This window comes from Cyprinus carpio, chromosome B8 (assembly GCF_018340385.1).
Source record: "Cyprinus carpio isolate SPL01 chromosome B8, ASM1834038v1, whole genome shotgun sequence".
Lineage (NCBI taxonomy): Eukaryota > Metazoa > Chordata > Actinopteri > Cypriniformes > Cyprinidae > Cyprinus > Cyprinus carpio.
The window spans coordinates 12,183,268-12,248,287 of record NC_056604.1 but is presented as its reverse complement, the minus strand read 5'-3'; the positions used below and the strand labels follow the sequence as shown (position 1 = coordinate 12,248,287).

The 65,020-nt window shown below is 36.3% G+C and overlaps 2 protein-coding genes across 2 annotated transcripts; one reads left to right on the top strand and one right to left on the bottom strand.

Moving 5' to 3' along the window:
• Positions 1-13,523: 13,523 nt before the first annotated feature.
• On the bottom strand, positions 13,524-32,949 carry LOC109094617 (sodium-dependent neutral amino acid transporter SLC6A17-like). The gene is made up of 12 exons (XM_042729726.1): positions 32,577-32,949; positions 28,083-28,499; positions 22,636-22,793; positions 20,507-20,633; positions 18,817-18,998; positions 18,053-18,163; positions 17,461-17,702; positions 17,099-17,291; positions 16,459-16,651; positions 16,188-16,347; positions 15,816-15,978; positions 13,524-15,037 (listed from the first exon to the last, which is right to left on the bottom strand). The coding sequence occupies exons 2-12, from the start codon at positions 28,375-28,377 to the stop codon at positions 14,669-14,671; spliced, it is 2,193 nt and encodes a 730-aa protein (XP_042585660.1). The 5' UTR covers positions 28,378-28,499; positions 32,577-32,949; the 3' UTR covers positions 13,524-14,668.
• A 25,144-nt stretch (positions 32,950-58,093) lies between these two features.
• Positions 58,094-64,286, top strand: LOC109094725 (homeobox protein aristaless-like 3). Its single transcript, XM_019108439.2, has 4 exons — positions 58,094-58,507; positions 62,217-62,488; positions 63,062-63,187; positions 63,489-64,286. Exons 1-4 carry the CDS (start codon positions 58,183-58,185, stop codon positions 63,855-63,857), a joined length of 1,092 nt encoding a protein of 363 aa, XP_018963984.1. The 5' UTR covers positions 58,094-58,182; the 3' UTR covers positions 63,858-64,286.
• The last annotated feature ends 734 nt before the right edge of the window (positions 64,287-65,020 follow it).

Genomic DNA, 65,020 nt, shown 5'->3' with positions numbered 1-65,020 from the left:
GCTAGATTGTGATGGCCCACGGTCCAATCATCACCTTTAATTAAATACCCTAATGTAGTTTCACGAGCAAATGTGATGAACAATAGAAAGGTCTGATTGCAAAGCAGCACCCTTGAGGTATGGCTGATTTTGGGTGTTTTATTCTCTTTAGTTGCATGTAGGCCAACCCTTATATCATTTTGTGAGCTTTTTTAGGGTCATTTCAAATATTTTGAGCCATAACATTCATGTTGTGTAAAGAGTCTGGTGAGGAAGTTTTCTACAGTAGTAGAGAGGTTCATGATAAATTCTGAATATTTGGATTAAAATCAGTGTGTGATATTATCAAGTTATACCTTACAAGTACTCCTTTTCTGCTTTTGTGCTGATTTCATTTCTGCTTTTCTGAAACTAATTTTTGCAGACTGCTCAGTGCTGCACAAGTATGACAGATAAAAGATAACTATATATAATATACTAATACTGATATATGAATTTTTTCTTCCCAAAATGTGTGCATTAGAAAAGGTGTGAAGTAGGAATTGTTTTGATGCTGGATCAGTATTGTTCTACTTGGATAGAAGTTGAGTCCTATTTTTGTTTGTTAATTCATCATAGCTATCACCAGATAGTCTCTCTCTCTCTGTCTGACGCTGTGTGTGAGAGTGTGAAAGAATATGGAGGAGTGTGAGGTGTAAGCATGCAGGTGCGGGAAACGTGTCATTTGCACACATTCTTGGCTCGGGCCTCTTTTCCTGAAGTGACTCAACCCAAGATCATCACTTCCCTGTGCTGAGGAAAACAATGGCCCAGCGGTCTCTTCACTCCTCTTCCAGCTCGCTTACGCTGAAAAAGTCATGCAGCAATCGCCAACAGAGAAAAACAGGAAAAAAGCACTCATCTTCCTGATTCACCCGCTGCCTTGTTTCACTTATTCTTTTTCTTTTTAAAATAAAAAAAGTTTATGTTGCAAGGATCTATTCATTAAGTTGATAAAAAAGTGACTTTTACATTGTTACAAAAAAAAAATCAAGAATTTGATTCATCAAGAATTCACAGTTTCTACAAAAATTAGTCAGCACAACTGTCTTAAACATTGATAAGAAAAAAAAGTAATTTAAGCACCAGATCAGCTATTAGATCAGATATTAGATTTAATTCTGAAGGATCATTTGACATTGAAGACTGGAGATATGATTTCTAAATGGTCAGTTTTGCTAACACAGACAAATACGTTTTAAAATGTATTACAAACAAGACAAAACTACAAATAATGTTATTTAGAATATATTCTCTTGAAACAAGTCACAGTTTTTTTTTGTTTGTTTTTTTTGCCTCCCAAGTAAATGTTTTGTAATGATTTATTTTTAAAGATATGTTTAAAGAGACTGACAAACAAGGCAAATCTGCTAATTAAGAAGACAAGTGGATACAGAAACAGTAAGGTCACTCAGGTCACTCAGTTTTTTATAGATTTTAAAGACTTTTAAATGCTTAAAGGATCGACTTATGTTTTCCCATAATATCAAGCAAAAATATTGTTATTGAAATGTTCAATATCCTACTGTATTGCACAAACTTGACCTTGAATACTGAAGAAAGGAGGAGGAAACAAAGGAAGCAAAAGTGTATTTTTACAATTGCGTTTCATTGCTTTGACATTTAAATTCCTTTTATTTGTGTACTTGAGGAGCTGATGTTAAATCAGGTAGAATGTGATGGGGAAAATAGGAAGCTGCATCTCAGCCAAGTAAACATCCGCTGACGGACGTCGATGTCCTGTTCTATAATTAAGAACGTCACTCCTAGATTTACCACTGTTTGTGTGAGTGGGTGTGAGAAATGATAGAGATAGCAAGTGCGGCTGTGTCTCAGGCCTGTGATGGAGGAAAAGTCTGTTTACAGGATATAGATGGAACGAGGGTGTACAAAGTGGAGAGTGCGAGGGGTCGGGCATGACGCACTCTCTGCCCCCTAAAACAGAAACACATACTCACATGCTGAATCTGGACTGTCTTCTTATGGCATCTCCTTTCATACCAAAACATCTGGTATATTAAAAACACTGCAACTTAACACACAGTACAATCGAATGTAGACAATGCAACAGTTCAAGGCTAAATTGGCCCATTTGACGGTGAAGGCAGCCTAACGTGCTCTTGAAAGGCGTTTGGGGGAAGTTTATGCAAATTTCCTTAATGACTCTAAAAGCCAATTGAGAGACAGATAAAAGAGAGATTAGTGATTAGTATTTCAGCCCTCAATAATACAATGAGAGCTCAACTAAGGAGCATTACATGTACAGTACATGGGTGTGCTTATGGGTATAAACACACAAAGTACCATCCAACTAAACTTGATTTTGTTTCCTTTCACCGGACAACTTTGGGTACTGTAAATGTAACATGACATCACATGCTCACCAATGAATCTTCTGCAGTGAATGTCCTGTGTCTCACAAGGTCTTATGAAGTGAAAAGCTGTATGTTCGTAAGAAACAAAATTCATCAATACATTTTAACTTCAAACCGGTCCTACATTATAAAGCTTCCTTCAGTGGAAAAAGTCCATCCTCATTTGTTTATAACTGTTTTGGGCTGTTTTCCATTTGTAAACGGTGCTTGATCTGTGCATATTTCTCTCCTGATTCAGACAAGATTATTTTTTCAATGGAGAATGCAATATTATGAATAGAGGACTCTTGTGAAGTTAAAACCGTTGTAATGACGGATTTGTTCATTACAAACATGCAGCTTTTTCACTTTATAAAATGTTGATTGATGGACTGGACAACTGTGGAATCATTGTGATGTTTTTATCAGCTGTTTGGACTCTCATTCTGACGGCACCCATTCACTGCAGAGGATCAATTTGTGGGCAAGTGATGTACTGCTAAATTTCTTCAAATCTGTTCTGATGAAGAAACAAAGTCATCTACACCTTGGATGGCCTAAGGCTTTTCAGCAAATTTTCACTTTTCGTTTAAAGGAACTGAATGTAATAAGGTGTTCAATGCACCAAAAACTTTTAGATTATTTATTCTTCTAACAATTCTTATATTTGTATTTTAAGTTACTGTTTATGTTTCATAATTTTAACAATACAATGAAGATCTTTCCATGTGCCCCTTGTTGAGAATCTCTTTGAGGGATGTGAGAGCTTTCATCTAATCGGTTTGTAGACATTCACTGCTTCCAGTCAGCTGTTAGAGCTTCAGGAAAGTTGGCGTATCTCAACATATCCAATGACCTGTCAATTCCATTTTGACTTCCGCATCACTTCCTTCCTCCTCTGGCTTCACACGCTCAGCTGGACAGAGATTCACTTAAGAGACAGGATGTGGTCGGACTTTTTTGATGGTCTCAATCCTTGATGCTTTTTTGCTACAGTCTTATCCTAAAATTTACACTTATTTTCAAGACATGGAAAATCACTAAACTGTTCTTAATTTCAGTTTTTATTAAATAAAGAGAAAGTAAAATGGTGCATTTATTCCCTTAACACCTGTTGACGGGTTTTTTTTAATATACACGTGCATCTCAGTAAAGTAGAATGTCATGGGAAAGGTTCATTTATTTCAGTAATTCAACTCAAATTGTAAAAATTGTGTATTAAATAAATTCATTGCACACAGACTGAAGTAGTTTAAGTCTTTGGTTCTTTTAATTGTGATGATTTTGGCTCACATTTAACAAAAACCCACCAATTCACCATCTCAACAAATTAGAATATGGTGACTAGCCAATCAGCTAATCAACTCAAAACACCTGCAGAGGTCTCCCGAGCCTTCAAAATGGTCTCTCAGTTTGGTTTACTATGCTACACAATCATTGGGAAGACTGCTGATCTGACAGTTGTCCAGAAGACAATCATTGACACCCTTCACAAGGAGGGTAAGCCACAAACATTCATTGCCAAAGAAGCTGGCTGTTCACAGAGTGCTGTATCCAAGCATGTTACCAGAAAGTTGAGTGGAAGGAAAAAAGTGTGGAAGAAAAAGATGCAAAACCAACAGAGAGAACCGCAGCCTTATGAGGATTGTCAAGCAAAATCGATTCAAGAATCTGAGTGAACTTCACAAGGAATGGACTGGGGCTGGTGTGGAGGCATCAAGAGCCTCCACACACAGACGTGTCAAGGAATTTGGCTACAGTTGTCTTATTCCTCTTGTTAAGCCACTCCTGAGGCGTCTTTCCTGGGGCTAAGGAGAAGAAGAACTGGACTGTTGCCCAGTGGTCCAAAGTCTTCTTTTCAGATGAGAGCAAGTTTTGTATTTTATTTGGAAACCAAGGTCCTAGAGTCTGGAGGAAGGGTGGAGAAGCTCATAGCCCAAGTTGCTTGAAGTCCAGTGTTAAGTTTCCACAGTCTGTGATGATTTGGGGTGCAATGTCATCTGCTGGTGTTGGTCCATTGTGTTTTTTGAAAACTAAAGTCACTGCACCCGTTTACCAAGAAATTTTGGAGCACTTCATGCTTCCTTCTTCTGACCAGCCTTTTGAAGACGCTGATTTCATTTTCCAGCAGGATTTGGCACCTGCCCACACTGCCAAAAGCACCAAAAGTTGGTTAAATGACCATGGTGTTGGTGTGCTTAACTGGCCAGTAAACTCACATGACCTGAACCCCAGACAGAATCTATGGGGTATTGTCAAGAGGAAAATGAGAAACAAGAGACCAAAAAATGCAGATGAGCTGAAGGCCACTGTCAAAGAAACCTGGGCTTCCTTACCACCTCAGCAGTGCCACAAGCTGATCACCTCCATGCCACGCCGAATTGAGGCAGTAATTAAAGCAAAAGGAGCCCCTACCAAGTATTGAGTACATGTACAGTAAATGAACATACTTTCCAGAGGGCCAACAATTCACTAAAAATGCTTTTTTTTATTATTGGTCTTATGAAGTATTTTAATTTGTTGAGATAGTGGATTGGTGGGGTTTTGTTAAATGTGAGCCAAAATCATCACAATTAAAAGAACCAAAGACTTAAACTACTTCAGTCTGTGTGCATTGAATTTATTTAATACATGAGTTTCACAATTTGAGTTGAATTTCTGAAATAAATGAACTTTTCCAGGACATTCTAATTTATTGAGATGCACCTGTATAAGCTATTAAAATTAAAAACTGAATTGAAAATGTACTATAAAATCTGATTCAGTAAATCAAAAATAAACTAAAAACAGTAATATTGTGAAATACAATTTCAATTTCAAATAACTTATTACTATTTGAATATCTTTTAAAATGTAATTAATTCTTGTGACTCAAAGCTGAATTTTCAGCAGCCATTACTCCAGTCTTCAGTGTCACATGATCCTTCAGAAATCATTCAAATCTGCTGATTTGGTGTTCAAGTAATATTTCTTATGACCATTATATTTAATGTTTTTGCTGCCTAATGTTTTTGTGGAAACAAATTTTTAAATGTCTTTCCTGTCATTTTGTTTGTGTCCTTGCTGAATAAAAGTATAAAAGTATCATACTGCACCCAAGCTTTACTTTATTAAGCCCTCTATTTTTTTCTTTTTAAAATATATATCTCAAACACAAATAGTGAAATTAGGGCTTTTTGGCACCCTTTCTCCCTGAGTGTATCAGGTTTCACTCGTAATGAAAGCTTTAGGTCTCTTTCTTTTATTGGCTTTCACCAAGCTGTGGCAGAAACCTTTTCAGTCTGTAAATGGATCTGGCAACCGCTCAACACAGATGACTCACACCAGAGCACAAACACAGGGATACTCAGCCTTTTTAATATTGTGATTGAAAACAACTTGATAAGTCACAATTCAAAGAACAAATCAGAGACACACATTTCAGCGTGAGAACTTTTTATTGTTCGTTTTTTTTTGATGGTCCATATTTAATATTCATAACTCAGCGTTATCCCAAGTGAATCGGAAATACTGTACAATATCTATGACACTGAGACATTAAAATAGTCCTTGTATAGCTAACAGTATACTGTGGCTAGTGATCTGAATGTGCTATCACCCAACAGAATAGGGTTTGACTAAAGTTTTAAGAGCATTGCTCTTCTTTAGCAGTGAAGCCCTCCAACACCGCTACTCTCAGAGTAACAGTGGTTCCTGTGGCCTCACAGACCATCTGACCAACGTCCAACCAAAGTAAATGCCTGCAGAAATATTGCTTATAAATCTAAAACTAGCACAGCACATAAGTGTAGACTGGAGGGTAATAGTACACGTTTCATCTGTGTCCTTCTTACTAAACTTACAGTACTTTAGGGGATTAAAAATACGTTTACATTCACATCAAGTATATTTGTAATGATTAAAGTAGCACTTCCAGAGTGCAAAAGTACTCTATTTTTCACTTTCCTCCTTAGTGCTCGTATACGCTTGGGACACAAAGTGCGGAAATGTCCCAGCTGAGTGTGTCTTACAATAATCTAACACTACTAATAATGACTGCGCTGAATATAGTCGGACTAAACATAAAAAGTGCTTGAACATTTTGACGAAACCTAGAAGCAGCAAACAATAATATTGCGGATACTAAGGCCAGAGGAGCGTACAGTACAGAAGGTGCTGTCTGTATGATAAGCTGACTTCCACATCAGATTTAAACCAACATTTACATTAAAAGCGTAAAAGAAAATTTCAGTTCAGTGCACTAACCAACAATCTTTGTGGCGTGAACACACAAATGATCGAGTCATGTTCACAGAGGAACCAAAACTCACAGCTGGAGGTGAATTAAGGGAGGTAAGGGACTCACAACATCAAAATAGCAAAAATAAAACAGCTTTTTTTTTTACACACATACACACACACACTTGATTACAAGACACTACCCCCATACACAACACATACACTATTACACAATGTACAAAATAGTTAAATATTCTACGCTTTAACTGTACAACAATATCATACACAGCAGTGTTACAAGAATTCACCTGTTTGCCTTTCATAGATTTCTTACCGTTCGTTTAACAAAATGTACACCGATATTTACAGATATAATATTCAGAATCACAATGTACATAAATATACAGTATAGCACTTTGCTCACAAACATTATGGCCTCCAGCACCTCTTGTTGCGTATACATTTCTTCAGCTGTAGTCAACTAAAATATGGCTCAACGTTTACGCTAGAACGAGTTTTGTTCCAAGAGGTCCCAGAGCTGCAAAATATAGGGCAAAATAAAAGTGCAGTTGTGTCTGTGCTTCAAAAAGATAAAAATGTGCCATGTAATTCCAGATTGTCTAAGACATTTAGTGGATTAGTCTCAGTAGTTGAGTATGATCAATATCTGTAAAGACTGTAGTGAACACATGCTATTTGAACAGAGAGCATTTGTGATTATGTATTAATGAATTCCCGCTGCATGTCATCACAGCAGGATGTACAACTGTAATCTATTACCACTATCTGTGACCATTATATAGAGAGAGAGGCATGTGCTTACCGTCTCTGAGGATTGTAAATGATATGAGTGATATGATTATTGCCTCCCAACCAAAAAAGTTAGAGTAAGCATTTTAATGCTTGTATGCGTGTACAGAATGCACTGTAATGCATGTTCAGATCATGCTGTGGAAATCTGCTGTTGAATGTTGTGCTTGGCTTTGTGCTAACGCAGCCTTTTAAAGGTGCACTCTAGTCCCTAAAACGATTAGAAAAAATGAATTGTACTTCTGATAAAAGTGTACTTTTAAGCATGTTTGTGCCTTGATTGGTTAATTGTGCCCTGTTCATTCATTTATATTGTCTTTTCAAATACTGTTGATGTGTTCAGGGGTATTGTCATGGGAAAACATTGACATATATAATATATCTGCTATAAATAGAGAACGTTTCTGAGATATAAAGAGGAAGGTCAGAAGGTTCACTGACCTTAATCTGGGAGTGCAGATGGTTCTGAAAGAGGAACGAATATCAGCTAGAGCCAGTTCATTTTTTATTTTTGATTCTTTATTAAGACTCATAAAGAAGCGTAACCTTGATATTTAAAAAAATAATATGGATCTTTATTTAATTATTATGTGAAATGATAAATACCTCATTTAATTTTAATCCTAGTATTGGTTAACATTAGCTAGTGTATTATCTAACAATAAATAAGTATATTTATAAATTGATAAATGAATAAATAAGTACATTTGTTAGTAGTTTGTTCTGTTTACTTTAGTGTGTTAACTATTGTTAACAGATTTGTTAGTTATTTATCTTCATAAACTTTAGATTTGTTTGTTTTTTATCTTCTTAATTTTTTAAGTATATGTTGAATTTTAGATGTTAACAATGTATGTAAAGTGTTATTACAAATAATGTGTGTGGTATTCAAGATGAATGGATAACAGATTTTAATTGGACAGCTCTTTTCTATGTCGGTTTTGTTAGTAACTTGGTACTGTAAAACTAGGAATCATTTTTTTGGATTTCAGTTTGAGTATGAGCTGTTGTGACTCAATATTACTATTTCAGTGTGAGGGGTCACAAGTTCAAATTTCACTTGACTGGCAATACAACCAATTGAAGTTGCATCTGTTTGTCAGTGTAGTTTAAACAATCCTAGTGTCGTTTTGTGCTTGTGAGATGCAGCTCTGGGGCCTGTTGTCTAGAGAAGGTAAAGTGCACAAACCCAAAACTGCCACAAGCAAACAACAACAAAACAAACAATATATGTTTCACACTAACCATTAGAGTATAAGCGATAATGAGAGGCACCAGCTGTGCTCAGCGGCGGGGCTGGAGGAAGAGGCCGGGCACAGAGACACACCTTCATCACACTAATCAACGGCAAACAGCGACACCTTGTGGACAACATTGTGCTATTGCAGGAGCAACATTAACGTTATTGTATTTTACCACACACACTGGACAACTAGCAAATTGTGCAAGTAAAATGTTAATCTATCTGTCCTGATTCATGAATCAATGTGCTTTTTCGAAATATCATCTCATTTTGTTAAGGGCAGAATCAATGCATCAGACCAGTTTAGCAATTCTTGTCTAGAGGGCTTCATGAATTTCTTACCGCCCGAGTTTATTTCAGTAAATGGGGCACAATCCATCTTAGTGCAGGCAAAGCCCATCCAAAAATGAAAACTCATTAATCATCATTGACTCACTCATTTTGTTTCAAACCCATGTGACTGTTTCGAATGTGAAACACAAAAGATGTTTCAAAGAATGTATAGAAAAATTAAAATGAACAATGAAAGTGATTGGAGACTGGAGCTGTCAAAACTCCAAAACAACACAACTGAATGACGCACTACAATGGAGGCAAATATTGTCAGTGAATAATTACTTAAATTTCTTTCACAAAGCTATAATACTGCTAAAGAAAATATATGGACTATTTTTTTTTTAATGATGTTTCTTATTTTTATTTTTTTTTAAAGCTTGACAGTCCCAATCCCTGCTCACTTTCATTGGTTAGGAAAAAGCAACCAATATATTATTAAATAAATACATATTTTATGCTCCATGGAAGCAAGGGAGTCACATGGGTTTGGAGCAACGTGAAGCTGAGTAAATGATGACAGTGAAAGAACCATTTTTAGGTGAGCTGTCCCTTTAAATGATTTTCCCGTTGTTGTTGTGAAATGCAGCGGTTGCTAGGGATACAACAAGGGCCTTACAGGAACATCTTGAAACCCCTCCTAAACACACACACACACACCCAAGGAGGACTCATTAACATGCAGCCGTGCTGTTTCTTACACAGGTTCCCCTGGGTAACCAGCCTAGTCCGTGTCTATTTTTACCTCAGCAGCCTTTATGACAAACTCAAAAGCTACAAGCAGCTGGATGATCAAAAGCTTTGCCGTTGTACTCATCAGGGTTTTAATAAGACCCACAACTCCTGTCCCACTCGCCTTCACACTTTCCCCTCAGCTCTCCAGCCCACTTCAGCTTCCTGAATCTATTCTTACTGGAATAAATACTGAAAATGAACACCATTCATTAGAACAAGTTTATCTGTTATGAACACATAAACCAAACTGAAACGGAGAGTATGTTTAGGCTTACAGATTTTTAGGCAGTGAGCTTTTAGGGCAGCAGTTCTCAATCACACTAGGCAGTCTTCACAGTATTCACTCCACACTATATAAAGGGACTACACATTACTTTACTGCATTACTATACTTTGGTTCCTCAAGAAAACTGGTCCTCTTCTTCCAGCTCGATATGTGTTACCTTATAAAGACACTCTACTGCTTTTCCACATCAGGTTGATTTACAGCAATCTTTTTAAAACATATTTCAAACATATATATGGCCTGTTTTTTGTGTGCTATATTTTTTAGAGAGAAAAAAGGAAAGAAGATTTTAAAAAATATCACACAAATATGGAAGCTATCGTTCCAAAGTTTGGGGTCAGAATTTGTTTTATGTCTTTGAAAGTTTCCAATGCTTACCAATGCTGCATTATTTGACAAATGCAAGAAAAGAAAAAGAAAAACAGTAATACTGTAAAATATTACATTTTACAATCTATTTTAATGTATTTACTGCCACTTTAGATCTATTTTATTTAATGCATCCTTCCTAAATAAAAGAATTCACTTCTTAAAAAATATTACTAACCACAAACTTTTGATTGATAGTGTGTTTATATATGTATAAAACGATTTATTAATTAAATAATAATCTTTGCAGTGTTTGTAATTAAGAGGTCATTTGTGTGGCATTTTGAAAGCTGCTGAAATGTTTCTCCCTCCTCTAAAAAAGTCTTAAAATATCAGAAACAGTACACACAAATGACCTTATAATATATTTTACGCAAATTCCAGAGATTAGCTAAAAATCCCAATTAGAAAACTCATCAATCTGTTTAGTGACCCTGACAAGAATGTCTGTAATATGGCCCCAGAACAGCAAGTTTGAAAACAGGCAGTGTTGAACAAGGGTCAAATGCTTCTCTGTGCACTTCAGTAAATAATGTGACAATGGCATTTGTAAAGCATAATCAAATACCACTTACACATGTTTTGTGCCTTGAAATTTAAAAACATAGATTTCAGTACCATTCCCTATTTGGAGCTTGCCGTCTTCATCATAAATGTAACTTTATATAATTACATAGGCCTAAAATAGTTTAATCTCCACCATTCACTGTTTTGTTGTTGCATTTTTCATCATGATGGTCTCTTTTCATCGTGTTTATGGTTTTTTTTTTAAATGACTTCGATTACAAAAAAAAAAAAAAAAAAAAAAAAAAAAAAAAAAAAAAAAAAAAAAAAAAAAAAAACAAAAAAAAAAAAAAAAAAAAAAAAAAAAAAACAAAAAAAAAAAAAAAAAAAAAAAAAAAAAAAACAAAAAAAAAAAAAAAACAAAAAAAAAAAAAAAAAAAAAAAAAAATAAAAAAAAAAAAAAAAAAAAAAAATAAAAAAAAAATAAAAAAAATTTATAAAAAAAAAAAAAACAAAATCAGCCTTTATTTTGAAAGGACCGCTCTCACCGGGCTTCACCCTCAGCCAACGACAAAGCGCCTTTTAGTCTCGTCTTTTCACTCGTCGAGCGAGCGCGGTAGTTCGGAAATAAACAAAATGGATATTGATGAAAACCCAGGTCCTTGTGACGAGAATCAGCCAACCACTCAGTCTCAACTTGTTCCGAAAAAAAGGCTCACATTCGGTGGTGTGGAAGTATTTTGGATTCAAGCAAGAAGACGAGGGTCAATTTGGTGTGATTTGCAAGGTATGCTTTGCCCTTGTTGCAGCACCGCAAGGTAACACCACAAACCTTTACCAGCACCTCAAACGTCACCACAAAGTGCAATATGATGAAGCAGCCGTACAAGGCAAGAGATCCGAAAGTCGTCCAAAAATGCAGACATCTATTACGGACACCTTGCACAATGCGACGCCATACCCACATAACTCCAGTAGGAGTAAGGAAATAACAGAAGCCATTGCTTACCATCTAGCAAAATATATGGTTCCAATATACAACGTAGAACGTGACGGATTTCAAAAGATGATCCATACATTGGACAAACGCTACTCAATACCATCCCGCAACTATTTTTCATACGTTGCACTGCCAGCTATGTACAAGAAAGTGCGGACTGTAGTCGAGGCAGAAGTGCAGCAAGCGGATTATTTTTCAGCAACGACGGATTTATGGTCCAGCCGAACAATGGAACCGTACATGAGCCTTAAGGCCCGTTCACACCAAGGACGATAACTATAAAGATAACGATAAAGATATAGTTCTAAAAATCGTTTTCAGTATTAAAGAACAGCAGCGTCCACAAAACAACTATAACGATAAAGACAAAGAAAAACGATATCGTTGGAATCACTTTCAAAACGAGTTTTTTTCCCATCTGATGAACGATAAAAAATTGACAGCCAATCAGAATCCATCCTGTTGTAACGCGCTCGAGAATTTAAAGCGGCAGACGAGCGTGCGCTTAGAATAAACAGGAGATATCGTTCGCTGGTGTGGACGCTAATATCGTTATCTTTATAGTTATCTTTATAGTTATCGTTCTTGGTGTGAACGGGCCTTAACTGTCCACTTCATAGCGATTGATTTCGCCATGAAGAGCAAGTGCCTACAGACTTCTTTTTTCCCCGACGACCACAAAGGTGAGATCTTGGCACAGGGACTGAAGGATGCCCTAGCATCTTGGAGTTTGGAAGAGGAGAAAATGGCATGTATAACAACAGACAATGGATCAAACATAGTGAAGGCAATCTCCATCAACAACTGGACCAGGCTCCAATGTTTTGGCCATAGGCTACATCTGGCAATTGGTGAGTTGGTGTGTGTGCGTGTAAGTTAACTGACTCTGTGTGTGTGTGTGTGTGTGTCTGTCTGACTGACTGTGTGTGTTTAACTGTGACTGTGTGTCTGTCTGACTAACTGTGTGTGTGTGTTTGTCTGTCTGTCTGACTCTGTGTGGGTGTTTAACTGTGTGTGTGTGTGTGTGTGTGTGTTTAACTGTGACTGTGTGTGTGTGTGTGACTGTCTGTCTGTCTGTCTGTGTGTGTTTAACTATGTCTGTGACTGTGTGTGTGTGTGTGAGAGAGTGAGTGTGTGACTGTCTGTCTACTAAAAGGCCAGCAATTAAAGACAAGGTGCCGCTTTATATACAACATAAATTATTAGTTTTTGATACTGCAACTGCACTTCAATGGCCAATTGCTCCTTTTCTTTAGACACTGAACCCTCAGAATGTTGAATGACGTTTCAATTAGCCTATTTAGAGCCATGTTCAGGCCATATTCAGCGCAGTGCGTTAAACTTCTATTTTTGGTAACCTACTTGAATGGCCAGTTGAATGTTAATTGTACAAAAGGCAAGCAGTTAAAGAGTGTTTCTTCTTTATTCATTGAAGCCTCATTGTTTACAGGCTTGTGGTGATGTGCAATGTTCTATAGGTGCCAAAACAAATATTTTTGGTACTTCCAATTTGTTTTGTTTTGTCATGGTTCATGTGTGCAATAAACATTACATTTCATGAGAAAAAAAATCGTTGTAGAGAATCGTGATATCAATTCTAAGCTAAAAAATCGTGATTCATATTTTTCCCAGAATCGTGCAGGCCTACCACCAAGCATGATAACTTTAAGTATAAAACAGAAGTTAATAGCAAAGCAAATACAGATTTCTCCACAGGTTTAGAACTGGGCTTCAAAGTAAACTTCACAATGGCAGGAAATGCCACTCATTTCATTACTATTATTGCCACTGCTGAAATGGTAATATTAAATAATATTTGTTCCCATTTAATTCATGTGTAATTTATTCAATTACAGTTATTGTGCTTGGTGGAGTTTACTTGGCTCAAACGGCACCCCTTATTGCATCCTGAAAATGTCGTTTCTTGTGCTGTGTCGAAATCAGCTCTCATTAGGCAGTCACATTTGTTTTGATTATAAAAAATAAAAACATCTAGGTAAAACCTTCCAAAAATTAAACTTAAATCCAGTAGCAAAAACAGCCTGAACCTGACACTTATACTGTATATATTTGATACTGCACTGAGACTACATACATATGTGCGTTGTGTATAAATACATATGTCGCCCTCTTGTGCTGAGATGTGGACATGACAGACTGTTGATGTGCAAAGTAACAGAAATCAAGCTATCAATTCACTCTACTCTCAGGCGGTCTGTATTTAACAGTGACACTTACATAATATCCACTAGAGGGCTCATTATAAGAAGTGAAAGCTTTAGTTTCTGAGCCCCTCTGAGTCGAGTCCCTTTATGAGCTCTAAAGATGAGTTTAAATGAAATTTCTTGCATGGCATCTCGTATCTTGCGCATTTTGTAAGATGTCTAGATTTCAGCAGCATTGGTAACACCTTAACCTGAGCGACAGCTATCACCTCAGCTCTCACCACCCCATGCCCCCATACCAGTCACAGAGACCAAACCTGAAGCTTGAATGTTTCAACCTTCTTAGAGTTGAAATATTTACATGTATGCAAAAAATAACTTACCAACTCAACAAATAAGCCACCTTACATTTTGATCTGAAAGCTTCTGGCTCTCTTTCACCTTCAGACCAACATCTGTAGTCGGTATGAATAATTGGGCCCAGGGGAACCTGTCTAGGAAGGATCTCTGTGTCTTTCTGTCTGTTTTCTTGTTGTCCTGCTCCTTTGGATGGCTTGGGTTAAGGTGTGACCAACACTAGGACCTTCTCATCTGTTCAGCATCTTCTTTCTTTGGTCGGTGGGGTTTGGAGGATCATGACTCGGATTTGGGAGGGGCGGGGTTGGTCTGGTAACCACTGCCATAGCCACTGATGGAGGTAGAGTTGGTGATGAGCTCAACAGGAGAGGTGCTGCCGGGGCCCAGATAGGCCCTGTGGCTGGGCATGGGAGAAGGGGCTTCGCTGGGGTTCTTCCCGAGGATGAACCGTGTCTCATCTTCCAGGGTGGAAGCCTCCTTTGCGAGGCTCTTTCGGTAGGAGACGGACAGCTTGTTGGATCCGTCTGGGAGCCAGTTGAAGTGACGGGCAATAAAGACCAATGGAAGAGGAAGCATGGCCACAATGATCAGAGCAAAGCACATGACTAGTGCCCAAGGAGGATAACTCTGAAACCTCTCCGTGGCCTGATTATAGAGAAGGAGATAGAATTCACAAAGTGAAATATTACAGTCCTTGAATAATATTTTCTTATTTAAATGTCAGCAAAATCTCAAGTCAAAAATGTATGTCTAACTTCTTCCTTAAAAATACATGCTCTACCATTCAAAAGTTTGGGGTCATTAAGATTTTATTTGAAGATGCATTTAATTGATCATAAGTGACAGTAACAACATTTATAATATTACAAAAGATGTCTATTTCAAATGAATGCTGTTCTTTTGAACTTTCAAGGAATCCTGTAAAAAATGTATCAGTTTCTACAAAAATATAATGCAGCACAACTGTTCTCAACATTGATAATTATATATAAAAAAGAAAAGAGTTATTTTAAATTGTATAAGTATCTCACAATATTACTGTATCTTGATCAAATAAATGTAGCCTTGGTGAGTGCAAGAAACTTCTTTCAAAACCATATAAAAATCTTACCAACCAAACCTCTGTAAAGTAGTGTATCAATTCGGACATTGCCTAGATGTAATTGCATATACAGATAGTATTGACTCACATATTTAAACTAGGGGTATTAATATAAACTACCACAAAATATAAAAAATGTATAACTATATAAAATGTAGTCAAATAACATTAAAATGATACTTAATAAAATAGCCAACTAAATATAAAAAATAATAAACAATGGACATCCATATGTTTTTTAATGGCTGAGCAGAGTGTAGTTTGGGAACAGGAATAGGATGGGAGAGAGAAAAGGACTAGACAGACTAGTGTGTAACTAACCAGGTCTTGCACCCACGCATTGTATCCCGGAGGGCTGATGGCCATCTCTACCACACTGGCAGAAATCAGTACGAGCAGACACACTGGAGACACATACTTCCACAGGTAGAAGTAAACAGAGTATGGTCTGAAACCCAGCATGTCTTCCAGATCCTGCATGAACCTGATGAAAGCCACAAAGCATGCAGGATTACAGCGCTAATCAATATCAGACACAAGGCAAAAATGAACTGAACTGCATGGAGACTATATTTGGTGTTAGCAAGAACAGACAAGGAGGAGATCTGATTTCAGAGATACAGTCCTATTTTAAGTAGCTCTTCAAGCAAAATGCTAGAGAACTTTGCAAGCCTAGTAAGTGAATTTGCCCACCTCTTGGTGCCATAGATCCAAGCTACAGATACATTCTCCAGGACCACCACAAGGGTGAGGGGCAGACCAGCAGAATAGTCATCAAACATGGTAACGAAGTAGTTCCCTGAACGCTGGACAAACAGCAAGCCGCACAAAAAAGCCACAATACAGCAGCCCACTGCAGGAAATACAAGATTATACAGGTTACTCAGTGCCACCTAAAAATGACCCAGCATCACCACAATTATAATATACACAGGAAAAATAAGAAGAAACCAGGAGCTCTCACCTGTGAGGAACTCTTTCCGAATTTTGAAAGTATCCAGAATGGGTGTGGTGATGCCAGTCATGGTGCCAATCATGCTGCCCAGGCCCAGGTTTATTAACATGAAGAAAAACATGACAGACCAGAAGGGAGAGGCCGGAAAATGGGTCATGGCCTCAGTAAAGGCAATAAAAGCCAGACCAGTGCCTTGAACAGCCTGATGAGAGACAAAAAGCAGTAAAGATGAAAAAGCTATATTGAAAGGTCAGTGTACTTTTGCTTCCATTCATTTTACCTTTTTAGTTTAAATTAGACCTGTACACAATCCACCCCCCCACCCCATAATGGACTGATTTGTTAATGAATGTCACATTTCACATTTTCTTTTGCCAAAACTTAGCTGAAACTTGGTTCGTGGACCCTAAAGCTGTAATAAAATGAAGTGTGCAAAATTGCTCTGAGGTTCATAAATAGCTTGAAAAGGACAATTCATTCCATAGCATTATGATTCAGTTACTGTAAGTATATGATTGCAATTGACATTTTTGTCAATTTTGCTTGGCAAATAAATAAATCCTAAGTCTAAATGTAAGTTTTATCCATGCTAAACGGCTTAGCTGAAACCTGTGAAAGAAAGCAGACAGCTCAAGGGCTGAACACCTGCCTTATTGAGCTCATCCTCCAGCAGACACGGCTCCAGCCCCAGCTGTGCAAAACTGTCCTCTTTCACAATCTTTATCACGCCGTACATCTCGGCATAGTCTGACGAGGTGAGGTGGGAGAAGTTCACATGAGGGGGGATGAGATCCTGACTCAGCACATTTGAGTTCAAGTAGCCCAGAATCTTCTCAGCATTCCTAAAAGAGAACAACACAGACATGAGGCTGCTGGATGACCTCAAAATCCAGCTTCCCCATTTAGATTTAAAGAATTAAGCACAGATATTATTTTACAATGGAAAATGTAACTTAATCCAATCATAAAAATGATCCCTTTATGAGAGAAATATTAGGAGGTCATACGTACTCCACCACACATTTTTCGTTCATGACGTTGGCTTTGAAACCCAGCACAGCAAACACCACGAGTGTGGCCAGTATAGAGGTCACGAAGTTGATAACGGAGACCAGCACGGCATCAAAATGGCAGTTGTTGTCTCTCTTATTGTAGCTGGAAAAAGCGATGACTCCACCAAAACCCAGACCAAGAGCAAAGAAGACTTGAGTGGCAGCTTCACGCCACACCTGCGGCTCCAACATGATCTCCAGCTAAAATGAAATACAATAAAAAAATTACATTTACAGTATTTGATTTAAAATTTTAAATGAACAGTGCCAACATAGCTGAAGGCCTTCAGTTCTTTATAATGTTTGACTGAGGTAATAGAAGCATTCTTTTTAATGTGAATTTGATTAAGTATCCCATGTACACCACAAGAGGGAGTCCAACCACCTGATAGGGTGCAGAAATTTTCTTTTTACATTGCTGACTCTTCTATCTTAAAGCTTTGCTTACATTGCATGAAATGTGTTCCTTAGTCTCAAAAAAAAAAACCTTAATCCAGATTTCCAAAATATCACGTGTGTTTAAAATCGGTGCACGTGTACACACTCCTTACCTTTGGTGTGAACATGTGAGCAATGCCGTCAACTGCTCCTTTAAGAAACAGCCCTCTCACCAGGAAGCAAAAGAGCACCAAGTATGGAAATAGAGAGCTGAAGTACATCACCTGCAAAAACGGTGTAACAACTGTGTTTTACAATGATTTTTAAGATGACATTGACATTTCTTAGAAAACAATAACTGTGCATTAATGGTTTTGCTATTATTTATTTCAACAGGACCTAAATTAAGCACATTATAAATACTTTTTTGTTCATAACTATAAATCTTGAGTTGAAAATGCATTATTTTCTCTTCTTTTTGGTTAGTTTCAACCCTGATGTTACATCTGTGTTGTCAATAATAAACAAATATCAAATTATTATTAACTAAAAAATTAAATGTAAACCTAAGAACTGGCCTTACAGAGTTTTTTTCTAGTTACATGATCTGAACAGTTGGTGAAGCTCTGGCTTGATGAGATTAACTGAAATTTTGATTTATAGAGAGCTATGTGTGTCCTTGTTGTTTAGACACTGCGATGCTGGTAAACGGGTATTTCTCTGTAAAATGTGTGTTTGTTAACACTGCACCATTACACCTTGAATTCGCATCAAGGAGAAAACAAACGTTCCGCTCTGAGGAAATAATCATAATTGCACATCGTGATTGTGTAATTGTTCAGAAGAGCTTGATAACGCGACATCTGCAGCTTGTGCCTTCAAGCTATCCAAAAATGTATGTTTCTCAACTAAGTCGATTCTCATTTCATTATCTCACCTTCCCCGAAGACTGAATGCCCTTTATTACAGCCAGGCAGACAATTATCCAGGCAGCCAGCAGCGACAGAGTCATCCTCCAGTTCAGACCCCCGCTGTCTGCGATTGTGCTGGTGATGTTCAGGGTCTCGCGGTACCAGAAGTACGTGGTTGCTGAGCTCTTCTCACACTCAGGCTCCACAACTAACCAGACAATGGAAAACCAGAGGTACAAAAATAAGCCCATGTCTATTAATATACCACTAACTATTTGACGACTTTGTGGAAAAGATCAGATTGTTTTTCTTAGGATTTGATTATGATTCATTAGACTGCCACTTTAAATCGATTTGATTCCAGTTCATTTCAGTTCTGATTTTGCTTACATACCGTATGAAAGAAATTCTCTTTCTTCTAATGCTGTCTATTATAAAGGGCAGCACTCATCTCTTTTAACTATATGTAAAAAAAAAAAAAAAAAAAAAAAATCATAAAAGTGATTTGTAAAGGGAATCTTGCTGTACTGGTTGAGAATCAGGATTGTTCAAATAAAAACAGTCATTAATTTGAATACTGATATTTTTTCCAAAGGCTGAATCCAAACCTGGAGAAAAACCAGCATCCAAAACACAACACACATGCTGGTGACCTGCCAATATTTTCACTGCCAGTGCTATGGAAATCTCCAAATACTGCTTCTAACAGCATAGTAGAGTATCCTGGAAAGGTATAAGTAAAACTGTATCCAAGAAACATTGTGCACTAAAAGTTTTTAATCAATACCATTTAGCCTATATAGCAGTTCTTTAAAGTTTGTACTACATACAGACCGCAAATAGAGTTTGAATTTATACTAGAATATAATAGTTTTGGGTTTTATTTGGATTTTTGTAGTGTGCTGTGCCCACTTAAGCTGCATGTCTACATGTATCTAGTCTTAGTGAGGTTGAGAGTGAGACTGACTACAGGTCTCAGCCTCTGTCTAGTTCTTTCTCCACTTATTGACCAGGGGACACTGCCGCAGGGCATGCTGGGAAGTCTAAAACAAACAAAATGACCTTGAGTATGAGGCTCATGAAGAGCGGTTTAGGAAATGTGACAAGGTGCATGATGTGTATAGGGTCGAATATACTTTAAAGGAATAGTTCAACATAAAAAAGAAAATTCTGGCATCATTTATGCACCCTCATGCCATTCCAGACCTGTATGAGTTTCTTTCTTATGTTGAACACAAAAGAAGATATTTTGAAAAATTTTAAAGATTCAAACCATTATTGGTCCCCATTGACTTCAATAGTATGGAAAGAAATGGGGACCATCAACTGTTTAACTACCAGCATTTTTCAAATATCTTCTTTAATGTTTAACATAAGAAAGAAACTCATACAGGTTTGTAATGAAGGTGAAGTAAATGATGACAGAATTTTCATTTTTGGGTGAACTATCCACTTAAGAAAGACTGCAGTGCTATAAAAGCCACAAATAGTGATGCATTACAGACGTCTGTTGTTGGGCATGAAAACAAAACTCTTTCATGATGTTTGCACACAATTAATGGATGATACTACATATTTCTACAGCTTTGACTGTGATGGAAGCAAGACACTTCTTGCTGTGCCGCATTTTATTTCATTAGGCAAAGTGTTTTACCAAATAAAACAACATGACTCCAGTCTTTCTAGTCATTATGTGAGAAACTGCAGAGCACTCACTGGCTTGGCTGCCGTTCCTCCTGATGGGACAGTCGCTCCAGGGCAGGGGATACTGAAACGACTGAAAAAAGTAGAAGATGCTCCAGCCGATAATCACATTATAGTACAGACCCACAAAACCACACACCTGTAGAATGAGAGAAAGAAAAAACAAAGGATTTTGTTAACAACTATAAAATAATTAAGGGGGAATATTGATCATAAACTTTCCCCAGGCAAGGTCTCATCTAGTCTAAGGCTTATTTTGCCTGACTTTAAACCATTTACTTGGACATCTGAGCCATACTGTGCACTAAAAATAGCAATCTAGGTGGCAAAATCAAATCTAACTGTCTGGCACCTCCTGGAAATCTTCTGGGAATGTTTTCTTGTGTTTCTTGCAAGGCTTTGAAATAAACAATTATATTGGACAAACAGAAATAATGACTGCAACATGCCAGTTTAGTCTGGTATTGTTGCATCATCTATTTCAGATTTATCCAACCCTACATGCTATGTTGAAAAACAAGTGGTTAATCATTTTACAGTACATGTCAGTCAGAGTAGCTCTCCCTGGCAGTTGTATAGCACTGATGTGCACCAGACTGTGCTGACAGTCAAAAGTCTGACTTCTAGTGTCTGATACACGATCGGAAGTCTTTTAACTCTTAAACCTCAATAGCCTTACTTCATTTATACTGTCCATAAACAGAATTTGAACACAAGTGATGTGTTCTGTGTGCTGAAATACCGTGTTTGTTCAGGATTTAGCAACGCGTGACTGTTAACAGCAAATCTATCCCTAGATTTTTCCCTGCAGTCTGTAACAGGGCAGTAATGGTTCTTTGCGATGTCACCGGTCCACAGAAAGTTGAGTTAGTGAATAATTGAAGCACATTCTTTCTGCTGTAGCTTTGTGGGTATTAATAGCAGCGGCTGCAGCAGAACAGCCACATTTAGTCCATGAGTATTTCTCCACAGTCATTTTAACTGTGGGGCTGTTTTAATAAAGGCCTATGGTTTCAAAATGGATTTCCTTGCCTATTTTTTCATTGCCTTTGTGTAGAAGGTTAACACAATTAAGGTCGATTACCAATCTGAAGTAAATTGAATCCACTAGACTCATTCAGACTACATACCAAATACTAAATACAATACAAAATGTTAATTTTCAATTAAATTAATCTTGATTAACAGAACATTTAATATTCTAATAAGTAATTGTATATAATTAAATATTAATTACATTTAATTAAAAATACAATTAAACAATTATTTTATTTCATGGACATAATATCAACAATATTTTTAAATAATAAAATCAAATTATTAAAATTACTATGCTGATAATGTAGCTGCTTTGTAATAAGAGAATGAAAAACTGGTCTCAGACTTTTGAACACCACTGTATTTTATATATGCAGCATATGTATATATAATATGTATTCAGCTCATTCTGTTAATAATGAGAAAGCCATTCCCAAGAAACTGCTGATTAAACAGCATTTACACAATAACCAGATTTCCACCCCAGTGCTTTGGCTTACAGTATATAACCAACACCTCCCAAAAGGCCTTACATACTTGCTGACTTGCTAAAGTATCTCCAAAGCACAGCAGCTTATATAAGGAGAGGAAACAAGAAAGTCCAGGTGCAGCTGGGGCTGATAATAAATGTATTAAATATTCAGACAGAGTGATATTTTCGGATCGAAACCCATCTGATAGGTTGTGTGACTGTGCTCATATTAAACTGATCAGAACACAGAGTAGTAAAGGATGAGTTGGCACGGCATGGCTTGTAAATTAGCGCTTTTAGGCTAGTGACTCATCAAAAACAAATGCTTCTGCTAGAGCCTTCAGACCACTGAAATTGGTTATTTGTCTGATCCTTTTTCAACAAAACATTAGCATACAAACTAAAATCTCAAACTGTAGCAATCTTCCAAACTGAGCTGACATGCACCAGACACTCACAAGTCAATGTCATTAAAACCAATTTAAACGCAACCATATATGATTTCCTCATTTACTCATAAACCAAATGAAGCAGCATGATCTCAGTCAAGAAAAGAACATACATTTGAGTGACTGCTCATTTGTGTCTTGTGTTTCAGTCCACTACTTTCACCAGAACATCATTCACTCACCATCAGGCTGGACACTCCAATGCCACCGAGTCGTGGACAAACATAATTCCACACTCCTATGCTCCCTCGACGGATCCTCTGGCCGACCGCCAGCTCCAAGAAGAAGAGTGGGATGCCAATAAGGATAAGAAGAATGAAGTATGGAACGAGGTAGGCACCTGTAAAGAGAGACAGCGACACTTGTAAACACAGAGAGTAATGACTTTACAACAGTGTTTTTAATGACCAACCAATAGCCCAAGATCAATCAAGCCACTGCACACTAAACGCACTTTATTCTTTCAGAATTTTTTTCTTTCAAAATGTCATTTTGCTTATTCATACATATATACAAATAGTAAAGTTTCTTCAAATATGTTTCTTGCTAATTAAACAGTACACTAGAGTCTGCTGGAATTTAAATGAGTGATCGTATCTAAACATTTGTGTTGAAAATCAAAATACTTTGTATGACTGTCTGGGACATGTGTTTCCTCATATTTTCATATTTCGTATTTACATTAATTTAACTAAGGTAAAATATATAAACATGTTTTTAGCAACAAAATTAATGCATATAAAGGTCACCTGTTTATATTTTGTTATGTTTTGATTTCATTTAGCCATAGATTGACCAACATGTTGTAAGACATTAGAGGGATAATTCACCCAAAATGAAAATTCAGTCATTAATTACTCATCCTCATGTTGTTCCAAACCCGCAAGATCTTCATTCATCTTCAGAAAACAGATTAAGATATTTTTGATGAAATCCGAGAGCTTTCTGACCAGAAACACAACTGACACATTCAAGACTCAGAAAGGTAGTAAGGGCATCGTTAAAATAGTCCATGTGACATCAGTGGTTCAACTGCAGTGTTACAGTACGAAGCTATGAGAATACTTTTTGTGGACAAAGAAAATAAAAATAATGGCTTTATTCAATGATTTCATCTCTTCCATGTCAGTCTCCACTACCATTCATAAGAGTACCATGATGCATACGTGTGTGGTGCTGCTGAATTTTGTGCTTTGTGTTCCAAAGATGAAAGAAAATCTTATGGGTTTGCAACGACATCATTGTAAATGATGATAAAAATTTTCATTTTTGTGTTGAACTATTCCTTTAAATCAAATGGTCAGACTGTTATTAAAATAGCTTGACAATTGTGTCAAAATACAATATTTACAGATATACAAATCAACATAAGCATTAATTCAGAAACTTCAGTTTTTAAGACCATAATTAATAGTCTTAAAATATTTTCTTAGAATAATAGAGATATTATAAAGATGTCAAGTACTGTGATTGTCCGTCATCCACAAGGAAAAAAGAAAATAAATAGAACAGAACTTTAATTCAGGTCAAAATATTGCAAAAGTAGTGCAGTTGACTGGACAGACTTAACATGATTTCCATAACTGCAATATATTTAGATCACTGGTTATACTTCTTTTTTTTATTATTATTAAATTTTGAGAAAAACATGATTTCACTAATCTAATGATTTGTAATAAATTTGACATTTTCCTTTACAGAAATATGTATTTAAACTAAATATATGACCTGTCACACCATATTTTGAAATATTTAATTTATATGACACAATTTGGGTTCAAATAAAATCAAATACAGTACTTTCAAGCAGAACAAGAGCAAGTGCAAAGCTTTATTATTTTCACACCTTTTCTATGTTTTGTCTTCCCTTCATTTTCTTGCTAAATTTCTACCACCAGATACAGCAGATGGTATCTGCTATAGGCTAATGACAGTCTGAGCCTCAATAGGCATGACTGAACAGACAGACAACAGAATAAAACAGCAAGTCACGCTTCCGAGCCCTGACGTCAGACTAGCTCCATGGTGATGAAGAGTTTGGTCTGAGCAGAGCAGCCTCTATTTGAAGTCAAAGAACAATCCGAAAATAACCACTTCTGTAGACGTGGAGCTCACAGTGCTGGCAGATGACCACAAACCCATCCTCATGGGAGGCTTTAAGTGTAATTAGAGCCAGGGATGATCACAGCACAGCCCTCCCTCTGCCTTTATTTATGACGATGGACTGCTATTTATCAGTTAGATTTCTGCATTTCTTTTGTGTTCAATGTTGCTTTGTTTAGGCTTTTTGTCTGGGCTTTATTTATGCATATGACTTATGAAAAAGAAAGAGCAGGTCTTACGTTAGAAACAGGAGACAGGAGGAAAGAGAAAGGGATGGATGGACAGATGGAAGGGAGAAGATGGAGAGAGCAAGGGTGCGTAACAGAAACAAGGCCTTCTGGGAAATTTCCATAATTGCTAGACAAGCAAGGACATGATATGACGTTCTAATTAAGGTGTCAGGTTTCACTTTCAGATAACATTAATGTGTCAAACTATCTATGTATCTATTTTTTCCATTACAATTTGTCATTGATATTATTTTTAAAAAAAATCAGATCATTCGCAATCAATTAAGCACAGCAAAAAGAACATTTTCTTTATATATTTTTGCTTCTTTTTCCAGTAACTACTGTATTTCTAAATATACCTAAACACAAATGTAGTCTTCAGTCTTATCAAAATAGATTATGCAAAATTTGAAGACATTTGTCGATTTTTTAACAAAATATAGTATGTTTTTTTGCTTCATTAAGTCATTGATTTCTGAAACAAATCTTTAAGCCATTAATTTTTGTTACCTAAAATCATTTTACACCATATTTCTGACTAGAGACTGTGAAATAGCATGATAGTACATTTTGCATTAGAGGAGAATATAAACAATGAATAATATTCCATGCAGCCAAGGAGCAATGACAGCAAGAAAATTACGATGACATGAAAATTTACGAATGAAGACCGTAAAGGCCTTGACATTACTGTTTTTAAACAGCCCATATAACATTGCCTGCCCTAAATAATGCACATTGGTACTGTCAGCTTAATAAATTTAGAGGGACCACAGCACACAAGGCATTCAGCTGACCCAAAAAAGCCTGTCTCAGTGGAAATTTTACAGAGCTTAAGATAATAATAAAGAAGAGTGAAAACCTTAAAGGGATAGATCACACAAAAATTTACTCACTCTCATGCCATTCCAAACAAGCATGTCTTTGTCTACATGGAATACAAAACATAAAAATAAAAAAAAAATTCTATGTAATGAAAGCAAATAAGGACTGGGCCTATCAAGCTCTAAAAAAGAATAAAAGAGCTCCAAGAGACCCTAGCATTATATTACAAGTCTCTTAAAAAAACAGTCCTGAATTTAAGACATTCACTGTAAATTGACATCTCTCCTTGCTCCTGTTCATGAAAGAAGTAGTAGCAATGTCTAATTTTTGAATAATTAATTTCTTCGTGTCAGATTTGTTTAATGAATCTGTTGATCCCACTCCCAAAACTGGCCTGATTGATTTGTCCATAAATCAGACCGTTTTAGAGCACTGATTCAATGATCCGGTCACAATGGTTAACAGCTTGCATTCTGCTTGTCACACAAAGTTAAATAGCTTCAGAAGACTTAAAAACAGTTGTAAAGAAAACATTTATGACTTCTGGTACTATTCTGCAACATTGATATGCTAGTAAAATGTGGTGAACGTTATTGCAGATTAGCAATAATTAGAAGACAATCAAACAACAGTGGCAAAAGCATGTTTAATACATATGCAAGTAAAATGAGGAGAAGGTTGCAGAACTGGATTGAGTTCAGGGCTTGCATTTGTTGTGCATTTTAATGCAGTTGTGTAATACACAGTATGTGTGGGCACCGCCGCTGAAATCAACCTCTCACTTATATATATGTACATATATTTTGGATGTGTCATCCAAATGAACTTCAGAACCAAACACAGTATGCTGTTTTATTTCCTTACGAAGGACCTAAATGCATCAGGCTGTTCATTTGTAATCATACTTTTAGGTATGATCACATTAGCAAAATTTCAGCTGAATTTCTGGTCCATTGTCAATAGTGTAGCAATGTATAAAGCACTGCTCACACAGAAGTCACTTTCAAACCAAGCAGCTTTCTGTTGGTCAGTGCAACAAATTCATGTGACCAACTTAAATACAATCTGTGTGTGGATTTTTTATTTTTTTTTTTACATGAAAGCCCCGATTGTGCAGCTTCCTGTTGGAATGACTGATTTTCATCTGCACAATTTAAGACTTAAAGACTTCATTTTCAGCAGCTCATTGGCTGTTGGTTTATTTAAGGGGTCATGACATAGAATTGTATTATTATTTTCATATATTCCTTGAGGTTTACTTATAATGTTAATGTTTTTTGCACAAAAAAACAAATAAATATGTGGAAAAATGATTACTTTCAACCCTCATCCTGAACCTCTCTCAGAAACAGGCTGCTTTTAAGGGGCGGGTCCTTTAAGGCATTGCATAGGAAACAGTATCAATGCCCTCTCACTATTGCATATGAGTGTTTTGACAGCATAATCAAAATAAAATGGTCATTTCCAGTCAAAGCTTTATTAAATCATCTACTTATGGTTGATGCAGCTGCAGTCAGGTATAGTACCGCTTCACCTTTCTACAAATGTTTCTTCGTGAACTCTCCATGAGACTGTGCCTCATATACAAAACAAAATCCTCCAGTCAATCCTCTGACACGATTTATTAAGATGCCATTAAAAATAAACTATTCACTTGTTCTTTACGCTGAGATCCTTCTGATATTTGTACAAAGACGCCAATGAGCTGTTTAAACCAAAGCAAGCGTTCTTTCATTGACAGACTCAATCGCGTGGACTGTGTTAGAAAGTGAACACGCTGACAGACTCAATCGCGTGGACTGTTTGTTTGATTTGCAAAACACAAATATGTCTGATTAATAAGAATATAACACGTTTACTTATGTTAAATGATTCATTCTTGTTATTTGTAACTAAATTATTTTTCGAAGCAGTGCAAGTTTACTTGATTTGATTAGATGCATAATGGGTGCTACGAATAAATCATGTTCATTCAACAATTTATTTTTTTGAGTGCATCTGTATACTGTATCCAGTGTAGACAAGATAGCGGCAGTGATTGTAATTTCTATTCACTTTTGACGCAACGTGACACTCGCATTCAGCGGGATCTTAAGTGTCAAGCTGTCAGTGGGCAGGGCCCATCATTTTCTCATGTCATGATCCCTTTAAATACTAAACCCACTGAATTTTGGTTTAGTGTTCAACTGATAGAAGAAATCTGTGCAAAACACTACCTGACAAAAAATGTTGTGTACAAAATCTTTAGGATACTTTTTAGTGCTTTTCTGCCTTTTTGATGCTTGAAAGGTCTTGTCCCCATTCCTTATAATTGCATGGAAAAAAACATCTAGTGCATTAACATTTCTTCTTTTGTGTACTAGAAAAGAAACGGGAGGTTGAATAAATGATGGCAGAAATATAAATTTTTTGGTGAACTCTCCATTTAACCTCAAAACAGTAACAAATGCATGTCAGTAATAAGAACTCACCTCCTCCATTCTTCTGGCAAAGATAAGGGAAACGCCACACGTTACCCAGGCCCACTGAGAAGCCCACCTGGGCCAGGATGTACTGCAGCTTACTGTTCCAAGCAGGGCGTCCGTCTTCTAGGTCAGGGGAGATGTCTGGTTTGCCTATGGGTGGAGGGCCCCCTCCTGCCATGTTCATGCTCATCTGACTGCTCTTGTAGTCCATGGGAGCCTCCAGCGCCAGGAGGTCGGCCACAGACTCCGTAACATGCTCATTACTGTGCTCGCGCTGAGTCACTTTACTGCTCTTGGGCATGGTTGTGCCGTGTCGTGGTGATCCTGACAATTAAAGGTGTGAAAGGAGAGCAGGGCAGAATGGAGGAAACAAAAACTGGCCCTTTGGCTTGATACAGGTGTGGACAATATAGGTTTGTGCTCCTGTGAAAAGAACATAAAAATGAAAACATGAGAAATCAGGCCACAAGAGATAAAAATATGACTGAGGGCCATTATACCGACCGAATCATCATCCAAAGATTCAACAATTTGAGTCACATTTGAGATTTTTTTTTTTCTGGTCAGTCTTGTCTTAGTTGTTAAATTTTATAACCTAAATATTATTCTGATTTATTAAAACTTAACATTGGTTTTTGGCTTTTGGACTTGAGCATTAACTGCCTGAGAATCTGTTGTAATGGAAGCCAAGGCAAACACTGGCAGGACAGATGGGAAGATTTTTCTGACCCTCCGCACAGTAGTTTTGAGCAGCATAGGCCTACTGGTATTAACCATGGTACAATATTATCATTTTGCAAATTTTACAATTACATTAATTAATGTAAAATACAGTAAAGCAGTACTGTTTTAACATATTAATACAGTTTAAAATAACTCTTTTCTATATTTTAAAATGTATTTGTTATATTTATTTCTACTGTGGCAAACTTAAATTTTCAGTCTCCAGTGTGACATTATTCTTCAGAAATCATTCAAATATGCTCTTTTGATTCAAGAAACATGTATTATTATTATTATTATTATTATTATTATTATTATTATCATGTTATTATGTTGTGTTGCATAATATTTTGTGGAACGTAAACCTTTTATTCTTTGATGAATATATATTTTTTTTCTTTGGTGGATATAAATTTCACAAGAACAGCATTTATTTGAAATATAAATATTTTATAACATTATAAATGTCTTTACTGTCATTTACTTATCTTTAAATACAGTATGCACATATATTCTGCTACGTGTCATCCAAATGAACTTCTAAACTCAACGCTTACAGAGTACTTTGTTCTTTAAAAAGTAACTAAATGCATTAACTTAAAAAATACATAGGTTTGACAGTACAACACTGCATTAAACTAGAGCTTTAAAATTAATCTTAAAAGGTGATTATCAGCAGCCCATTTGAAGGAATGTTCATTTTGTGTTCAAATAATGGATGAAATCTGTGCAAAAACAGCCTGAGACTAAAAAAGAGGCAGCCACTGACTAGCCTTTAATCTAGACCATAGGACCGCTTTTTGTGATAAATATGGGAGAGGTGATGCATGAGCTGAGATTTTTATCTCCTGAATGACGAGGGAATGTGGCAACAGAGCCGCCATCTTTGCTCTTCCCACCTTTGTTTATCTTCGGTAATGAGAAGCAGCCTGAGGAGCTGAAAAAAATCTATACAGCTTATCTCAAATACAAGAGGACACAAAACGTTGCTGTGTTGCTAGGCTATGCCCACCCACCGCCCATGACAACCCAACTAAACGCATTCCAAAAAGGCTCAAATCTGCCCCTGGGAACCATATGAGGAGTAATTCAACTACTTTTAAGAGCAGACATAACCACGGTTTGAAATAATAGCATGTGCACAGTTTTTCTGACATTGTCAGTGATAGACCATCAAAGGACCATCACATGCTGAGTTTGAACTTTTGCACCCACTGTGAAATTTTGCACAGTGTTCAGGTCCAAAACAGCCTGTCCGGGCAGCAGGCCAGTCAGTTCTACGTCATTATTATGGAAGGGATTATATTTCAGTAGGAAGCAAACTAGACCTGAAGAATGCTGCTAACAGTGGGTCTCATTTTGCTGTGCATTAAAAACACGGGTGCTGATCACTCATAATGCAGTTAATGTGCTTGGTCAGCTGATGCTGAGGAATTCAACAAACACCTCCAAACCTAAACCCTCCCTGACGGTGATTTACTTTTTACTATTTAATCCAAGAATATAAAACGTTGTGCCGATCAGAGCCTACCAACAGCATGGCTTCTCTTAGTAATAATGGTTTGTATAGCTAAATATCCTGTTCATTCAACTGCACAATATAATGTGAAATGCACATATTTTATCTGACTGGGTTGCTAGGCAATAGAGCTTGATGAAATTCTCACCCGAATGCTCTCTGTATCAGAACAGTAAGTGACAGCTCATCTACCCAGTGCTTGAGAGGATACATAAACCAAATTTAGTCAAATCCTTGAAATACACATAATTGGTCACAAGAATCAGATTTCATATTTAGCAAGCAATCTCTCTGTATCAAAAAAGAGCACACATTGATAGGACACAGGGATGATGGCAAGTGCATGTTGTGACTGCAGCAAATGATTCATGGGAATTGTGAGGACAGCCACGTGTATGACTGCCATGTCAATCTCTCATCTTCTAGAAGAGTAGTACTACAATAATTGTACTGCAAAATTGTAAATACTGTACTACAATAATCCGTTAAATGAACATATAAAGAAGGTTTTGCATCCTACAATGCCAAAACAGAATGTTAAGGAAAAAACAAACTAGAGGCAGAGATTATGAAGACCAGTAGCCTCTTATTTGGGTAGTTGACAAAAAAGACATTTGAGAAATGAACATGTCCTTTAGTGTATTCCATCTAAAGCTATTTAAAACCATATGATGCTAATTCTTTTATTTATTATACCTTCCAAATAAAAAAACAAAAACAAGGTTGTTTAACATATGCATTCATTTTAAATGTATGTACAGGCTTATATTTTAACAATGTTTTCAAATATTTCCATAATGAGCAAAGTTGAATTTCAAGAGCATGAATATGAAAAGATGAAATCTGGGAAGCAAGAGATGAGTTTTTCCTGATAGTGCTCTGTTGGCTGTTGAAGTTTATAACTCAAACTGAAATAGACTATTATTATGATTTATTAAAATGTATCTTATGATTGCATTTGGTTTTTGGCTTTGCACTACAGCATTCATTTCATGAGAAGCTTATATAAGCCTATCTGTTGTAGTGGAAGCCAAATTTTTCTAACCATCTAGCAGTGTTGAACAGTAGCCTATAGGATTAAGGCTACATTATTATCAATTTTACAGTTACATTAATTTATTTAGTAAACGTTCTTATACAAAACGACAAATGGACACTGAAAGCTTTTAATCTTGAGAAGTAGCCCAACAATATTTAGCCTACTGTATAAAAAAGCCTTTTGATAACACTGTAAAAGTAGGATAGCATAATAAGGGGAAAACGTACTGACCCCAAACACAAGCGTATATATAAAACGTTTCCGTAATGACAAAAGTTGCATTGTTAGTCAGAGTGCGCTAAACAGACGCTCACGAACAGACGTAAACCTCACCAGTACGTCATTCGAGAGCACGATCAATATTGGACGTCGGCTATAGGCCTACAAAAACAAAACATAACGCCTGTCATTATTAATCATTTGACTGTTTATTTAAGTTTATTAATTGTATCACAATTAAAACGTTGTGTTTTGTTTAACACATATTTAAGATGATTGCTCACTGACAAAAAGACACTTTTTTTTGCGTGAAACGTCAACCTGTAAATTAGTCGACCCCCTGAAGGTCAGTGAAGTAGCACGACAAACTGCGTCAACTACAATTTACAGTTAGTCTTGATGCAAACTTCCATACAGTAACATTTTTCACAATTTTACCGTTATTCACTTTTCAAATAGAATTATTTTACTTTATACACAAATGAAAAAAAGTCATGTAATTAAATAAATCACGTGCCAGTCTTCGTCAAGTTTTCATTTGGGAGTAACTCCTCGACAGCTCGAGCATCACCTGAGGATGCGCCTGACTGCAATCACGGACAGTAATAGCATTCATTCACGGATCTTTCAACACTAATCGACACGAGCAATACGCGTACGATAGTTTAAAAACACAAACACGTGGACCCAAAACACGTAATGTTGTCATGTATGTAAAGAGGACCATGCGCTGCGCAGCATCCTCAAGGTCAAATATTTGTGTCAGGTTGACCTAAATTTGACGCGCCTCTGATGACATGAGAAACCTCGTAAATAACAAACAAACTGACCAGTAACTGCTGTCGTGAATTATCGACATGAACTGCGTGCAGCGTGATACGCTTCATACATGACTGGAATACCAAATAAGTTGGCACAACGCAATCATCGATGAAAAATCTCTTGCATCTTTTATCACGACGGGTAGGCTACAAAATGAAGCGAATCCAAGATCACTCACCTAACTGGATGTCGAAGAGTGAGAATCTGATGCGAATGTGCTCGTGTAGGTCTCAATGAGTGATAATACCCTGAAGAATCAGTTTGATTGCTCGTTGAGACACTTCATGTGCCGTTTCCGCGCTCACGACTGAACCTGTCCAGAAATGCGCAGAGTGAGCGAGCGCGCCTCGTGACGCAAGCTACTATTGTGTATTCTCAATCAGCCCAAAAGAGTAACTTTAGGGTCACGCTGACACATCCGTGGGCGTTGTCCGCGACAACACTTCTAACCAACCCACTCCTTGATTTGTCCTCCAGTGGTTAAAATTCAAAACGCTACTTATTTCTCCTTACACGATTGGCAGAGAGCAAAGTACTATAGGTGTACATGAGTCACGTACGCGCTCGAACGTCAGCAGACGCGTAATGTGCGCATCCCTTCCCGTCCAAATTCTGATGAAATACCTTTTGGCGATTGCAAAGTAATTTCTTACCTACTACCTTTCAAATGCACAGTGTTGTCCCTACCAGTCCAAAGCGGACAAGTTATGTCTTATTTATTTCTAGATTAGGTTGTTTCCCACATTTTAATCAATAAACTCCACTAGGAACCCATCAAAGCAGTGAGAGATGACACTGGCTAAAATCTGGAGCTCTATTGATGCTTTTTCTTCTCCCAGAAAAGACAGTGTCTGCTATTAGAAAGGCTATTTCTTCACACATGCGGATGCGTCTGATTGTGTCTAGCTCATTCTTCTTCCTGACATGTGAGGATTTATAGTGCCCTTGGTTCTGGCTAGTCTGGCTCAAATGAGTTTCTCTTCAGTTTTGCAGCTTGAATTGAGATGGATATCGCAGAATGCTGATTAATGTCTTCAGCAGATGTTTTTTAAAGCCGTCCCATTAATCACACGTCTGCATTACTGTAAAGTTGAGAAGTGATTTAAAATGCATCCATTTAAGTGAATAGAGATTTGCATCCTAATTAATTACAGATGCCTAATGCATGTGATTCAACTAATCACAAATCAATGCAATACTGAGGTTTTATCTTATGGAGGGATGTTCTTTCTCCGTGTTTTACAGAGACCAGTCTCTGAATGTTTAGTCCCCTGGGTGGGAGATCAGTGCCCAGACCGAGCTGATCATCTGCGACTACTGTTTTGAGCCTGGAACAACAAACTGGTAACACATAAGCCGGATATGTGTTTATTTGTTTATTTGTGAGTGCGTGTTTGACTCACATCGGCAGATGTGGCCCAGAGAAGTGAATGTCTCACACCAAAGAGACTATTTAGAGGCCGGATGAAACACCACCTGTGTTTTCATAGTGCTAAATTTCCATATTTTCTGCACTGATGAGAATTTTCCAGACAACTTTTATTGGAATATCTGTGAAATTGATCATTTAAAAAGACTGTGTGCTTACTGAACGCTGAAAGTGTGATTAAAGAATTTACTTTGAATATCATAAAAAATCACCTTGTATCAGAAAGAACTGAAGCAAAACAACTTTTTTTTTTAGTTTATAGTTATAGTTTTAAGTTACCTTTATAGTTATTACTGGTGTGAACAGCCTTAAAAATCGATTAAAATCACTAGAAAAGAATGACCTGAATATTATATTGACCACAACAACATATAAATATACAGACTATTTCTGTTCTATTGAATACATTTTGTTTTGTGTGGATTCTGATAATTATGAAATGTATCTTAAACCTACAAACAACGTTAAAAGTCTGTTTATTATTGAAAAAAGCTTGTGAAAATGTTTTGCAAATTTAAAGCAAGATTTACCATTTCAACCTTATGGTAGACAGACATCTCAACCTTATGAGTTTTATATCTTCAAGAAACAAATTCAAACATTTCAAAATATGTTAGGGTTGAATGATAAAGGGTTAATAAACACTTCTGTGGAAACCTACAGATGGGCGTACATTCGGTGTGGGTCTTGTCATGACCCACGTGACTACCGTCAGACGTGTGCATCCTCTAGGTAAATGCTAGTAAGGCACAATGAGGATTTGAGCATCTCCCTTTCCACAGATGTCTAAGACATTAGGATGCTGCATGCAGACGTGCACAAACACGGCTAAAAATAGGACTGAAGTATCCAGCAGTTCCCTCCCTGTGTTAAAGCCTGTAGCTCTGGGCATGCTGGAGCATCCTCAGCCCTGCAGCGAGCAAGTGTGTGTGTGTGTGTGTGTGTGTGTGTGTGTGTGTGTGAATCACGAGGCTCTAGCTCTCTATGATGGAGCACAGAGAGCTCCTCACCCTTCTCATGTGACTCACCTCGCCAAGGGCCCACTGCTGGGATCTGTTGCTATGGCAACAGCAGATCATATGATTCTGAGTCATTGGCTGTGTGTACTTGGGATTATGTTCTGGTGGCATGAATAGGGCATGGTGGCACACGCATGTTAGATCATTGCAAAAAGGATGCTTGCCTACTTGACATCTGAAATCACACGCTGCACGTGTCACCTGACCTAAGACTTCTACTTCACACAAACACTGTACACATCATTAACCACAGCACCAGTGTTTTATTCACCCATAACTATTCATAAATCACTAATTGCTGAAAACACAGCATCTGAACATACAAGCAATGTTAATATAGAGGACTGTGGAAATGTTGCATACATTGTACCTGCAATTATATCAAATATGGGGTATTTTATGGAGTCTTTTTTACAGTGCAATTTTACATTTAAGTACTTAGTAATATTATTTAACTACATTTACTTACTATATGGTTAGGATTAGGGTTTGGTTTAGGGTTAGTTGTATGTAATTATAACAGTACATGTAACAAGGACATTTTTTACCCAAATATGAATGCTTCTGCGTTTCTGCATCTAAAATCTTTTGGATCTGCATAGACCAGAGTTGTTGTTGTTAACTAAAACTGCAACATGTAACAAGGAAACTTTTTTACCCAAATATGAATGCTTCTGAGTTTATGCATCTAAAATCTTTTACTGAATTAAAGTTAAGGTTTTGCCTAGGCATCTAACTGAAACAAAATAAGCTGATGTTGAAGTGCTAAAACACTAAAACTAAACTGAAATTAAAATAAATAAGAGCTACTGTAAATAGAGATATTTAAAAAGAAAACTAATAAAAATGGCAAAAGCGTATGACAAAATTACTAAAATTCAAATAAAATATAATTCAAATAAAGGCAAATTCAAAATATTAGTAAACACTATAATAGTATATACATTTTTGCAAAATAAAATACTGGCATAGAAAGAATACATTTAAAGTAAGAGCATAACATCAGTAGAATCACAGTTCCTCTGGCATTCTTAGCACACTGTGAGGCTGTTACAGTGGTCCCAGAGAGAGGCTTTAATTATTGAGAACTTGCTGGCGTCACTGTGACCTTGAGTGAAATGCATTTGTGTGGATGCTCTCCACTAGCGCACACATGCTAGCCTGATGCATTACGCCAGATTTCAACAGTGCAGAAAGCGCCATTTTATTCTATAAAAACTAAAGGAGGAAAAGGAGGTATTTTTAAATTCTTTTAATGAGTCTTCTAAAAACGGTTACTCAGGTGTCCATGAACTCCACATCCAGCCTCGGAGTTGATAAGACTTCATATTGTGTTCACAGGCTCATTTGCACGCACAGGCTTCAGGAAACTGGCGGAGGGGATATTTATCACAGGGCTAATGGGGCATGCAGCAAGGCTTGAATTTACAACATGGCCGCACGGGGCATTTTATCTGGGGAAATTATGACACGGTGGGGATAGTAGAGGAAGAGAGCAAGTGCAGTTATTAAGCAAAACTAGTAGGGTGTGCGCTATCAAATTGGTCCTTAAGGAACTATTCACCAATGAATGAAAACACTTTTATTCATCCCTGTATTATTTTCTTTTTTCCATGAAATGCAGAAGTAGATTCATACTAGAAAAGCATTAGGATTTGTCATTGGTAGCAGCAAATGGCATTGGTTTTTGTGGGTCACGTTACAGACTACAACACAACAAGCTTGTACTTACACAAAACAAAGTTATCAAGGTTTTCACAGCATTGCAAATATAAGAACCATTTTTGGTTCTGGTTGAACCTTTGAGTTTTCAGTGAAAAGTTCTTAATTTTTTTTTTTGTTTTTAGTGTGATTTAAATTTGTTAAGAAATGATTTTTAATTCAAAGAACCTTTAATGGCCCTTGTAGAAGCAAATTTTGCCATCGATGCTAATAAAGTGTGTACTGATATATTCAACCATTAAAATATGGCAAGAAATTTCTAAAGAAAATCCTCTAAACAAACTCCCACAACTGCAAAAGAAAGCTTCCAAATCTCTAGCCAAATACTCAGCGGTAAGAGTGCGATTTTGCAGTGCTGCCAGTCTGTCGTGCATTTGTCAGCACCAGTGTGATCCAAAAAAGAGCTGTCCCTTTTTTGTCGCCGTGTCTGTGCTCACGTGCTTGACTTGTAAACATTACAAAGCATGGATGAATAATACCTGGAAGAATAAGAAGAAAAGCTTATTACAAGCAAAAAACAGCGCATAGTATGGTATACTTGGTTATTTATTCAAAACACTCATGCTATTCAGGATTTAACTACTCCCAGGACGATTTAATGGACCATGGTGTCTTATCACACTTTCTGTGCCTTTTAACTGCCTTAGACATGAACCGTATTTCCTCAAGCATTGTTCCTGACAGAAGCTACCAGAACCTTTAGCACTTTCTGTCAGAGACCCAGAAGCTTGGAAAGGTAATTGCCTTTAGTGAAGTCAGATTTATACATTAACATGGAATGAATCATTAATGATGTACAATGAATCCCTTTAGGAGCAGAAAACTGACCAATTGCTGTGTAACTGACAGCTAATGACCTTAATCACAGTGAAGACAACAAGGGACATGACTGAGATACAGCTGTAATTCAGGTGTCATGAATCGGGGAATGTGTTACTCTGACAGGACATATTTCAGGCTGAAGCTGATCTGAGCACAATAAACAGCCTGCTGTTAAGGGCTGGCTTACGTCATAATCTCCTGCTGCAGCATTACGTATCATAAACAGGATGGCGATACAGATACTGTCTGTGCCAAAGGTGAAGCTACAGGGATGCTTTTGGTTTAGGCTTGATTCCAGTTAGATATGTGCTGTGACAGTAAGTGTGTTTGCAGAATGTCGTGACAACTGGGGACAAAAAAGAAATGATTAAAAGGCACACTGATATCAGAAGTAGTCATAAGGATGTTAAGAATAAGTCTTATATGGATAGGTCTTATATGTGTGTTTTGGTATTGGTGGAGTTGTCATTTCATTGGGAAGAAATAGAAAATTATAGACATGGGAGGTTGGAATTGCATGATGGTACAACACCATCTGTATCACAACCTGTCAGTGAGAGGCTCGCTTGTTACATAGATGAAGCGAATACTGATAATACATAGTATGTGATAAATAAAATATATAAAAAGATACAGGGATCACACACATACACATATGTACAATTTTATATACTATTTATATTAATCTGGATTAAAATATCATATGTATGTTTTTTTTATTGTTTTCCAACAATCTATTGCATATATGCATAGTGCATTGTTACTCATCAAATGCCAGAACTGAAGATTTTAGACTGATGATGGAATACAATCATTTTCAGTGAAAACCCACACACTGCATAATATAAAGCTAGCACTGTGCATTCTGAATCACAGATAGCCTATAACATGAAAGGATTAGACATTTGTTAAGCGATGATTGAGTAAAATTATTTTTTGTGAGAATTCTAAAGGCTGCAGGAAATAGACATTTCCTCCGCACTGTTAACAGAGAAACTGCAAGCTTTCTGCTGCCAAGAATTTAATGCATCCTTCAGCACTGCTTAATCCATAAAGACAGAATACAGAAAAACATGACATTTTGATTTCTAACTAAATGGTTTTGTTATTTTTCATGTGTTTTGACTTCAAGACTTACAATAAACTGCCAAGATTATAGAATTGGTTTAAGTCTTTCTTTTTCTGGTTATAAAGTCTAAAATGTTTTAAATAAATATGTTCCCAGCATTTTTTGTACTATAGATCACACTGACAAAAAGGTAAAGTACATGTAATTTTAAAGCATAGTTTGAGATTTCTGTGCTACTAGCATCACCAAAAAGAATCCACTCTTTGCTAAGCTCCACCTCCTAAAATCTGACAAGCTTTGCAGAACATCCTGAACTGAAGATTTCTATGTCCTCTTAAAGTGTTAAAAATGGCCTTGATATTATCCTTATGAGGGTTGGGATGAATTGTGACATTGCAAAAAAATTTTATCTGCCATTTTCCTAGTTAAAATTAATATGTTTACATTTCATTTTAAGTTGTTCAAATCTATTAACATATTTACCGACACATCGTTCGAGACTTACTGATATAAAAATTATAATTAAACTTTATTTGGAGTACTACTTGTGCACAATGCACATTACTTAATATTAAGCTTAAAATGTTTTTTAATGTCACTATTGATGAGGATAGATCTTTGAATAATATCGGTCTTTAAATGCAAGATATTTAAAGTGTACCTGAAGAATACTTGCAATAGTTCCACTGTAGCACAATCAAATCTACTTCAGTATAACTTTAGTTGGACTTCAGCACTACTTCCGCACAATTAAAGTGGATCAAGTACAAAATTAGTTCCAATTTAGCAGACTTTAAAAATACCAGTTTGGTATACTAAAAGTACAATTGCTGGGCATTTTTATTAAGCACATAATATGTATGTGTATTTGTAGTATACTTAGCATGAAATAAATGTTTTTAAAATACATTTTAGTATTTTTATTTTTTATTATGGTTGTCTTTAAAGAAATTGTGAAATTATACCGTATCAGGATGAAAAGTACAGAGAATACAAATCAGGCAAACACGTCTTTCTATATTTATATATATATTTATATAAAATACAACAATAGTGTAAGTGTTTAGAACACTTCCTGTTCCATACATAAATGAAATGACATCAAGTTAATAATATTAATTTACCTTGAAGCAAATGTAGATGTTCTTACAGATGTTCTGCATGTTCATTTGGGAATGAGGGCTGACATATTTAATCCACAACATGAACTTTTTAAGATTTATTTAAAGACGTTTAATTCCTCCATTGGAAGGATGAGATTATTAAAATAGGATAGAAAGAAGAATCTTAACATTGGAAAAAACACATCACATCTAATCATGGAAATATTCCATACTCTTGATGATTATAATACTGTGATGATGATAATAATAGAATTAGACTGTCACAATAACTGATTTGATTAATGACTATGTGTGCACCAACCAGTTCTACGATGCCCTCATAGAGCGAAGTGTCCAGAAAAAGCACACATAATAATCCTAACGCGCATTAATGGTCAGCCAGCCATCTCTGCTTTAGTCATTTTTTAATATGTCTCTCTGTTATATAAGGCACTATATGGGCAGAGATGGGAGAGGGTTAAGCCACTGCTAAGCCCTCATTACAGAGATAGAAGGAGGTGTGAGGACCCGACAGATGGGCCGAGATGTTACTCGGTGTAGTGATATGAGTGTTCCTCACTTATGTAAGGCTCCAATCTAACGGATGCAGTTATTATGAACTGTTCCGTTGGAACCCTTCTGATTTTATAAAAAAAAAAAGTACATATATAACGCAGGTCTATTTTTGTTATGATGCTTTAAATGAAGATTGTAGCAGAACATCTCGATGAGTCAGATGCTGGATTTTATATTGTGTTTGATGACCTATTGTGCAATTAATCAGATGCACATTCTCCAAAGCTGCATGAATAATTTCTCTATGTCACATAGCCTATTTGTCTATAAAGCCAAATCCTAGTGCTTTTTTTGCATGTGTCTATTGATTCCACAGAAATTAGAACAAGACATGGTACAAGAGCATATTGACTCAAATTATACGTGTGTAACTGCACATCACGACTGCAATTTCCATTAGAGGGAATACTCTTCAGCACAGATCACTCATAATCTGCAACCCCCATGTGGTCATCCATCAGCTGAATGACTAGGAGGACTTTACACACGGAGAGGCCTTTTGATAAAGGAACAAAGTGTCTAACATGAAACAGCCACCTCCTGCAAGTTATACGCATGTTTTTCTCAGATAGAGACCATGTCAGTCATGTGCATTGTGTTTGGACTTCTGTTTGACATCCTTCAAAAATATCACACATTGTTACAACCCTAACCCTTTCTAATACAATAATTATTCTGTATGAATACACCAAGCATTTAGGCTTGTTAAAGGAATAGTTCGCCCAACTATTTCTTCACTTGAACATATTTGGAGAAATGTAGCATTCCATCAAATGCTTTACAGGATCCTCTGCAGTGAATGGGTGCCATCAGAATGAGAGTTCAGACAGCTAATAAAAACATCACAATAATCCACAAGTAATCCACCCAATGCCAGTTCATGAGTTAACATCTTGTGAAGTAAAAAGCTGTGCGGAAAAAAAAAGAAAAGAAAAAATCACAGCAGCACTAACGAAACTAAAAATGACTGTGTACAGGATTCTTACTGGTTTTGTTCAGGATTGAGTCAGTTTTGTTGCTGATGTTGTTTTATCCCCATGTCCCCTGTTTAACCAGTCAAGAACAAGACATATGCTGCAGGTGAGACAGATAATTGCCTGTATGGTCCAGGAATCTCATTTGCATAAAGACAGCAAATGGCTGAGACAATTGCTTATAATATTCCTCCCCAAACCTCCATTATCATTATAATGGATCATTATCACAATATTAAAACAGCACTATTGGAATGAGGCACCTAGAAACAACAGAAACCATTCCAATTTAGCCTCCAAAAACCAGCGTAAGCTAATAAAATAGTCAATTGTAGCACTGCATAAGGTTAGAATCAATTAAAAAAAAATGTATTTTAAAAAATTTAATTGTGGCTTTTTAATCTCACAAATGTGACAACATCCCATTGTGACTTAACATTTCACAGTTTCAATTTCAAGTAAATGTTTTTTTTTTCTTCTTACAAGTACAACTTTTATATTTGTGTCTGTAGCATATTTCTTGTGATTGTGAGACTTTATTTCTTATTTAAACTTATTATACGTAAATTTTTATTGTTTGCTTGTTTAAAGGCAGACACATGCTTCCATAAAGAGAAGGCATTCTTAAATAGTGTGTTGGTTCTTGAATAAAGCAGCTAAACGTCTCTTACCCATCATGCATCAGTACAGTACAGTGGACTTTCAGCACCCTCTTGTGGTTAAAATTCAAGCCAAACTCAGTTTCACCGTCATATCGTCTTTTCAGGGCAAAGCTTAATGGAAAAATTAATAGTTTTAAACACTAAGCCACTAAGTATTTACAGACAAAGTTACAGCCAATAAATATGCATTTTTCTTTTCTTTTTTCTGTCTCCAAGGTCCTGTTTTGTCAATTGCTCTTCTTTCTAAGCTGTTATGTACTTAAGGCCCTACTGTTGTAATAATAAAAAAAGCATTTTACTTTTACATTTTAATCTAGATTGTTTAGATAATAAAATGGTATCATCTATATAAATAATATATAAATAACATAATAAATTATATAACATGGGGTGTATGCTTTTATTAACATTAAGTAATGTATTAGGATAAAATAATAAATCCATCAGATTCATTCAAAAAGTAATATTTTATTACCCCAGACATCACACATACAATGTGTGTGCGCTGGTGAGATATGTGTTGGAGATTTACTCCAGCTCTTTAAGCACTGTAAAGGTCACCTTTTGAAGACGAACACAAACTGCAGACCAAAGAACTCCCATCCTCCTCTGGGTCCAGAGTAAAGGGCTCTTTAGATGATCACACACCGACGTAAATTAGGTTTCAGGATGATGGCTCACCTCATGACAGATGAACACCAGACTTGGATGCACCACGATCGTGAATATTTCTATAAAATAATATTTAAAATAATTTTAAAATGGTATTTTTAGTCTAATCTGCTATACTAAACTATGACAATATACAGATTGTGTGTTGTACAATCAATATATTGTCCCATACTGTGTGATTTTTGCCTCGTTCTGTCTCGCTATCTCTCTTTCCACACACACACAAATACAGTGATGACAAATGAGTGTGCCACAGCCGCTCTGGTGTGGGCAGTATTATGTCTCCTCTCTCTGCTCGCCTGTCTTCATGCTCCATTGCTTTATTGATTCTGTGCTTCTCTCCATCAGATAAAGACATGAATACTATCTACATGAACAAGCCTGCCACATACGGCCATACTGTAGGGCTCTTTTCTAGTATGAAGCCAAAGAAAAGCCAAAGATTTTATGCAACCTGTAATGATCTGTGTTAATATAACCTCTGTTTGTCAAGCTACAAATTACTTTATACCCAGTCAGGCCTCTACATGCTTCAGTGCTTATCAGTGCATTTAATTGCACTAAATTGGAATTTATTGTAATGAAGTGGAGTTGTTTTGGAGTAGATGGTTTTACAGCAGATGTAGAACAGGAGATTGTGGTCATCTTTTTTACATTAGACTTTGCCAGCTGCCGTATGTATGAAAACAGGCAATATTGCACTGTTATAGCCATAAACAACCTTGGCTTCAGCGCCGAAAGTGCTGGAAGGGGCTGTAACTCTGCAGTCTGCACAGTTGATATACAGTTGTGTGCTTCTTAAACTCTCGGTCAGGTCTCAAACTTCAAGCAGCGTGGTCATTACAGGGAATGACTATGGCTGTATTTCTCAGGTCCAGTGCTCTTTTCTTGCTGTTTGAAGTTGCATATTAAGGTCAGTTCTGCGCTTTGGCCCAATGGATGCAAAAAAAAATTGCATGATTACCGCAAAGGAGTCCAAGGTAATGGGCCATATATCATAAATAGGCCTGGCGGTGCATTTTGTGTGATTTTCCTGGCTCTTAAGACATCATGCTGGATGACAAGCTATACATCAGGTTTGCCAAAAGCAAATAATGATGAAAGTTACTTCAGAGACCTGGGAACGTTTTAGTTTGTTTAATGAGCTATTTAGTGCAAAAACTAAGTAGCCTCTCAGACGGACACTCTCAGAAATGGTTATTTTGGTCTAAATGTGAAGTTACTGAATTAAACTGAATAAGAATCATGTAGAATGTATAAACTACTATTCAAACATTTGGTGTCTGTAAGATTTTTAAAAATGTTTTTGGAAAGAAGTATCTTATGGTCATCAAGGCTGCATTTATTTGATCTACAGTACAGTAAAACAGTATTATTGTGAAATTGTATTAAAGTTTTAATTAACTGTTTTTATTTTTAAATATTTCAAAATGTAATTTCTTCCTGTGATGGCAGCCATTATATCTGTCTTCAGTGTCACATGATCCTTCAGAAATCATTCTAATATGCTTATTTGATGCTCAAGTAACATTTATTATTATTATTATTATTATCAAAGCAGCTTAATATCTTTGTGGAAACCAGAATACTTTTTTTTCAGGATTCTTTCATAAAAAGAAGGTTCAACGTAACAATGTAAAAGTCTTTACTGTCATTTCTGATCAATTTAATGCATCCTTGCTGAATAAAAGTATTAAATCGTACTGACTATGAACCTTTAAATGGAAATGTGTGTATATGTATGTGTGTGTGTGTGTGTGAGTGAGTTGAGAGACACACAGAGAGAGAGAGAGTCAGTAAGGTGAAGAGAGCAGGATAAATCAATGAGGTAAAGGTGTAATAATGCATTAAACACGAGTTAAGCGAATTTTGTTGTCTGTGACTCAGTGCTCTATACCATCTGCCAGATGGCAGAAAACAGCTTGTGTGCGGGGTGGGCACTTGATCCTTGATGCTTCTGTTAGCTTCCTTTGGACAATGACACATGTATGATTCACAGTAAAATATGAAGAGTCAAGAGGGGTTTTAAATTCCTCTTACAATCCAGTAAATAAACTTAGAGCAGCTTTAAAGTCTTTGCACTCTGTTCTTACAAGAAGAATCAAGCTCATTAAAAGATTCCAGGTCTACAATAAAGCTGAATGGTGCCTAAATGAATATATGCAACTCAAACATATCAGAAGATATCTAAATGCTTTTGACAAAGAATAATCTACTTCTAAAAAGCTAGATGGTCCGCAATACAGGAAATGACATCACTCAAAATGAGACAGCAGTATGTCATCCACTAGATGGTGCTAAAAACGTCATGCTTGATTTCCGTTGAAAGATTCATCACCAAAGTCCTGATTTGTGTTCTAATGAACCTTACTGTCTATTTGCTATTTTTAAGTTGATGTTGCTGATCTCAGCAGATGTAACACTGCAAGTATAGATAATACCGGTTGTTACTAATGTTAACCAACTGTTTGTGATCATCTTAAATATGATCATCTAACCAATACAGTTCCTACAAAGTCAAATATGGAGCAGTGCACCAATAATGAACCTAAAGGAGCTACTAAGGCCACATATTTGAGATGAGGATGTTATCTGAAAGCACTGTGTGCTGCTGACCCTTGAATGAATTCTCCGAACGGCTCTGGTTACAGCTTAAGTCTCCATGTGTTTATCTTTTGGCGGAGGGAGGGGGGGCGAATGCTAGAATGCTCTTGTCATAACCTGGCAACATTCAAGGGTCGAATCATGTAGAGGAAGACTCATTTGAACAAGAACCGGTGCCAAGTGGAGAGTTTGTGAGCTCTCAAGCTGAACGTTTTTGATTGTGAGGTTTCACTACAGATGGTATACAAAGCAACCACATGTTGAGTCCCGTATCTGTAATTATGACTACATGTGGACCTTGCGCTCAGGCCTATGCATACACAAGTCTACTACTTTAAATCAGGATATCAGGAAAAGTCTTGACCCCCACGAGCTCAACATGCCCCTTTTAATAAAACAATAAACATAGGGTAAGTCTCACAATCCACCCCCATAGCAGTCAGCCACATAACCAAGGGTCACCCCCAAGAGAGGCCTTCCTTTTATCCCCATACCAGCCGATGGCTACAAATACTCCGAACACAAACACAAGCTCACTACAAATGCTGGTCACTATTTTAAGCCATCAAAGTCAAATAAAGTTACACAGGAAAAGAAGGTAAATATTTCCACTTATACCTGGATGTTTCAAAAGAGCTGCTGTAAGTCTTTATTTACGCTTGGCTCCCCCTATGTGATGTCCCAGAGTGTTTGAAATTGAAGCCCTGCCACAGAAGAGGGGGGCTCACGGGGGTCCCAGACACCCAATACCCCACGCGCTACAGGCTCAGTTTGAAGAAAAAGAGCACAATTGGATTAGATACCAAAATATGAGCAGTGTTTGTTTTAATCAGTCTGGTGACACAGGGAGCTTTTGAAAGCACTAGGGAGAGAGATTTTGAGGCGGAGGGGAGAAGGACAGCTGTCCTGCAGGCCTGATACAGCATTTGGAGACAGGGGCCTAGGGGCCGCAGTCTGGGGGGTGCTTGCCATGAAGGGGTCACAGGCAGGGCTCTTCTAGTAGGGACAACACCTTGGCATGAATATGTGTCTAACTACACAAAAGGATTTTCCATTAACATTTTCATTACTGGGGGAGCCTAACATCTGTATAGCTATCTGTGTGAATGTATTATAAGATATAATCTCTCATTAAATTCACTTTATCAGAATCAAGATTAACACCAGAATATTCCTCCAGTAGGAAATTTAAAGCACAAGAAGAAACGTATCTGCTGGATATGGCAAGAAAAGTGGAAGAAAAGTTCATCCAGGCATCAGTTGTTCACCAGCTTATAACAAAGAACGCAGGGCCACTAGATGCATTTTTAAAAGTGGAACTCATTTTAACTTGCATTTTAAAGATGTGGCACGAATGTGCGAGACACTGAGAATTCAAAGCATGACATTTGACAATCGCACGTTACACTGAAAAATGAAAAAAGAAGCACAGTTGGAGGCCCTTGCTCTGGTGAGTCAATTCACTTTGTCTAATCAAGCGTCAATCAGCATAATTTGTCTGTTTTGAAAATCTGCCATTTTTTGTACAAACTGTAGTACTTGTTACAAATAAACAATTTAAAGGAATAATTCACCCCAAAATGAAAATTGTGTTATCATTTACTCATCCTCATGTTGCTCCAAACCTGTATAAGTTTCTCGCTTGTTGAACACAAAAGAAGATATTTTGAAGAATTTTGAAGAACCAAACATTTGGTCCCATTCATGGTACCATCAACTGTTTGATTACCAGCATTCTTCAAAATATCTTCTTTTATATCCAACATAAGAAAGAAACTCATACAAGTTTAGAATGTCACGAGGGTGAGTAAATAATAACAAATTTTTATTTTTGGGTGAACTATCCCCTTAAGGAATGAATGAATAACCCCTTAATGAAAAAAAAATAAAGATTTGTTTTGTACCCTAATTGTAACTTTCAGTAGGCTCACTGAACATGTTTATAAGTGAGCCTCAAAATCTGCGCAAGTGGCCCAGAATCTCTAGTGATGCCACAGTCTGTAACACATTTATTTTTTCAGTAAGAAATATTAGTTTGAGATCAATTCTGGAGTCAATTTAAAAAAAAAAAAACTCAGTTTCAGAATTCCTGGAAGATAGCACTTTCACCAGTGTTTCCTGTAGACTAGAATGCACACTGTTCAAGCTGTGATGTATGATTCGTAATAAAAAGAATGACTCTTGAATCTTCTAAAGTCAGTCTTTAACTCAGTCCTGAGCACTATGAATCCCTTTCAACCAGCCAGTCAATTGTTCAGAGCTGTTACTGAGTGAACTTATTCCAAAGCAGTCTTTTTTATTATTATTATTTCAATGGATTTAGTTGGTATATTTTCTGACTTCTTGTTCATGGCAACATCCAATTAAAGAGAGAATACATATATTTACTATATGAAGGGTTGTTGTAATAAATTGACAATTATATTATGAAAAAAATTAAAATAATTAAAAATATATAATATAAATAAAATATAAATTAATAATATTTTTAACATATGAGGAATAAGGTTGAAACAGCTGTGTTTGGGTGACCATAATCAACAACTTGATTATAGCTGGTGGACCATGCATGCAGTTCAACATAACTTTGAATCTTTCTCAAAATGTTACACTGTGGTCTTCAGAATGAGTGCTGACCGTCTCAATATGTATGTGCAGGGTGGAGGGTGAGCTGGAACTATGTAGATTTTGGCCAAAGGCTAAAGCTCCTCACTCTCCCTCAGCAGTCCAGAACTCTCCGAATCCCAGTTTAAGTTCCGCTGGCTGTAACGAAATCCCTCTCTCGGAACTGCAAATCCAGCTGCTGCTGCACTTCAATAAATTAGATTTTCTGCACTGCTTCAGGGATCGATGTAAGTTTTCAGAGCACAGTTGGGCAGCAGTGCCATTATCAATTCATAGACTGTTGTGTTAGTGTGTTTGTGTGTGTGTTCACCTGTGTATCGCGGTAAGATTTTGTTTGTACATTTTACCCAATCATTTTGGACTGACAATACTAAAACTACACAATTCAAGTGGGCTGATTTTTGTAGAAACGAGAATATGGCTAACCTGAGGATAATAATGAAGCGTTTGGTCTGTATTGTCTTGATTTTATGTTTTATTACTAAACAAGTAAGAGAAATCATTTTTTATTTCATTTCTCCTTCCTAATTGTATTTCTATATTAAGTTTTTGTTGAATGTGCAAATGAGTATCTTTGTTCTGAATGGGTAAAGATCTCTGTTTCCATCTTTTATTTAATTTTTTTTTATCCCTGTGTGAAAGACATTCAGCAAATGGAGCATTAATCTGATGTTGCTTTTGATCGTCATCTGCTTCCCATTGCTTTAGGTGCAGAGTATTTCCAAACAGTTTAGGTTTTGATTCCACAAGTGTCCAATTCAAGGTCAGCCGCTGTCTTTTAGAGAGAGGATTGAATTCACGTGAAATAGTAGTCATGTTCTTGTTAGGTTGTGTGATGTGGTTTCTCATTCACTCAGTCTCTTTTGGAAGTGAGTGTATTTAGTGTTGAAATCTACATGGCTGTATTGCTGTCAGAAGAGTTTTGATAACAAAAATGTCTTTCTACCATTTTCCCTGTGTGTTTTGGAGTAGCCATGAGGACGAGTGTGAGGGTCTGTGTGTGTGTGTGCAGGCTATTCTGTGTGTGAGTCTGTGTATGTACACATGTTATTGTGAGTGTCTGTGTATCCTTTGTGAAAGAATCAACTTCAGTCCTGCGGATGTTAGAATTTGATACTCACACAGGAGATAGACAGACATGGATATGAAAGGTTGCATTATGTCCAGCGTCTGGGTGGTTCTGTGAGGGGTCAGAGCGCATGTCCAGTGCCTCGGGCCGTCAGGATAAGCTCCGGGGCACGTGAAGATGACCCGAGCTGTTCCTCTGCAGTTAGCTTGCACAGCTGCTGCAGTCTGCCATTCAGACCAGTCCCACATCTAAAGGCCATGGGCCAAATGTAGGTCATTAATATCCTCCATCTTGCACTGTAGATTTCAAGGTTGCTTAACCATTGCAATTTGAAATGAGGCATTAATTTGACACCTGTATTCCTCACAGATATTTATTGTTAAACTAATGTGACTGTTGAGCTATATTGCAACTGTTAATATATTTAATAAAGTATGATCTGTTGCAAGTTGGTAATTTTTCTCTAAGTAGGCCTACATAAAAATGCTGCTCTATTCCGTGAAATGCAAAGGTGATTATTTTTAATCAAGGCTTTTTTACTCAATTATAGTGTACTGGTGTGTTTTCTTTGTGCTACAACTCTGAAAGCAAGCAAAACATATATATAATTGCACGAAATGTATTAATGTGTGGCTCTAGTTTGGGAAGCACGCTGTAAGTGCTACTTCGCGTCGAAGAAACCCTGAAGAGAGCGGTAAGATCGTAAAGGCGCCCCCTGGAGTACATATAGGCTACATCTTATCCCAATGCATTTTTTTTTCAATGGCAGTATTTATTTCATCTGAACCATAGTAAGTAGGAAAAGGCCATAGAAATATGAATGAGAGAAATTGTATGACTCGGTACTTTATTTTCCTAACTAATTACAGATAAACGCTTACATACCTGGAGATACAACTATTTCATACATTCCGGGGACGGCCCTGCATACATTCATACACATAGTCTATTTAACAAAGATGTTCTTTCTTTTTAAGCAAAACGATAGAAGAATTAATTTAACTGTTTATAAACAATTCTTAATTTTAAACCCAATGGTTTTTTAATACATATATTTTTAGAAGATTTTTTTGGAATTAGCTATTAGTGTATTAGTCAACAGCTTACTACTAAATAAAAAGTTACATATTTAGCCTTATTAGAAATTTTAGTGGAAAATTGAACCTCAGTCGAAATTTTAAATTAGAGTTTAAAAGAGTTGTTAGAATAAATACAGGTTTAAAAGGAGAGAGAGATAGAGTATGATAGCCAATATTTGTTTCAAATTGTTTCATCAACACCTATAGGCTAGATGTATAGTCAATCGGGACAACTTTGAGGCTTTATTTTATGGATAGTGATGTGTGTATTTATGTATACTTTTAAATTTTATTATGTTTATTTGTTAGGGGGATTTGTGCGCACAGGCGGCTAATTCAGTTATATTTGCAGTGTTAAATATTGTTTTGAAGTAAAAAGATCTAGATGGACCTTCATTCTTTTACACTTTATCAGTAAATGTATGCTTTTGGGTCGTCTTCCCCTATTTATTTTATTTTTCTTTATAAATTAAATGATGTATTGAACGATGTTTTATTAGGCTATTTGTAGCCAACCAAGCAATCAATATAGGCTACACAAAAATACTTACATAAACTAACACGAAAATAGACTAAATAAAAATAATATACATCCAATGAACGATTTAAAACAGTAATAATAATAAATAATAATAATAATATACACATAGTAATAAAAACATTACTATTCAGGGCTGACATTATTTGATGGGGGCAGCAAGGAACCTGCAAGGAGGTGCGCTGACCCAAGAAACCTTGAAAAACATAGTCTCATTCCGCTTTTTATTTTTAATTATTTAATTTTTTTACACTTAGTTTTTTATTTGTTTATTTATTTTTGGACTATTTGAGCCTACTTCCAATTTCTTTTATATTTCACATACAGTATATGTAACACTGTAGCCTAGTCATAAAGAACCAAGAATATGATCTATTTAAGATCTCTCTGTTTTTAAAGTCAAATGTACGGTATGCATAAGGAATGCAAACTATACTATATTTGATAGCCTATGATAATTTTTATGCTCACAGAATTAAAAAAATATATATATATATTTAGAATACGCCAGAATATTCTTTCTTTAGATGTAGAAGCATTATATGCCTCGATATTTCCCCAAAATATTCTGGATTTGGCTATTACGCTGCTAAAATGTGACAGTGAAGCTGATTGTTAATTCACGAACAGTAGCTTTAAATCTATTATTGGCCGGGTTTCTGTGACTCGCTGGTGACTTCCACGGAACAGACAGAAAGTTGGCATGGATTTAACAGTATGCTTTGAAGGGATTTGAGCACTCATTCGTTTTTCGGTGACAGTTTAAAAGGGCTCTTTCTATCCCGCGTACGCATGACTCATGAAACAGCCACAATGCTTGTGCCGAAAATAAGGGTCTATTTTATTTAGAAAAACAGAATTCAGGAAGGAATGAATGATGCCACAGCCACAACATGGACAAGACTGTAAATTATTCTTGTTTTTAGCTCGCAGAAATTTCATGGTATTATTTTTGGCATGATCAAAAGAATAATTCTTGTCATTGTGCTTCATATTCGCAGAGACACAACGACTTTCTTAGCGGGAAAAAAGTCATGAGCGACCTCAGAAATTAGTGATGTGCAGAAGAAAAAATTAGGTTAAAGCAGCCTTCAATAATAAATAAATAAATAAATAATCCTCAAGAAAAAATGATAGGCCCTACCAGAAGAGACAACCACGGACATGCTACATTAAACTCTCCAAAGAATGACTGGAATTACTAAAAAAGGAAAATAGATATTAGAAGAAATCTAGAATAACATGTTTGACAGGACTTTATAGATTTAGGGCAAAGTGCAGTAAAAATTGCATACCAGAACCATTACATTTATAGGCACAGGGTGCTCAAGTAATGTTTTGGCTTCTTAGAACAGAGGTCCAGCATGGGACAGAAGAGAGGTAAAGTGGGATGCTCGGCCAACTCTCTGGATTTATCCATATCTGAGGAGAGAGTCCCTGCCCCAGGCTGCAGATAATGAAAATCCCATGGCTGAGCATCTGAGCTTCAGATACTTCTTCATGGTCATTGTGTGAGCACCTTTAATTGAATCAGAGCCACAGGTCACAGAGACTCTTCTCCACCAGCTCCCCCCTTCAGTATAAACACATTTAGGGATTATTTATTTTTTAGCTGTGGCGTGCGTCTGCGGCAGCCAGGTCAACTGATACCCAGATGGTTTCTCCGAGGAGCCTGTTTACGGATTCCTGCAGTCAGAGTGGAGGAAAGTGAGGATCTGACGGGATGTCGCTGATTACAGTCACTCAGCTTTAAATGCAGGAACTGCATGAAAAACATTGCTCTTCAGGCCTGCTGAATAAACTCAGCTTTTATGCTGCAGTGACATTTTTATTGTTTGCCTTATGGATAGATGGGTACAAGGATGTGAAAACAGAATGCAGAATTGCATTTTGAATTTGAATCTTAAGGTGTAGAAACAAAATTAACTGAAATTTCTACAACTGTGCTTTTTAATTTTTTTTTTGCATGTTTTACAGATAGATAGATAGATAGATAGATAGATAGATAGATAGATAGATTAAAATGCCATTTATAGAATATAGTAATTCGGTTTTTTAAACTATTTTATCCTATTCAGTAAATTAACTTTTGTTGACAAGGGTGGAAGAACACTTCATTTCCCAGAATGCATTGCCTGTGTTGCATTACTTTGATTTTGCTATTCAGTAATTTCCTCTTCCTACTCGACAACCAGTTAAAAGATATTTAGATTTATTGATTTTTAGTTATTTAGTTTTTTTGATAGAGATAGATAGATAGATAGATAACTTCTTGTGGATCATGAATAATTCAATTCAAATTCTAACTCAAACAATTAATTCTTTTACACAACCCTGTTAATAGACATGCATTTTATTCTGGTAGAGTGTGATATAAAAGTTTTTAAAAACCTCTGTAAACTTTTACAGTAAAGGTATTAACATATGGCTTTGAACATCATCATTGTATTAATATCACCTTTCTTTGGTAATATAGACATCTCTTATGCAGTCTGGAGAGACAGCGAAATTGTGTGGGGTCGCTGGAGGGACAGTCAGTCTGCTCTGTTCTTACCAGTGTCCCCCACATACACATACAGACTGGCCTTTCTTCAGTGCTTTTCTGACACAAACTCTTGCTTCCCAGACTCCCTCTGTCATGTGTTATGACCCGGGGGTCGGCAGCTGTCAATCAGAGCTTCGACTTCAGCTGGACAGAGGGAGAGGAAGAGAGAGAAAGAGCCCTCAGAGGAAAATGCTTCCTCTTTATATGGGATCATCTCTCTGCATGCAGGGCACATAATTTAATTACTGTCCCTTCCCCTCCACATATTCCAATGCAAACCTGTAGGCTGGAATGATAAAGACCTCCACTCATGATCAGAGTGTGTGAATCAGCTTGTTAACAGCACAGTGGTTTCCCTGTTTAAACACTACTAATGCCACATGCTCTTGATGAAATTATTACATAGATAGAAATAAACATAGATAGAAAGATAATTCCACATCCCACCTTCAAATTCGAATTGCAGTTTAGTGTCCTGTTTGAATTCAATTTAAATTCAGGAATTCTAATTGGAATTTACAAGGCATTCTCAACTCAGTTTTGAATGGCACACACCTATGGTTAATGGAGTGGAGCAACACTGAAAAACTGATACAGATGAAGAAAGCTGACAGGGAAATGGAGGATGATAGCAGGTCCAGGGTTGTGTGAACTGAAGGTCTCAGAAGGGTCACATCCAACTCTTCTCTTTCTGCTCTGAACTGGATGAAAAAGGGAGAGGGAGAAAGGCGAACAGAGAGACCGTGGGCCACAGACTGGACTGATTTCCTGCATGGGGTCATGCCAGGGACAGGTTCAGCCGCCCCACGTTCAGGAAACAAGAGTGGCCACAAAGCCACAGCAAGTGGAGGAGTGAGGGTCAGCCATTTGATGACTTACCAGAAATCCAAAGAGCCGATGGAGAAATGCAGCTGGGCAGAAATCGATGTTTCCTCCTAATATATATAACCTGCAGAGTTTTGGTGACTGGTGTTCAGGTTATTAGGGTCCTTTAATAAAGGACTGATTGTGAACTTTAAACTGAAAAACATTTGGTGTCAAATTTACTTTGAAACCATTTTTTACTCAAAAATGTGTAGTAAATTTTGCTAATAATTAGAAAGAAATGGCAACTAGACACTGAAATAAACTTGAAAATTTGAAGTAGAAAGACTGAAATTATATTTTCATGTAAAACATATTCTAATAGTTGTTGTTTTTTATTTACAACTTCAAAAAAAATGTTTACAGTGTATTTTCCCTTTTAACTTTTAGAAATTTTGAAATTTTAACTCAATTTCAGAATTCAGTCATTTCTCACTCAGATCATATTCAGTTGTAGATTATAATTGGAACTGATAGAAGGAGGAAACCTGCTGCAATCATTCATGCAAGAATTACATGATTTTCTGAACTACATTGTATTCTGAACATATTTTTCCGTCTTCCTTGTACAATGGCCGCTGCATTTGATCAAAAAGGAGGGCATATTCCTTTCTGTACTGCCAGTTGTCATATTGTATAGATAACAGCTAATGAAACAGAGGAGAGCATCAGCTTTTACTCTGCTTTCTTGCAGATGCAAATGATATGGCTGTGGTTGTGTGCATGTCAACTCTGTCAGCACCAAAGTTAAGAGCCCTGGTTCCTAAGGCCATCCAGCCAAACTAAAGTTGATATTTTCTCTAAACGTGTCTTCTGGAGTATATTTTCTCTACAAAGTTTTTATTTCAAGAGCACGCCATCACCTCAGGCTAGAGTGAAATGTTCTCTATGGGATTTCAGCCATTTAACCATGAGCCAGAATCACAAAACCTGGCTGAGGCTACTGGATCATACACAAGAAAAGTGTCCAGGGTGCACTGCATATACAGTATTCGCATTAACAAAGACATATTGAAGCACAGAGAGTAGGGGAGAGCAGGGCTAGTTGTCACACTTTTTACTCCAGTAATTATTTCTCAGGGTGGGTTTATTTTTGAAAGTGAATCAAATTCTGTAGACACAAACCTTAATCTGGGCTGCAGAAAGTTATTGAATAATTCCACTGTTAATGCCCAGGGAAAAACCATACAGTTAATTGAAGAAAGACAGACATTTCACAATCGTTGGGCAGGTGTCACACCCATGGGGTTGGGTGTCACATTTTTTTTATTATTATTATTATTTCATATATACTTATATATTTCTAAAAATATGACAACCAACCTGACATTTATGACTTTTTTGTCCTGACCCCGTCAGGTTTTTGCGTTCACTTACTTAGCCAATATAAATTACACTATTGGAAACTGTCTAATCTGGACGCGATTACGTCTATATTTAGTCATAATGACTGCACTGGATACGGCCTGCGCGACGCGACACAAAAAAATCGTCCTCAGAAAACTGAAGCCCAGTTCTATTTCTGACGCACTCCACGCGCCTTCGCTACTTCTGACGCGAACAATAAAAGATTTTGCAGCGGTCGCTTTGTGGTGTCCAGAATAGACAGCCTCTGTTGCGGCGCGACGCGACACTAGCCTACAACGATCGCGACAGTGTATAAAGTATATGTTGTGGTTTTAAATGGGTTGCTTAAACTTTAAGTTTGAAACCAACATAAAAACCACTGATACAAAACTTTTACATTTGTAGTTGGACTTTTGATTCCAAATCCTGCAATTGGTAAGATATAGGCTATAGGCCTAGGTCTGGGGGGACATTCTTCAAGGCCCAGTCATCTCAATGGCAAATATTGTAACTGAATTCACTTAGCTCATGTGACAACTTGCCCCACAGTATATATAGGCTAGTCATTATTTATTTTTAAATACTTACACATTCTCTCGCAGAATTAAACGAGCATTGTATGGTTTTGAGAATGCATTATCTTCAACTTTCTGCAGTCGCTTACTAAATTCCTCAGATCTCCCACAACATCCTGATCTAAGTCATGTTGTTTATTAATTGTCTTACAAACATGCCACTGCATCTATGAGCAGCAAGCCGGTCATGTCCTTTTGATTAACTTCTGCTTGGTAATTAACGGGGTCCTTCTTATGCCTTTAGGATCACTGAAAGGAAAGGCTAAGATTTTCCTCTCTCTCTTACATCGTCACAGCTTAATGTGGGCTATTTGCTGAAGGGTTTGCGCAAATTCGTTTTTTTCCCCTCTGTATTTTTAACAAATTTAGGCTGGTTTGTGCATTAGTAATTATTTTAGGTTTTATTTTTTCTGAATGTAGTTATGTTTTAAAAAGACAGACTTTTCATATGTTTGCAACAGAATAACAGAATGAGATTTATGTTTGGCTTAGACGAAGAATAGCCTAAGTCAGTGTCACAGAAGTGAGTCAGTATTTGATTTTAGTTTTTAGAAGTAATGCAGTATGCAGTTTGCAGTGCAACAAAACAACTTGTGGGAGGAAGTGATACGATCTCTTCCGTATTCCCAAAGTCTGTTTGCTTGGTGAATTCATCATCGAATGAAACGGTTCTTATGTGGGCTGACCGAAGCAAATGGACTGGATGTTTACACACTTGTCCGTCAGGTTGGCTCCATACGGCCTTGCAGATATCCAAAAAACTGTTAGACATCTTGGAGAGCAGCGCGAGTCGTTTAAGTGCTCTGAGTTTAGAGATCTGTTGCAGAGATTTGAGCTGCCACGTCAATATCAACAGTTTTGAATTTCTTTGATCTCTGGATGTCCAAACTAAAGCAGCTCCACAAAGTTTTATGGAAGCTTTTATTATTATTATTATTTATTTATTTATTTTTTGGATCAATTCTGTGGACAGTCTGCAGTTTGCAGTCTTATTCCTCAAGCGTTTAAGTTAGCAACAAAAAAGTCATTTTTAAAAGGATAATTCTGATAAACGCTTTAACTTTTCTTCTGGACTTTAAATGTATTTTTAAGAACCACAGAGCGAACAGAACAAAATGTAATGCATACAGCAGATTTCTTAAAATTAATTGTTGGTAATTCAAAACTCAAAAACAAGAACTCTATCGTAATACACTGTACATTAGCGAGTTGCTTTATGTATGTTTTGTCTATTATAAGCGTAAAGTTTTGTGCTTTTGCCATAATAGAAGTGGAAATGAGTAGCAGGTGAGTTGGTGATCATCATATTAATGAACTTTAATTAAGAAGATTGCACATTTTCTGTAGCAACTGGATCAAAGTTTGTATATTTTTTTTATTAATGATGCAGTAACCATAAACCAGCTGGTTTCTTTTATCTGGTATAGTTTATATATGTTAGCGTTTTCTAAAATAAAACAAATGTGATGTTTGCTATTAAACTACTTTTAATTAGTTGTGACAGGTTTAGGGCTACATAAGATATATAATCGAAAACTTCCTTTTGACTTAAAATAGCTACAAATAAAAATATAGGCTAACTTTAATGTTGCCTTGTATAAAATAATGACGTTGGTTTGAATTACATATTAATATGTACTACATACATATTAATTAATAAGCATAGAAATATAGAAGAATCTAGAAAATAGGAATAAATATCAATAGCCTATATATTTTTTTTTCCTGTAAAATTCTTAAATCTCAATCAGCGGCAGTTTACTATTTTTGCTGTTGCTCTAGTTCACACGACTGTTTCCTCATGTAAATCCAATTACAGTTGTGCTTATACATTGCATACATCTCGATAATAATAATAAAAAAATACTTCTCCAATATAGAGTAATATCTGAATTATATTTTGTCCGTCTAACTAAAAACCATAATGGCATTTCAGCGGTTGCATATATGATTTAAAGTCATAGGCTGCCTAAAATTCAAAACTTAATTCTGTCTTCGATGTAGCATGATATATCATAATCGGATTCATTCTGGGGATTTTTTAGCCAATGCGCGTTTAAAGGTTGATCCTTGATCCCTGCTTTGATTGAGTTGTGACACGCGTAAAATCCATCAAATTTGGATTCAGTAGACTACTTGGTGATTTCAAGTTAGGCCTATAAGTGCTCAGCCAGTCACAATTACGTGATTTAATCACATTCTCCTATCTCTCATAACAATTTTGTTTTATTAAGAGAAAATGTTTTGGAAGTAAATGGTTAATTGAGAGGAGCCGCACGTGATTGATTTTTGGGCGTATTGAATCAGACCGCTGTCTCTCTCTCTCTCCCTCTCCCAGTTCACGGGTCGTTGTTACTGATCCTCTAAATCCCACCCACTTGAAATGAAAAGGTGGAAAAAAATCGCCATCTCTCTCGCTTATACACTAACTTGTCCAGTGTTAATAGCATCCTGGTTCACTATTTGCGCTCTCGTGCTCGGGACGGGGTGATGGAGACTGAGAGTTGTCTGTCTTTCTCCTCGCCTTCAAACAGGATCACGCCAGAGAATTCACCGGGTTTGGAGCATAATTCCGGCGCGTTCTTTCAGTGTGAAGACCTCCAAAAGTCTCCGCATCTTCCTCTAGCGCATCGACATGAGTTTTTCATGGGACGCTACACTGACGGCGGCTCTGCGGACTTTACGCACGGCATCAGCACTACAACTCCCCGCGCCTCGCCTGGAAAGCATACGAAGTATTTGGAGAATATGAACCAGGACCAAAAACCTTCGATTACTGAGAAGAACTCGTCATTTTATGAGGCTAACTCTGACGGTAAGTGGACACTAGTTCAGTAGTTGAATCCCAGAAACGTCCAGACAGTAAACGATAGGCTACTGGTCTTAATAACAACAAAAGCCTAATAATGGCATCATCATCATAATAATAATTATCAAAAGCCGTTTACACAATTTTTTAATAGGCTACTCCACCTGAGAGGCCCAAAACAACCAGTAGCTAGGAATGTGACTAAAAATCAGTAATATTTTTCATTTACGCATAATTTGTTGAAACGGATATATGGCAACTGGAAATGTAAATAGCCTATCATTACCTTTACACTTAAAATTATGTCACAGCAAGAAAAGTGGTGTTATTTGTGCTGATTAGAGATAGGCTAGATTAAGTCATTTTAAATAATGTATTTATTTAGACTATTAAATTAGTTTTTTCGGTTAATCAGTATTTCGTTCGATCTGGAATCCCACTTGTTAAACACTTTTGAAATGGCCTGTACCTATGAACTTTTTTCATTTCTCCAAAGAACCTCCAAATAATCTAACTGCATTATATACAAGTACATATGAACTTTTTTTAATTCCATATATACCTACATGATGTTCACGATGTTAAAGTGAGATGTGTATTCGTTGTTCAAAGATGTTTTTTAAATAACCACAAAATAAAACGTTATTTTTATGACACATTTTATTTACACTTTAGCTACTTAAAGTGGTTTTGTTAGGCTTCAAAACTATCTTTTTTTCTAATCACAAACTTTTGGTATAATTGATCTCAAATAGCTTAGCTAATAGGTTAATGTTTATATCATTTTGGTTTTAAAATAATTAACTCTACATAAGTTATTATAATGAGTTATAAATAAGTCATATAGTTAAAGTAAAATAAAAGAACACTTTATTTAACCTTTTTTTTTTAAACCAGGTAAGTCAGTTAAGAACGGGTTCTTACTTTCAATAACAGCCTGTTTTGAAAGTTATTATTAATATTATTTTATAACAGCTGAATTGTTCATGTTGCTAGAGCTGCGACTTTTAGCCTGCTTACAGTATCCAAAGCGCTTTTCGTCCTCACACTTTCCCAAATCATAATATAAAAAACGCATTTTTAAAGTTCTAGCATAATTATTTTTGAGGTTCAAAACTTTTTGTAGCCTATTGTTGTGATTTAACGTTTTCTTTCCTCATACAGCTGGAACAATTTATTTCAACCGCATGTCTCAATTTATATTGCAGGCCTAATCATAAAATATTGGGATGTTTAGGCCTAATACTCAGAAACGATATCGTCAGATAGACCAACAGCATTCAAATCTATCGCCATGGATTTGCGTGCGCGGTTTTGAGGCCTTTTATGGCCATTCTTGTTTGCGTTTAAATGCTTTACTTTTTTGTCACAAGTTCTATATTCGAACATTGATGTTGGATTCTAAATTCGTTTAATTTATAAACGATTATGTCGATATTCAAGTTTACATTTCCAAAATAACTTATTTATTTTAAGATCACGAGACGTGCACATGTTGAGGCAGTTCTTCAACTTTTTAATTGGGGACCTCACCTCATGGGGCTTATGGGGTGTGCCAAACAAATATAGCCTAGATTTTATTGGTGGGAACGAACTAGTGTTGAAGACAACACTTTAATAATAAGAGGCCTGTTTTGTCTTTTAGCTTACTGTGCTATAAGAAGGAAGAAATGCAAGGTCATTTCTGCCATATGTGCCGGAGTTACAGCGTCGAACTTGTTTGCGATGCATCATTCATTGCACTTATACATTATAGCCTATTTTTTGAAAGACCCTTTTTGTCATGTTCACAATCATTTTTAAAACTTCATCTTTAATTTATCGCTCTTTCGAAGGGCAATGGAGACATTTTGTGAGATATTTAACTATAATAAAATGAAATAGTAAAGTGTTGTTCTTTAGTGTTCTTGATAAGATATACATACAGTATATAACTATCTGTTCCTAAAAGCATTTTATATATATATATATATATATATATATATATATATATATATATATATATATATATATATATATATATATATATATATATATATATATATATATATATATATATATTATTATTATTATTATTATTATTATTATATTTTTAGTACTGTTGAAGAGATCAAATATAATAATGCTATCACTTGAAAGTTATGGAGCTCTAGTAAATGGTTTCCTCTGTTTTGGTGAAAATTAAATTAGGAAAACCATAATTCATTTCTGCCACTTAATCACTAAGCAAAGACAGACACTGAGCTTTAAAGCAAACTGCCTGGGGATTTTTATGACCCACGGTCAGATGTTTTTAATATCTACAGAAACATCTAAATTATAATTTCACTCTAATTCAGATGGATTACAGTGGAGGTCTTGAGAGGAAAACAAACAGCACTATCATTGTCAAACAGTACTATAGTTCTAGATGTGCCTATTAAAAACTATAAATATAATGATTGTTTTTTATGTCTCAAGAACAAGGCTTTGACTCTTGTATGCATTTGAACTAATTAAAGCAATTATTTAGTCAATATATTTGACCTTGATGATCATGGTTTGAAACAATATCATCATTATGCACTGAATGAATCACTCTTGTTCAATGACATACTCAAGCAGAAATTTCAATAAGATTTGAAAAAGAGTATCCAACTACACTGAGAAATGTGATTTGCTTTCTTTTCCATGAAAATTAGGGATACACTTATTTGATAACAAGTAAAAATTGCAACATAGAAAAGTCATAAAAATGTTCTATTTTAGATAGAAGTACTCATGAAAGAAAAAACAGCCTCTTGTAAAGGACTGTGACTGGTTTATTCCTTTTAAAATAGTTCTTCCCATCCTTTATATTCTCCTGAGAAAAGCAAACACGTCCTGTTTGAATGATGTTTATTATTAAAGTGATTATAGCAGAACTTTTTTTTGTCAAAATTCCTTCACTTCTTACAACCTTTTAACCTGTCATATCATAATAGCTATGGATTTTGTAATGACATGCATTTTATTGTACTATTCAAGCAAGCATTTAAGCTTACAAAAATGGATTTTTAACTCAAGCCATTCAATCTCAAGTTTCAAGCTTAATCAAAACAGTAAGCTCTGCTGACAGTGTGTTATTATCCTTTTTAAAGTTTGTGGAATACTCAAAAGTAGACTGAATATTTCAAATAGAAAATGTTGCAATGTTGGTTAAATGGTCTACTATTTAAAATAAACCGCTAAAATATTTTTTTGTTTTATGTGCATGTTGCATACCATTATTTCAGGATAATCGGGAAGTACATTACATATCTACTGATGATGAACAAAGCTTCTATGGTTTACAGTAACATACAGTGATTGCTATGAATTTTTCACAGATCAAAAATATGTTTTATTGTTTATTTTTTAGCAAAGCTATATTTAAGGAATCAAAGTTGTGCTGCTTCATATGGAAACCTGCAATATAATGTGTATTAATTTAACTCGTAAACATTATAATTCTATTTCCTAATTAAAACTCATATATTTGACATGCGTTTGTGGTTAGTCTGAGGTCGTTAAGCCCTGCAGCTAAATCAGGTGAGAAGGAAAAATATTCAGGCTGTACATAAAAAAGCCATTAACTGCAGTTTAGAACACAAGAAAAGCACTGTACTTAAAGAGAAAATGATGTTTAATTAGCCTGGGCACAGTATTTATATTTGCTTATTAGAAACTAAATCTCATTCTGTCTTGGTGTCAGCAGGAGATAAGACCATACCCAAGACCCTTGGATATCCTGCTCTAGACTCGGAGTGTTGTGGAAAACTGAAAGAGCCGTCTAATGGGTTGCCTGGAGACTCCATCGCTGACTCCATCGACCTGTCATGCAAGAACAAGAAGCGGAGAAACCGAACAACTTTCAGCACCTTTCAGCTGGAGGAGCTGGAGAAGGTCTTTCAGAAAACACATTACCCAGATGTGTATGCACGGGAACAGCTGGCACTGAGGACGGAGCTCACGGAGGCAAGAGTGCAGGTGTGTTAGACTCCACCTCCTGGGACAGGCTATTAGTTATAAGATCAATGTAAGATTAAATATATATATAATTCTGTCTATGATCTTATTTTTACAAAGGCTGCATTATTTGATGAATCTTCAGCAGCCATAAGTCCAGTATTCAGTGTCACATGATGTTTCAGAAATCATTCTAATAGGCTGTAATTATATTTAGTGCTCAATAAATATTTCTTGTTAAAAAAATTGTGCTACTTAATATAAAGTTCAAAAGAACTTTTATTTGAAATATTTTTTTGGTAACATTGTAAAAGTCCTTAGAGATCAATTGGATGTGGATTTGTTGATTTGCTTATTGATTAATTGAAAATAAACTTATGTAATTTATAATAGGAATAAAACATCTGGTTTCAAATGCAGCAACATACACTATTTTATTTTATTTTTTTTTCACAGATTTAAATGCTTTCAGTAATATTAAAGTTCCTTATCGATTAGATTAAATATATTGAAAGGCAGAGTGTTCCATTTTGAGAGGGCCTATATTTATATCACTCAATAATTAAGTTCAGCATATGGATATTCTTTCTCCAGGTGTGGTTCCAAAACAGACGGGCCAAATGGAGGAAAAGAGAACGTTACGGGAAGATGCAAGAGGTGCGAAACCACTTTGCTGCCACATATGATATCTCCCTTCTCCCTCGCTCCGACTCATACCAGGTACACACGCAAATACACAAACATAGAAACACATAAGCATAAGAGAGCATAAGACAGAGCTTGAGAACAAAAATGTAGCTTTTGTCTATGATTTCAACACACACAGGGGAGTAGCTTTGGTTTGGCTGGAGACATAATGGACATTATAATGATTTATATTTGTTGTCAGAAACACAGACTCAATTTAGTTTTATATTGTATGTTAGTGTAATGCCATGTGGCACAGGCTAGCATTAAACATATTTAATTTGTATACATGTTAATTAAATGTAAAAAGATTCTAAAAATGATTTTTAAACAGATGCAAAATAACCTATGGCCAAGCAGTGTGGGAACGGGAGGCTCCGGCGGGGCGGCCAGTGGTTGTGTTCTGGGAGCGGAAAACATGGCATCGTCCTGTATGAGCCCTTACCCCCATCCTCACGGCAACCTGCCCGGGCTCATGGGTATGTCTGCATCTCCAGGCCATCCTCATCATCATCATCATCATCATCATCACCCGCCCCACCATCCTAGCATTAATGGGATATACTCACTCCATGGCTTCCCAGGAAGCCTGGGGGCCCATTCCTTTGAGCCCGGACCAGAGTCTGAATACAAGCCCTCAGGCCTGGTGGCCCTGCGCATGAAAACCAAAGACCCCGGGAGCCTGTTATCCTGGCCGACATGACCGTGCAGCTGCAACTGCGATTGTGATGACATCACTGAGCCAACAAACAGTTAGCATGCCTGCACACAACTGAAAGACACTTTTTTAACGCTCAATGTACACATCTCTTTTTTTGCAGGCTTCCAGATGTTTTCACTGCAAGGATACATTTGATGTTTTGTTTTGTTTTTTGTCTTGATCTGTTTCCCTGTTGAAGCATCTCATTTGTTTGTGTGCTTGCTGAAATTCTAATGGGCTTTGCACACAACTTGCCTTAATATAAAATTCTTCCTGGGATACTTAAATTGTAAAAATGACATAATGTTAATTACCAAAGAGGATATGCAACATGTTTATTTAAGTATGTTAATGTTAATCTCATAGTTTCAGTGTATGCAGTGGTTTAGCCCCATTATGTATATATGTATTCCCAGTCAATAAATGATTTTACATTTTCCGGATTTGTGCATTCAAATACGTCACCACAAAAAAACAGCAAATAAATGTGTACTTCTGGTAAACCATGGCAGGAATTAAGTATCACTGCATATAGATTACATTTTGTGTTGCTGATTGCTTATGGATTTCTTATTTTAATTAAGGATACATGATATTTTGGAATCATATTGGCTGATATAACAGTTTGCTTTATTTAACGGCTTTGGTCTGTGTTAAATATCAACTTGTTCAAGCCCATTTCTCAAATTTTTACATTTAGCTTAACTTAGCTATTATCTAACACTCACTTAAAGACACTTTTTAAAAACACTAATAACTTAATAACACTGTTAAATGTACTTTTTAGAATGACCAGACACTTTGTGCATTTAAAATAATTAATTTTTGTATTTATGGTATTATTTTTCACTTATTTATATAGAATTGTACACAAGTTTAATACCAAAATATTTTTGGTATTCTACATGAATTTAAATATTCATGCATACCTAATTCTAATCTTGAATAATATCCGGAATATGCGGTTTTACTATAACACAGATAATTGTACAGGCTCAGGCAACTTTGGGATCCATATGAACATCTCATAAAAATGATAATGCAACAAAAATATTTTGTGTGCCGATTTCTTAAGGCTAGTATACACACTTTTTTTTTTTTTACTTGAGAGAGAGCATGGCTGTCTAATGTGTAATTTTAAATGTATGTTTTGCTGTAGGCCGGCT

Excerpts from the sequence above, each read along its gene's own strand:
- LOC109094617 (XM_042729726.1), bottom strand. The coding sequence starts at position 28,377 with ATGCCCAAGAGCAGTAAAGTGACTCAGCGCGAGCACAGTAATGAGCAT. Across the intron at positions 17,703-18,052 it reads CTCACATGTTCACACCAAAG|CTGGAGATCATGTTGGAGCC; the intron begins GTAAGGAGTGTG and ends ATTTCATTTTAG. Across the intron at positions 16,348-16,458 it reads TCGGAAAGAGTTCCTCACAG|TGGGCTGCTGTATTGTGGCT; the intron begins GTGAGAGCTCCT and ends TATTTCCTGCAG.
- LOC109094725 (XM_019108439.2), top strand. The coding sequence starts at position 58,183 with ATGGAGACTGAGAGTTGTCTGTCTTTCTCCTCGCCTTCAAACAGGATC. Across the intron at positions 62,489-63,061 it reads TCACGGAGGCAAGAGTGCAG|GTGTGGTTCCAAAACAGACG; the intron begins GTGTGTTAGACT and ends TTCTTTCTCCAG. Across the intron at positions 63,188-63,488 it reads CTCGCTCCGACTCATACCAG|ATGCAAAATAACCTATGGCC; the intron begins GTACACACGCAA and ends ATTTTTAAACAG.